General features: G+C 41.4%; 6 protein-coding genes, 1 long non-coding RNA gene and 1 pseudogene across 9 annotated transcripts in view; 1 reads left to right on the top strand and 7 right to left on the bottom strand.

Moving 5' to 3' along the window:
• Positions 1-8,258: 8,258 nt before the first annotated feature.
• LOC116690993 (IgGFc-binding protein) lies at positions 8,259-25,002 on the bottom strand. Of its 2 annotated transcripts, none has more exons than XM_032518251.1 (23): positions 24,935-25,002; positions 23,051-23,098; positions 20,620-21,861; positions 20,161-20,513; positions 19,420-19,999; positions 18,720-19,318; positions 18,066-18,633; positions 17,278-17,543; positions 16,824-17,162; positions 16,085-16,658; positions 15,735-15,934; positions 15,006-15,147; positions 14,517-14,845; positions 13,829-14,420; positions 13,141-13,739; positions 12,199-12,766; positions 11,497-12,095; positions 10,830-11,397; positions 10,524-10,723; positions 9,993-10,373; positions 9,593-9,879; positions 8,660-8,710; positions 8,259-8,549 (listed from the first exon to the last, which is right to left on the bottom strand). In XM_032518251.1, exons 1-22 carry the CDS (start codon positions 24,990-24,992, stop codon positions 8,701-8,703), a joined length of 9,102 nt encoding a protein of 3,033 aa, XP_032374142.1. In that variant the 5' UTR covers positions 24,993-25,002; the 3' UTR covers positions 8,259-8,549; positions 8,660-8,700. The 2 variants fall into 2 exon arrangements, with proteins under 2 accessions (XP_032374142.1, XP_032374144.1); XM_032518253.1 differs by lacking the exon at positions 24,935-25,002 and adding an exon at positions 23,212-23,978.
• A 447-nt stretch (positions 25,003-25,449) lies between these two features.
• On the bottom strand, positions 25,450-29,965 carry LOC116691007 (IgGFc-binding protein-like). Its single transcript, XM_032518307.1, is given in 11 exon segments — positions 25,450-25,671; positions 25,785-25,980; positions 26,057-26,392; positions 26,395-26,502; positions 26,505-26,595; positions 26,675-26,816; positions 26,818-27,217; positions 27,873-28,049; positions 28,052-28,439; positions 28,520-29,112; positions 29,201-29,965. Coding segments are annotated over 11 exon segments (3,144 nt in total). The 5' UTR covers positions 29,802-29,965; the 3' UTR covers positions 25,450-25,559.
• A 97-nt stretch (positions 29,966-30,062) lies between these two features.
• LOC116690785 (IgGFc-binding protein-like) lies at positions 30,063-37,127 on the bottom strand (annotated as a pseudogene).
• A 417-nt stretch (positions 37,128-37,544) lies between these two features.
• On the bottom strand, positions 37,545-39,686 carry LOC116691029 (IgGFc-binding protein-like). Its single transcript, XM_032518339.1, is given in 5 exon segments — positions 37,545-38,037; positions 38,117-38,545; positions 38,548-38,662; positions 38,746-39,329; positions 39,424-39,686. Coding segments are annotated over 4 exon segments (1,551 nt in total). The 5' UTR covers positions 39,328-39,329; positions 39,424-39,686; the 3' UTR covers positions 37,545-37,612.
• A 571-nt stretch (positions 39,687-40,257) lies between these two features.
• LOC116691028 (IgGFc-binding protein) lies at positions 40,258-43,634 on the bottom strand. Its single transcript, XM_032518338.1, has 3 exons — positions 43,240-43,634; positions 41,076-42,230; positions 40,258-40,992 (listed from the first exon to the last, which is right to left on the bottom strand). The coding sequence occupies exons 1-3, from the start codon at positions 43,280-43,282 to the stop codon at positions 40,631-40,633; spliced, it is 1,560 nt and encodes a 519-aa protein (XP_032374229.1). The 5' UTR covers positions 43,283-43,634; the 3' UTR covers positions 40,258-40,630.
• A 9,214-nt stretch (positions 43,635-52,848) lies between these two features.
• LOC116691081 (uncharacterized) lies at positions 52,849-67,261 on the top strand. Its single transcript, XR_004332419.1, has 3 exons — positions 52,849-52,942; positions 57,801-57,803; positions 67,250-67,261. It is a non-coding gene; the product is annotated as an uncharacterized LOC116691081 (long non-coding RNA).
• Positions 53,059-59,949, bottom strand: fxyd5 (FXYD domain containing ion transport regulator 5). Of its 2 annotated transcripts, XM_032518389.1 has the most exons (10): positions 59,493-59,850; positions 58,111-58,147; positions 57,037-57,129; positions 56,685-56,828; positions 56,546-56,596; positions 55,883-55,939; positions 55,445-55,474; positions 55,284-55,358; positions 55,154-55,199; positions 53,059-54,711 (listed from the first exon to the last, which is right to left on the bottom strand). In XM_032518389.1, the coding sequence occupies exons 1-10, from the start codon at positions 59,544-59,546 to the stop codon at positions 54,687-54,689; spliced, it is 612 nt and encodes a 203-aa protein (XP_032374280.1). In that variant the 5' UTR covers positions 59,547-59,850; the 3' UTR covers positions 53,059-54,686. The 2 variants fall into 2 exon arrangements, with proteins under 2 accessions (XP_032374280.1, XP_032374279.1); XM_032518388.1 differs by having other exon boundaries at positions 55,154-55,358; positions 59,493-59,949.
• nphs1 (NPHS1 adhesion molecule, nephrin) overlaps positions 63,696-68,936 on the bottom strand; it is a 50,911-nt gene continuing 45,670 nt past the window's right edge. The window contains exons 22-30 of the mRNA XM_032518303.1: positions 67,937-68,048; positions 67,668-67,849; positions 67,510-67,539; positions 67,078-67,194; positions 66,455-66,503; positions 65,490-65,622; positions 64,524-64,602; positions 64,152-64,318; positions 63,696-63,996 (exon numbers count right to left, since the gene is read on the bottom strand). Of these exons, the coding sequence (XP_032374194.1) occupies positions 63,913-63,996; positions 64,152-64,318; positions 64,524-64,602; positions 65,490-65,622; positions 66,455-66,503; positions 67,078-67,194; positions 67,510-67,539; positions 67,668-67,849; positions 67,937-68,048 (953 nt within the window). The 3' untranslated portion in view covers positions 63,696-63,912. The remainder of the gene's footprint in view (positions 63,997-64,151; positions 64,319-64,523; positions 64,603-65,489; positions 65,623-66,454; positions 66,504-67,077; positions 67,195-67,509; positions 67,540-67,667; positions 67,850-67,936; positions 68,049-68,936) is intronic.

The raw sequence follows: 68,936 nt of genomic DNA, 5'->3' as shown, positions 1-68,936 counted from the left end.
TCCCTTTAGTATGAAAAGAGGTTGTTCCAAGCCATGATAGGTCCATGATTACAGTGTTGAGTTTGTGCCAATAAGCCCATCTGGGCAGCAGGCCTTGGGAGGCGTCATAATCTTGCAGCTTACCAACCTGAGACTTTATTCATGTACCTGAATCACAGCAACAAAATACACAAGCCAGTGTGTGAAATAAAATCCAGCCAGCTGCATTCATATTGTGTGAAAGTCTCCAAAAGAGTTTTAACATTTAACTTTTGTGTCTTTTAGACCCACTTCAGTGTGCCCATACACTTCAGAGATGCACACTGCTTACTGCATTCACAAAACATATTCAGCATCTCCATTCAACAGTGTCCATCCCATCATGTCTGATCTGTCCAGTATTAGTACAGAAGCTCTGCAAGGCTTCATTCTGCTCTTCATCGGTTTCCTTGCAATCTAATTAAAATGTGATTAATAGTGGAGTCGTTCTCAAGACAGGCCATATTTGGTCTTCCACTGAAGGATGAAACCTGAAGTGGAGCAGCCTATTTGGCCCACTGACAGGCTTTTTACAAATGTGAGCAGTGTGATGTAGATCAATGTTGTTAAAACTGTAGAAATGATCATCTGGATTTTATAATAAGACCCTGCTGAACTCACTTGAAGTAATGTACCTGTATCATCTTCTAAAACAAGCTACAGCCAGTAGCTATAATAATTTTTAAAACATTGATTGAGAATGTGCTCATACGCAGTAATGTGATATTGCTTGCTGAAGTGTCGACGAAGATGTGTACTAGCTGGAATAGTTGGTGTGGCCATTGGCCGGCAAAAATATTTGGGAAATCTCAGACCAAGTGAGTGACCTACATACTCTCAGGACTAAGAATAAAGCTGTGAGCATCTTGAAAGGTAACACCCATACTCAATTCCCTCACTTTGACACTGGGGGGCGCCAAAGGGTGCCTATTGCTATCAATGGCCTTGTTTCGACAAGTCCTCAGAACTATTTTGAAGAAACTAGAAGGTTCCTTTAGCCAGCTGTTGTCTGCGTTTCCACCAAGGTCTAAAGGCCGGGAAGATTAGTACACTGATGTATAAAGAAACATGACAAGATGAGGGCAGCTGGTGGTCGCAGGGGTAAACACACTCTGCAGGCTGCAGTTAAGTATGCCTGCCTGTCCGTTTCATTTACAAAAAACAAAAACAAAATAGATTTTATCTTACTGTGCTTTAACCGATCGTAACCACTGACAAACCATAATAAATAAGACTCTCTATCTCCCCTGGGACACATCTGCAGCTGGCAGATCAGTATGGCTGCTGACTCACCCAATCCTTGAATGATGTTTTAAAGGCAATATGTTAAATGTCAAACAAGAAACTTCCAGGGTTTGCCCTCTTTATGGACTGTTTAATGCACTGCCTGTAAAACCCTGGTGGCTTTTGATGTCGCACTTTCACAAGTGTAAATTATTCAGGATATTTCTTCCGTCAAAAAGATGTTCTACTTTTATCTTTATTCATCAGTATTGCATGCAACCAGTTGGCATTGTTAAAAACCTAAAATGCCCACATCAGTATCCCTCAAAAACATATACAGTAGAAGTATATTCACAAATGTAGTTTAAGAGTATTTTTTGTTAAAAATGGAAAATCTCTATTTTGTGTTTCACAGCAACTTTTCTTTTTTTTTTTTTGTTTTTAATTGAAGAACAGTTTACAGATGTAAACACACATGGCAATTTGTCTACTCTAAATCAGTGTATTCAATGACCTCATTCAATCATTTTAGAGCTGAAAGCAGGTAAAATTTGGATAGGCCAATTTCTAAATTTGAATATCCTCTTGTTTATATATACTTTTACTTTAATGCAACCGCTTCATAGAGTGCAGTAAGGAATCTATAGTGATCTAGACTGTGTGGGTCCTAATAAATTATGTATTGGTTGGTTGCGGTTTCAGAACTAGCACTGGCAGTGATAGCATGTACTGGCTGGTGAGGAGACACATTGGAAGGACAGTGAGTGAGGAAATAGATAAGGTATAAAGGGCAAACTGCTGTGATGCACAGATCTTGAGAACATTGAGTGCTGAGATTGAGCAAGAGGCATCAGTGTGCCTCTCTTCCAGACCTCTGAGAGAAACAGAAGCCTACTTGTTTTGGGAGCCAGGAGGTCAACTCACACATACAGGGATCTGTGTGGCGACACTGACACTTACCGTTACACATCCGCTGTGTACTTAAGGTGTTTAAACACTTACTGACAATGAGAGCGATGCCCATGAAGAACAGCACCACAGCGAATACCAGGCCACCAATTCTCAGTGATTCATAATCTGAAATGCAAAAAAGTACTTTATATTACTTGCAGAAGGAAATTGTACGTTTTGAGATTCAAAATACTATGAATACAAAAGCCTTTAGAGGCCTTTTGCCACATTTTGATTCAAGAGCAGCACAGCAGAAATAATGGTCATGGGACACCATAAATTCCTGTGAGCTACATTCACCAAAACTATAAACACTATGGTTGACTTCAACTCTGCGTCGGCTGTCCCAAATAAGGCTGGATACAATTCTGCTTGTTTATATGCATGCTAACATCATTTACTGTTTCTGTTGTTACTAATACAGAAGATCGCAGCTTTGTTTACATGCATCAAGCATTGCCTTAGCTAGTATATTAGCAAGATGGCAACTATCTGCAAGCGTTGGCAAATAAATATTGACAACAATAAGCAGGAGTGAAATCCCTTGTAAACATTGGTCTCAAGGTTGTTGAAACCTTTGGAAGGCCAGAGGAGATGAAAATGCCAACATTTTCATAAGAAAAAAGACAAAATAGATAAACGTCAGACAAAAATAAACATAACTTTGTGTAAGAGAAATCCTTTTTTTCTTGTGACCTCCTCAGATTTATCTTGAGACCCTCTGAAGTTTACCAACCCTCAGGTTAGAAACCACTACTTAAGTGGTATTTCAACAGTGCATATATTATGGGTAGAATTGTACAATACAAGTATAAAAAAATAATTATTGCCAAGGGAAATTGAAAGATAACAACCAGTAAATTGATGGTATGTATTCATAAAATATATCAAAGCAGATTTGTAGTCTCACTGTGCTCTTTAATGCCTCAGATGGACTGAGAATCAGACCCACAACCAAGTGGACAGACTTAGAAGTATTCGCAGTGGGACTACTCCAGAAGTTTGGCCTTGGGGGTGACAGTTTTCCATCCCTTCTGGAAAAACAAGTGGAAAATTTCCCAGATGTTTCCTGTGGAGAGGTTTGGCCGTTAAAAGGCTGAATCAATCTGCTAAACACTCACCGTAATGAAAAGCACTGTCATAGTCTGGTAGGAGAAAAGAGACAGAGGAAACAAATGAGAAGCAGATTTACCCACTGACACACTTCAGAGAGCACTCATGATATGACAGCTATTCAACACTTTCAGGGCCTCAGTCATCCATCTAGTCATTAGCCGGGTTGGTGCCAGTGCCAATTTATATGCCAGCTAAAATGAGCACAGCGTACCTTAATTTGACTACTGTTCAAATTTTACCCACCTTTGTCCTCTTCATCTGCCACTGAGGCTGTGAAAAAAGAAGCAACAATCAATAGTCTTCGATAGGACACGTACATGGTGGTGTAAGGGCATGTTAGCGAATGGCGAAAGTACAGGTAATGGGGCAAATTCACTCTACAGAGGCTAAAAAGGTTAAAATCAAACCAAAATTTAAAGATATTACAACAAAAAAAAGTTTAATTCAAACTCAAAAGGACCCTCTGTATAATTCTAAGATCTGTATTTCTTGTACTGCCCTGATTTGTTTTAATCTGACTGCCATTAAGCATGTAGAAAAGTGCAGACCCCTCTATTCTTTCCCATCTCCCATGTGAAAACACATGTTGACTGCATTCATGTTATGCTCCAGTCTTTTAAAGCTGGCTGGAAAGCATACTGTACTTGGTAAAGCACTAAATAGCAATTTCTGATTAATGCTCATCATGAAAAAAAACAGATTAATAAAATAGACAGCTTGACTCTGTGTCATTGTTAATATGAGCGCCGGTGTTTGGAGCGAGAACAATTTAAATTTGGAGTAGCACATTGGAGGTTACATAAATACTTTTTTTCACATCATTAATGCGTTATTTTTCATACAGCTTGCATTAAAATGTTCAGTCATTTTAAATGTCAGCCAGTCCAAGTAGTTGGGTGCTTATGTATGAACTTCAACAACTAATGTTGAATACAGTACAATTATAATCTGTTAATCATTTCCAAGTGTAAGTTTGCCCATTGCAACTTATTCCAACAGTTCATAGGTTTAGATGCTAAAAGTTGACACCCAGTAAAGGAATCATGTCCTTGCTGGACAGGATTCAATAAAGTCTGACATGAATTGTTAGGAATGAGTACGATAGATGAATTATATTGAATAATATTTTACACGCTCCACATTCCATTTACTGCAGAGTAAAGGAAGAGTGCTCGAGTTAACTTTTACCTAATTTATCAGGCAGTAAATAAATACTAAAGTCAGTCTCAATGAAGCAAAAAACACATTTTATCATATCAGTGCTGACGAGCCTTTGAAAATAAAGTTGGACGGCCACAGGCCTTAGAGTAAGAGAGGATAACAAAGCCTTGGCGTAGGCAAATCTGTTTATCATCAAGCTCAACTGACGGCATGCAGGGCGCACAGTGAAACAAACCAAAGACAAGGATCAGCATTAACAATGGAAAACTTGGCAGATGTGTGAATAAATGGTTGTTCACACAGCAGTGTAAAGAAACATTTACACTATTATGGCATGGCCTTTTCTTGCAGCAAAACACTGACATGGAAATATTCTAAATGGAAATTATAATGAAACTAATATCACTGCAATGCTAACAATAAGACAATACATTTTAAACACATTTGTGCACAAAGTGCACATTGCAAGCAACCATATCAAATCAATCAAATGGCCATGCGTTGCCAGTTACCACTCTAATGCAGGAAACTTACCTACCAACTCCCTGCCAAACGCTGATCCTGTTATATGGACACATCAGCTCATTTAGTGTGGAGGAACTTAAAAAAACACAACCAAAGCTGCAAAAAGGGGGGAAGCAACTGAAGACTGCCACGCTTACACAGGTGGTCGGTTTCAAAGAGGGAACAACGTAAAGCAGCTGTGGGCTTAGTGAAACGGATGCTCACCGAGTGCAGGAGCCAGCCAGGTGCTGAGCGCCACCAACGCCACAAGATCCATTGTACCTGCTGATGATAAACAAATTAAAAAAAATACATAGGAGGAGTAATAGATGGTGTGCTCAAATTTTGGGGTAATTGCTGTTTTAGGAGGGTAATGTGTTGGGGTGACAAGAGGTTGTCGCTTTTTAAAACGTGATTTACAGATAAACTTTCTCGGCAAACTCAAACAGCCTTGCTGAGAACAGAGAGATGCCTGTTGGGAAAATCTGTAGCAACTCCCCACTAATACTTCTTAGAAACAGCCAGTTACGGTTAGTGGGGGCTAGTGTTTTTCCAGTATCAGTCGGAAATCAAAAACAAAAGAATATGCTTTATTTACCAACTTGTTTATTTGCATTAAAATGCATCTTAAAAATTATATTTTTTACAGCAAAACAAATAGTCAAAATCAAAGCTAAAGGTATCCTGACTTTTATCTCTTTGTACAGGTCAAGCTCCAAAAACACTGGACATTTCCCATAATGCATCTGAATAATGCGCGTCATTAGTAGCCCTTTAATGAGACACAAGCTCCATCGGGGCTAGACGCTACGTAACAGTATGTTATGTGTCTTAATAATATGGCCTGACGTTGGGTAAGAGAAGAGGGTCTATTTCAGTACATGGGGCTTGGCAGTTGAGGGGTTCACTGCAAGGCTGGTGTTGTGTTGCATTTCATATTTGGTCTACTTTACAAATGGAGCACGGGCCTCCTGGAACTGTTTTATTGTCTAGTATCTGGGACATTCTTTGAGATTTTCTTACACCCATGTGACTCCAGGACCACCAGACCACTTCTGGTGGGAAGCAAGACTTACCACAATTTAATGACCAAAGACCATGGTGGTAGTTTTGTCAAAACCACACTATGCCAATATAATCCCAAGACAACACAACGAAATGTAATGCAGGTACACACAGCTTCAGCTCCACACTTGCAACAACAACAAAATCTAAGTCATGGAATATAATGTTTTGCATTGTGAAGATCAAAGCCTGCGTTTGCAGAGCCAAGGTTTCAATCCTTGGCCCAGAGCACTGCTGGGGATTCATGCATGACTAGAGTGGGGGTGTGAACATGGAGCTGGAGTGGAGAGAAATGAACACTTCAACCCTGGGAGCAGGATTAACAACAAAGGGCTGCCAATCAGGTTTAATCAAACAAATACACAGGGTGAGTTATCCCAACAAGAACCAATCTAATGATATTGTTTGATTTCTGAGCGATGTATGAATAGAATGAACTTTAAAAAGATAATTACCGTGGATTATTCAATTCAAGTTTATTTATATAGCGCTAAATCACAGCAACAGTTATCTCATTGCGCTTTTCATAAAAGAGCAGGTCTAGACCGTCCTCTGTGATGTTGTATTATAATGAAGTGGGAATGACATGGATAGTTTGCAATTAAAAAAAAAAGGGGGTTGCTTACATTAACCCGTATAAGCAAACCCACACGAGTGCATTCCCACTCTTAAATAGAATTGAGACAACACAAACCCGTTTTCGGTCTCCTTTTCGAGTTCACGTTGTTATTCTCGCCAGTTAACGCGATAAAGATTGAAGAACACTTCACAAGTTGTTGGCTTCAGTGTTTCTCTGTTTAAAAAAAAAACGATATTAAACTTCTCAGATGAAGTGGCATTTGGGTTTCTGGCAGGATAGCCTACCACAGTGCCAACAAAATGAAAATGGAAAACACTTTGAGACGATCAACATAATAGCCTGCACCGTTAAATGAAAATAAAAACAAGCCACATGTTACGCCTGTGCATTCAAATTTGTGGGAGCAACATGAGCGGGGGCTTGATGCTTGATTTTAAAAGGTGACTCATATGCATTTGTTTGAAAGTTGGGGGCTGGAAGTTGTGTTCCAGTTAAAACAAAAAGAAAATCTCTGCAAGAGAAAAAACCTCTGGACACAAAAACGTGCTTCGGAAGTATTAATCTGCAGATTTCAGCTGTTTTAGCTAATATTTCTAGCGGCAATGATATGGCACTGGATTCATTTCAGAGCATACATTTGGATATTTAAATTAACTTACCGTGTTTCAGCCTCCTATAAACTAATGCGACTTTCTCAGTGCCAGTGAGCTTTCCACTCGGTAGCTACTTCAGCCAGGAGAGAGAATATGATGTGCAAAATCTTCTCTTACTGGCTATAGCTTGCAAATAAAATGAAAAGCAGTGATTAATACGGAATTATTAAGTGGCGATTCTTCAGTAACTTCGGTTGCACCAAATTAAGCTCTGGTCCTTGGTCTTCCCGGTCTTGCCTCAGGAATGAGAGAGAGAGAGAGAGAGAGAGAGAGAGAGAGAGAGAGTGGGGGGCGGGGTGCTGGTGTGAGTGCTCAGCCAGTGGAGTTGCTACCTAAACTACTCTGAACTCCTCTAAGCAGTAAACAAGTAGTAGAAGTAAACAGCACAAGGAGAGCTACAGCACAGTGCTAAAAATAGATTTCTTCCATGCAGTTTGGTGCCAGCATTCATAGTAAAACAAAAAAATCCTAATTAACTGTAAATCACGCTCATCTCCCCCCACATACACACACAAACACAAATATAAGAGACATCACAAGCAGCATCAAGCTGTAAATTGCTGTGGTGTAATGTACAGGCTTTGGAGAGAAGCACAGCAAAGTGAAGTGAAAGCATAAACACTGGGATGCTTTCATAGTCAGTGCAGTCTGTCAGTAAGGTAGTTCTCTCTTATCTAGGGTATATGAAAACTGCCTACTCAAGGTCTCTCCCACACCAAACTGCCAGATTCCACCCTCTGCTAGGCCTAGTAGCAAATGAGCTGGGTGGACTATGGCAACCGGTTCTGTCTCAATCTGGTGAATTCACACTTTGATATCCACGCTGTTATCTATCTACTGATGTGGCAAGTTAGCTGTAGACATTTGTGAAATTTTGTACTACTTTATCTTTCACTCCTACACCGAGGGCCTTTAGTGCAGACAGCTTTCTTAATAAAACCTGAAGGTTTTATAGACAATTCTCTGAGAATCACAAACAACTCATGCAGTGTGATGAAGTATTTATTGGTTGGAACAGTAGAACATATTTTGTTAAACAACTTTCTTTAAACTAAGAACATACAGCATAATATAACATAATCTTGGTTGTTCTGTGGAAAAGAGCTGCTATAATTTGTTCATCCACTAGATGGCGATGTTGTCCAAGAATAAGATAGATTTTTTTACCATTCCTAAGAGAACAATAGAGGAGCAGACTGCCAGTTAACAACAAAAACGATTCATCGAATTAAGAGGAAACATTGAAGTATGATGAGTAAGACTTCCCATTCTTCATCCTGTTTAATAGGGGTAAAAAGCAAGGATGTGAGCCACATTGTACAGCTGTTTCATTCTTGAGGAAAACATCAGTTCATGGTTCTGAGAGGAAACAACCTCAGTTTCTTACCTGTATACCAGATGCTTTCTATCACCGCGGAACCAACATCTCTACAGCCCACTGAAATGAAAAAGCAAAATTGCAGTCAAAGGGCACTGGAGCAAAGTAAAGTCATGTTCACTCGGGCATAACAGAGATTACAAGCAACACTTCTGAAAATTGTGTTTCTAAGGGCATATGCAAACACTCAGGAGCAGCAGCAGCAGCACGACTCTTACGGGCATTTTCTTGGGTTGGTCAGGTCTGGTGATCAGAAAATGCCCGCAAAAAGACAACAATGTTGAATGAGGAGAGGAGGAGTGCACAAAACTCAATTCTCTAAGGGATTGACTTAAGGCTAGAACACAGAACTAAAGATGAGGGCTCAAATTAATATTGCACCCAGATGAGTCTTAAGTGTCCTTGGATGACAAGCAATGATTGGATTGCAAGCTTGGTAGCTTTTGATGGCCATGTCTGTCAGCCTCACCTGCTTTTTAATCAGTAATTACCATTGGGGTTTCTCTGGCATTTCTTAATTAAATTGGACCAAATGCAATTAAAAACCACACTCTCATTCCTTTAAAAGGGCTCTGTGGAGTCCTTGTTTAGTTCTTGCTGTTAAGAGAATAAGCGGTTGAATGCTCAAAGCACCGTGCCATCTCTCGCTGATCTGTACTTGATTGTTTCAGTGGTCAAATTAAGTTTGCTGTTTGCATAATAAAGGGCAAGCTAGAGTCCAGGATTAAAACTTTCACTCTAACTAGAATTGAAGGTTAAAAGCAAGGTACAAGAGAAGGCAAAGTTATGTTATTAAAACAAATAAAGTAAACACCGGGATTTGGGGAACAATGCTATAAGAGCATGTTGTGAAGATTATTATAGCAGTAAATGTCGCCATGCATCTTTGCCTATTACATTTACATTAGAGGAAATGTTGCAGTGTGCCTTTCAAATACTTACCATTTAGAAAAGTCCCCAGCACTCCAGGAGCCAACAACCACGGACACGTCAGTGGTGATTTTCCCATCTGCAGTCCTCATATCATCTTTAGAGTTGTTATTGTAATTGCCGCAGGCACCGCACATTTTACCGGACAGGCTACTGTCAATAATGACAGTGACCTCCTGGGAAATTGAGTAAGTGACCCGCACAGCAGATGCCCTCTCGATGATCACAGTTTTCTCTGAGATTTGAACGGATATATCACTCGTCACTTTGCTGGGGAGAGACACTTTTCTGCCATTTACCTGGATAACATGAAGAATGGTGAGAAAAAAAGACAAATTGAAGTTTTAAAAAAAGGGACTACTTTCATTGTACTTTCAAATATTTAACTATGATCCCTCCCGGCTCTTCTCACCCAGGTCACGTGTTGGCTGTTTACTGCAACAGCGGTTTCCTTGAAGAACACATACACAGTGTCGACAGTGGGAGATGCACCTTTGCTGCAGACCCTGACATCCACAACTACACGGAACCACAGCTTGTCTGTCTCATCGCACAGAGACGCCACTTCAAATGCCCCCTGCGTTCCTATCGCTCCGGACATGTCATCAAAGGAGGTGAGGTGGCCAACTTGGCTGACGCCGCAACGGCCCCGTTTGACGTGGCAACCTCTGACGCCATCTATTGCACCACAAACCTCCCCACTGGCACAGGAAAGCTTTTCACACTTTACCAGCCCAGAGGCCTGGCACACACACTTGGACTCACAGGCTTTGTCCACAACTGCTTGGCCCGCCTGGGAACAAACATTGTTTCAAATGTTATCTTCCAGTTTGGTGAATAGAATGTTTTACATCTCTATTTATGTGTAAATGCTATGACAAGAAGTGGTAGTCGTTGTGGCACAGTTACTATGTATGACACCAAAGTAAAATTTCAGTTTTACCGTCAGATATCTGCCATTGTGCATGCATCCACAGTTGTCCAAGGGAACACATTGGATGCCATCGAAAACAAAGCCATCATCACATTGGCATCCTTCAAAACAGCTTTTAGAGCAAGTAACTGGGAAAATAAAGCTGGCACACGTCCCACTACAGGTGTCGGCACACACCTCGTAGTGACTGTGTGCTGGGCAGGAAGCGGCTACAAAAGACAAGAAGACATTTGTAAAACTTTGTAATACCACCAGAAATACAAAGCATAACAAATGAACAATTCTTCAGTGAAAATACTATTGTGTCTCTCTTACGGCAGAATGAGATGCTCCTCCATGGCTGGATTTGCACTCCTTCGCTCTGGCAGGCCATAGCATAGGCCTGGACACTGTTACACAGAGTATCTTTGTCGCCACCCACAGCACAAACGTCAAACACACAATGAGACACAAATGCCACTGGGTCAATTTTACTGTGGCAGGCTTTGAAAGGTCCATTAGGTGCACTTATGATGCCACAGGAGTCGGCCTTTTGGTACAAAGTGGCCTTGGCCTGCTCACATACTGGACACTGGCCTCCACAGCCCCCACAAACATTGCCGGGCAGTTCCACCACCCACGCCTTCCCAAAGTCGTCGACGCTGTTTGTGTTTCTGCCGCCGGGAAGCATAAAGTCGTCGCCACCATTCTTGTTGTAGTTGCCGCAGAGACCGCACATCTTTCCCTGGTACGTAGAAGGCACGATCACCTCAACATAATAGACAGTGTCATACAGGACTGTGAGTCCAAAGTCTGTCCGGACAATTATGTTTCGACCTTCCTGGGCAACTCTGAGACGCCCGTTGTCCAGGGAGAGAGGAAGGTTTAGAAGTTCATCATCCACCTGTACAGATGAGGAAGAGGAGAACAGAATCATCATGAGGAAATATAGGAGACATGCACAAATGTAACCGAACTTTGGGTATTAAGTTACTGAACTCACAATGACTTTCCATGGCACTTTCTGCTGGATGTAAACGACATAACCGTAGACTGACACTGCAACTGACTTGGTAACAGCCACTTTTCCATTTCCATACTTCTCATTTCCTTGAGTTACGCTGAATGGAGTCAGCTGGCCATTGTCATCATCACAAACCTTGGCTAACATGTAGACACAGGTACCCTGGAAATCAAACCTCTTCCCATCAAAGGAAATGTAATGAGGATCACCAGAAGCAACACACTTGCCCTGTCCCTCAGGGTGGCAGCCTTTCACTCCATTAACAAGCTTACAGGTCTCCCCTGCACGGCACTTGGCCTTTTGACAAGACACCGCACCATTCTCTCCACAGATGCATTTCTCCACACACTCTGTTTCAGGGTAGAAGATGTCTCCTTTCCTGTAGTAGTGGCCATCATAGGAGCAGCCACAGTCTCTCACGGGCACACAGGTACTCCCACTCAACAGGTAGCCTTCGTTACACTCGCAGGCCTCTGTGCAGGACCTGTGGCATGTTGCAAGGGAAGTTAAGGTGGCACAGGTGGCTGGGCAGCCCGTGGCACACAGGGTATAATGGCTGTTAGCTGGACACACCATTGCTGCAAGACAGAATGATGAGAGGCAGAGAGGAACAAGGTGAAAGATACAATAGATATTTTGAAATTAGAGATTTGAAATATGAAAACACAATCTCCAACTCACGACAAAAGGTATCTGTTCTCCAGGAGCGGATGGTGATTCCTTGGCTCAGACAAGCAGAGACATAGACTCCCACAGCATCACACACTGCTCCATGGTGACCATGATAATGACAGGCATCATACACACAATTCTCCAGGTAAGGAGCAGGATCTACACGTCCGTGACAGTCTCTGAAAGGCCCTGCTTTGTCAGCGATAATACCACAGTACTTCTGGGCTTGGTACTCTTTCCTCTGGGAGTCTGAACAGGCCTGGCACCATGCCCCCTGGCAGACTGATGAGCAGCCTGGTACGAGGGCCACCTGCCAGCTCTCCCCCAGCGTGGCTCCATTTGTGGCAGTCTGGCCGTTCCGCATGATCAGGTCATCCTGAGCTTTTCCATTGTAGTTGCCGCACAGGCCGCAGACTGCGCTCTGGTAGTTGCTGGGCAGAGTAACGCTCACTGTGCTCTGCCAGTCAAAGGTCACGGTGATACCAGCGACTGTTTCCACTACAGCTGTCCAGCCGCTGAGAAACACAACCAGCTCATTATTGTAATCCAGTGGTAACGAAGCAAGTTGGCCATTGAGCTGAAGAGCGGAGAGCGAGGGAAAAATATGTATAGGAGATTATAGATTTAATAATTCTGCAGTCCTTGCTAATCCATTCTAATGTGCAGTTAAATCTTAGTTTAATTAAGTCTGCCTGGATCAAAATTTTAATATGCAATTAAATATATGTGGAAGAGCATGAGGGATGTCAGAATTAGCACAATGACAGAAGGTATTATCATCCACTCATTTGAATGAGGCTTGGCATAACCGTCCTGTTTTATTTTTAATACTGTAACTACATGCTGTGTTTTCTCTCCAAAAATCCACAAGAAAACAAATGTCAAGATTACGTTCATCAAATCACCTACGTATATGCCTTATATTATCCCTACCCCCACATCCCTACTTACCAGGACCTTGTACGGGTATTCTCTGCTGATGGTGAGGGTGATGTCATATATGGAAAATGTGACAGTCCTTGTGTAGGACACGGCCTTGCTTCCCCGGTGGTCGTTCTGCACAGTCACCTTGAACGGCACCAGTCCGGGCTGCTGCGAGCACAGTCCCACCAGCTGATATACACATGTGCCCTGGAAGTCGTACCTGTGGCCATCAAAAGTCCGGTAGTGTGGGTCACCTGAGGCTGTGCAAGTGGCATGACTAATGGGCCGGCAGGCCCGCTCTCCATCCACTAAAGTGCACGTCTCCTTGGCAGAGCAAGAAGCCTCGCGGCATGTCACCATGCCCAGGGTTGTATCACACTGACACAGGCGACCACAAGCCTCATCAGCCCAAAACTGCTGGCCTGGCTTGTAGTAATGGCCCTGATAGGAGCAACCACATGTTTTAGCAGGCACACAGACACCAGCGCTGAGGACGTAACCCTGATCACACACACATGTCTCCACACAGGCTCCGTTGCAAGTTTTAATTTGCTCGGGGAATGGGCAGGATGGCTGGCATGGGCTGGCACAGTCTTCATAGTGGCTGTGACGCTGACAGCTCATTGCTGAGTAGAAATAAAATGTAAAGGTGTTAACGAAAATTTTTTATTAAACATGTGATTAAAATCAAAAGGACCATCTCATAAATACTTACGGCAGCCAAACATTTTCCTCCAGTCCTTGATTATTATTCCTTCCTCACGACACTGCTGACTGTAGGAGGCCAATGCCTGACACAGCATCTTTTTGTCTCCCTTATTCAAACACATGTCATACACACAGCTGTCCATGAAGGCTTGGGGGTCCAATTTGTCATGACATTTCTTGAACACATTATTGGTCTTGGCAACAAGGCCCCCACAGAAAGCCTCAGTCATATAGAGCTTACTCTGGTTATCGTCACAGGTAGGACAGTTTTCCTTACATGTGTCCCAGCAAGGATGATCCTTGTCCTGGTCAGGCGTTTGCCAGCTCTTGCCCCACTCTATCACTGAGGAGACAGCTATTCCGGCAGGATTTTGGAGCTCATCGCGGATGTTACCATTGAAGTTGCCACATAGACCACAGACACTGCCGTAGTAGCTGCTGGGCAGTTTGATGACCAGCTCCCAGTTCCAGTCGTAGGAGACCACCAGGCCAAAATTGATCTCCACCACTGCAGTGTAACCGCGCTGAAACACTGACACCTCAAGCTTACCATCACCATCATTGATTAGAACAGGAAGATTTACCAGCTCCCCGTCCACCTGAAGGGAATAGATAAGAACAATATACAGTATATACACTCTACACACTGAAAAACTACAAGTCAAACGCATCAGACTAGAAAAATATTATCTTACCATGACCCGACCAACTTGGTTCTTGCGAATGGTAATGGTGTACCCATACACAGACACATCTACATCCCTGACGTAAGAAACTACTGTGTTTCCCCGGTTATCATTCCTCTCAGTGACTGTGAACGGCACTAGACCCTCCAGGTTCCCGCAGGTCTTGGAGATAACATACTTGCAGGTGCCCTGGAAGTTAAAGTTGTAACCATCAAATGTATGGTAGTGGGGGTCACCCCAGGCCCAGCATATGCCTGTGTACTCGGGGACGCACACAGCTTCACCCTTCTCAACATGGCACTTCTCTTTGACCCGGCACTTAGCATCTTTGCAGGGATCTACACAAGATAAACAAAGAGAAATAGATACGAAAATTTCTAATTAATCTTAAACTTATTTAAAATTTACTGTACATTTCTTTGAAAGATTATTTACTCAGTTAATAAGCTAAGGATGGTTGAAATTGGTTAATACAAATATACATTATATGTGTCTTGCCTGTGTTGTAGCATGCCCTGATTCCTTTCTTGACCATGCATTTGGTGCTTTCAGGGCAGGAATGCTTTTCACAGTTTAGGCCCGTTGCTGGATTGCAGGTGCACTTTGTGTTACAGTCTTCATCATACACTATTTCACCAGGCTGGGGACATAGAGCAGGTTCATTAAACAGGGAAATCACACACACACACACACACACACACACACACACACACACACACACACACACACACACACACACACACACACACACACACACACACACACACACACACACACATAATGGACGCATTTGTGATTATAGGACTAGAGGACCATTTTTAAATAATAATAAAAAACAAATAATACAACACAATATTTTGAGTCAAATTATATATATATATATTATATTTAGTAAATATCCATGTTATTGTCAGGATAATGTAAGCAGGGATATTCAAGACCCAAAAATGACCAGCTCGCTCTACATTATCCTCCTCCTTCCATCTTATTAACCCCCCCGCACACACCTTTACACACAAACAAATTTAGACAATCTGCTAATTATGTCTCAGAAAAACATCGTCACTGCACATATCTAAAATCAGACTGGCTAATGTCCAACACTGTGGAAATGACATGTTGCTATGGGTATCTGCTTCAGTTACTTTGACACTGAAAAGCAATAATTTGTACATTACTGTATACAAAATGACTTTTTTTGTACTGTCAGAGGTGTTTAAATTATACCTTGTACGTTCTTCCATTGTCGTAGCAGCCACACCCAGTCTCTTGAACACACGCATGTCCGTTGAATAAAAAGCCAGCGTCGCACTCACAGCCTTCTATACAGCTGCTAGAGCACTGTACAATCTCTGTGAGGCCTGCACAGGTTGCCGAGCAGGTGTCCGCACACACTTCATAGTGACTGTTAGCTGGGCATTTCATTGCTAAAATAAATTAGAAAAAGACAGGGAAAACATGGATTAACAAGGAGCCTCTTCTTATATTTAATAATTTCAGTGGCTATAGTATCACAGACAAGAATAAGAGGTGAATTTGCAGGAAAACCCAAAACAGTGAATTTCTCTGTCACTTACGACAGAAGGAAGCCGTCCTCCAGTTTTTCACGTCCACTCCTGCCATGTGACAGTTGAAGGCATAGGCTGCTACGCTGTTACACAGCACCTTCCCATCGCCATTGGAAGCACATACATCAAAGACACAGTCAGCAAAATACGGCTGTGGGTCCAGTATACTATGGCAGGCTGTAAAAGGACCGTTGGGTGCTGTAACAATGCCGCAGTAAGTGGACTTTGAAAACACAGCCTTGCGAGCTGGGTCACAAACAGGACAATTATTCCCTTCACAACCATCCTCACACACTACATTAGGGATGGTGACCCTCCACGATTTTCCAAACACATTCACATTGTTGGAGAGCTGACGGTTAGGCATTTGGAAGTCATCTTTTTGGTCACCATTGAAGTTGCCACACAGACCACAGACCTTGTTGCGATAATTACCCGGTACTGTGACTGTCACATGATAGACCAGATCGTAAGTGACACGCAGTCCAAAATCTGTTTCAATAACATAATGACTGCCTTCTTGATAGACCAGTACTGCTCCAGAATTAAGATTCACAGGAAGGTAGTTAAACACTCCATTCACCTAAAAGAAAAGGCACAATGAGTTTTATTTAGAGGAAAAACTCATCTAACTGATGACTAGAATGTTTTCATTGTATTTGTGTCAAGCTACTTTTCACATCCCTCTCAACCATGCAATGGTTTTCATTGTATTCCAAATACGGAGCTGCAAAGTTTTTTTGCTTACCATGACTCCAAACATGTTGCTCCTTAAGATGAGAGTGTAGCCGTAGACCTCCACAGCAACCAACTTGGTGACAGACACCATTTTGTTGTTTATCATGTTCCACCTCACGTTCTCCACCTGAACAGAAAAGGCCACCAGGTGGGTGCCTTCCAACCCACAGCCCTTGGAGAGAGTGTAGGTGCAGGTGCCCTGGAAATCAAACGTTCGCCCATCAAAAGAGCGGTAATGGGGGTCACCAGAGGCATGGCACACACCCTTACCAACAGGCTGACATTTTTGGACACCATTCTCCACTTTACACTTCTCATTAGGGCCACACGTGAACTTCTTGCACTCAACCTGGTAAAAAAAGTTGAGAAACAAGAGAAGCATATTTATTGCATACATATTGCAAGCTCACACTGATCAGTATTTAATCATTATTTTTCAAACTGTCCACTTTAGCATCCATTACCTTTCCGTCTTGTGTGCACTTGCACTCCTCCAGACACTGCCCATTGGGATAAAACACTTGACCCATGCGGTAATAGCGGCCATTGTAGACGCAGCCGCACTGTGACGAGGGAACGCAGTGATCTCCGCTGAGTATGTACCCCTCATCACAGGAACAGCCCTCCACACACTGAGCTTGGCATCCCTGAGGAGGGATCAGACTCTGGCATGAGGCTGGACAGCCGGTTGCACAAACCTCATAGTGGCTGTGGACTGAACATTTCACTTCTGTACACAAAGGGGCATAAAAGACAATGTGAATGGGTTTTCAGTGACTGTGCACTACCACCACTCTTTCTCCATACAGTCGCTAGTAGCCAAGGAGGATTAAAAAAACATGGATACTTCATAAGAGGTAATTAGTTTTACACAAGCTTCTGTGCGCAAACGTGTCGGACTACACCATTTTGTAAACATAGCCATACTGAGAAATACAGAGAGAGTTTTGTCGAGCTGATAGGCTTAATTACCTTTGTGTCAACTCATTTGGTAATAGCTTGAATTTAATGGACGGACATTATTTAAAAAAAGTGGTGCACTATAGCTTTAATTTAGAGTGAAGATTTTAAATGTAGGCCGTGATTACAAAGCAACCTACAGTACCAGAAAATGCACACTGAAGTATACGTAGAAACATGAGCAGTGAAGAAAGTGCCATTCTATTTTTCCAATATTGTTGTTATACTTTCTACACTGTTACAGTAAATGATGCTCACTTTGCTTTTTTATTGAAATTAATGCATATCTCACCACAGAACTGACTGGTTCTCCAGCTGTACACCTTGGCCCCAACAGCTTGGCAGGCAGATGTGTATGATGTAATAGCCTGACACAGGACATCCTTTCTGCCCTTATACAAGCACACATCATAAACACAGTCTTCAAAGAACCCAGCTGGGTCCACCTTGACATGGCAGTCACGGAACGGCCCTTTGGGGTCTCTCAACAAACCACAGAAATCTCCTTTTTCATATTGAACCTTCTGGGTAATGTCACAATCAGGACACACTCCTTTGCAGCCATCAACACACCCTGGGATCTCTGCAACTCGCCAACTGGCCCCAAAATCTGCTGGTGAGACAGGTTTGTCGCCATTCTTTGGAATCAGGTCATCCTGGGATTTGCCGTTGTAGTTACCACAGAGGCCACAAACGGCTCCCATGTAGTTGCTCGGCAGTGTTACGAACACAGCGCTTTCCCAGTTGAAGGACACTTTGAGGCCGAAGTTTGTGCTGACCACAGCGGACCAGCCACTCTTATACACAGATACCAGTCCTTCATCCAGTGTGACAGGCAGGTTGACAAGCTCGTTATTCACCTGGAGAAGAACACATAATCGTATTTATCTACTGAATATTAAAGTGACTCACAGGAAAGATTAAACTGTTTGGATGTAGTTCTTACCATAATCATGCCCTTGTGGGTCTTTGTAATGACAATGCTGAGGGAGTGCACCTTGATCTCCACTAACTTGGTGTAGGAGACTACCTTGCTGCCCCGGTAATCATTCTGCACCAGCACTTCAAAGGGTACTAACTCTGGGTCCTTGGAGCAGAGAGCAACTAGTTGGTACACACATGTGCCCTGGAAGTCAAACTTCCTCTGGTCAAAGGTCACATAATGGGGGTCACCTGTGGCCTGGCAGGTGCTGTGGGAGACTGCCTGGCACTTTCTTATGCCCTCAACCACCTGGCACTGCTGCCCCGCTCCGCAGCCTTTATCTTTGCACTCCACGCGTCTGCTCCCAGCAACGCATTCACACCTTCGTCGACAGCCCTGGTCAGCCCAAAATGACTCCCCAGCAGGGATGTTCCGACCCTCATAGACACAACCACACGTGGCAACTGGAACACACTGACCTCCACTCAAAACAAAGCCTGCGTTACAGGTGCACGTCTGCACACAGGGGCGTTTGCATTTGGAGGGAGCATTTGGATCAGAACAAGTGACAGGACAGGCATTGCCACAGTGCTCATAGTGGCTGTTGGCAGGACATTTAGATGCTTTAGGAGGAAGAAAAAGTATGGAGTGTGATACATGTTAGGAGCAACAAACAAGAAGGAAGTATGTTCATTTGAGGATTTGTTTAGTTTACATTACTTACGGCATTGTGCCATCGTCCTCCAATCTTGAACTTGGATCCCAGCAAGCTGGCAAGCTTCAGTGTAAGCCTCCAGTGCCCTGCAGAGGAAATGTCGGAGGCCGCCTCCCATGCATACATCATATTTACAGTTCTCCAGGTATGCTTGTGGGTCAATGACGGCATGACATTTGCTGAATGGCCCATTTATTATAAGTGTGATGAGCCCACAGAACAAGTCACCCTCCCACATCTTCATTAGGTTGTGTTCACAGCGCTCACACCCACCCACACAGTCATCTCTGCACAGAGCACCTTCCACCATCCCTGGAACCTTCCAGCTGCTCCCAAAGGCCACAGCCCCACCTGCCTGGGTGCCAGAGGGTGTGGTGAAATCATCATTGGGGTTGTCATTAAAGTTGCCACAGAGACCACAAGTTTTACCAGCGTAATTGCCAGACAGAGTGACCACAAGATAGTGTTCCCAGTCATAACGGACAGTCAGGCCAAAATCAGTCTCAATGACCACAGAGCGACCGCTCTGAAACATAGTCAGCTTGTCGTTGTTCAAGGTTACTGGCAAACTCCACAGACTGTTGTCAATCTGTCCAGAAGAAAATAATAAAATAAGTTTGGAAGATATTACAGTCATAATCTATTAATTGAAATTCATGTATTGAAATGTGTCACACAGAGAAATAATTCAAACTGATCACTATTTAAAAGCATAACAATCTTTGGCCAACTAGAGATAGGAAGCCTTACCCTCACACGGCCTGTCTCAGACCGAACTACTGTGATGGTAACGCCATACACCTTCACTGTGACCACGGCGACATACGACACCCTGGGGCTTCCTCTGTTCTCATTTTGGGCGAGGACCTCAAAGGCAGGGAGATTATCACCTTTCCCACAGTTTTTAGCAATGACGTACGTGCAGGTACCCATGAAGTTATAGTGTCGCCCGTCGAATGTTCGGTAGTGGGGATCTCCCATGGCCCAGCAGGTACCAGGCTTCCTTTCCACTGCCTTGGGGACACAGGAGGGATACCCACCCTTCACTTCACACACCTCATTGGCACTGCAGGTAATACTGCTGCAGGACAAAGATTCACTACCTGGAAAACCATAAAAATATATAATGAATACCCACATCAATAAATATTTTCTCTGCACTCAATACACTAAATCCTTTCCTAAACAGCTATAGTATGTGCACCTTACCTTGCTGTATACATTGTCCTGGGGCACCATAACCATTCATCTGGCTGACTCCTATGCTGTAGAGAGCAAAGCGGGAACCCGAGCTGGACACAGTGTGTTTATTGTTGCCAGGGTTTTGTTTGTAGGGCATCTCTGCCCAAGAGAAAGCTGTCCCTGCTATCTTTTTCCACTCAACATTATGGGGCATGTTTGTGCCATCAATACGCAGCTCTGCCATCGCACTGGTCTGTGCCACAATCAGGGCCTGGTTTTCAAAGCCCTCCAGAGCCTCGAGTGAGTAAGAGGAACAGAAGCGGTCTGTGGACAGAATTGTCATCAAGAAAGGGTCGTAGAAGCTAAAAAAACTCTTTGTAACACCGTTGAAGAGCATGAGGACTTGGATGCCATGATCAGCCTGAATGGACAGTGTTTCAGGATTGTGGTAGCGGACCTCCATTATCTGCCCCCTGGTCATAGTCAAAACGTCTTCACGGTTGCCGTATTGGACAGTGGCTCGGGTGGGCTGGGAGGCCAGGAGGAAGACGCTGTCATATCTGTCCTGGAAAGTCAGGGGAGGCACGATAAAGCTGGATCCCCACCTGCTAACTGGCAGCAGCTGCTCATATACATGGTTACATTTAGAGAACTGCCAGGTGCAAGTGTGACCTGTGACAACAGCAACAGGAAGCTGGGAGGCCACTCTTGTGCCAGAGAGTTCATACACGCTCTGGAGCTGGACACTCTCAAACGGCTGGAGATCTATTAGCATTCGGCTGCCACTCTCATACACGCGACCCTGGAAGTTGATGGAGCCGAGTGGGAAAATCTCCACTTTGTTGCTCTCTTTTCCATTTGTCACAGAGAACTCTTTAAATGAGCCATAGGGGGACCCAGAAGGTGTAAATATGAAATATTCTGTACCCCATTCAGTGGTGGGATACACCACAGATGTGTCTGCTGTGTACAGCTTGGAGCTGAAAGAGGTTATAGTCACATCTGCTGAGGCTTCAATGCGCACCGTGTTGGGAGACTTCTGGCTGCCATACATCTCAACACTGGTTGGGAGACTGATGGTGACTGATTCTCCAGCATTTAGAGTTTTCTCTTGCTTGAAGTTTAAAGGAGGCACTTGTACTTTCACTTTAGCATTGGCCTGAACAGCGGTGATGTATAGCTGAAAGCGAGGACTGTCGTAGTTTGGAGCATAATTCTGCATGAATGACAGGGCGAACTCCCTCCCTGCCCATCCAGCGTTAGATGGACCTGACAGACGAGGGGAAGAGGAAGAAAACAGAAAAATGCATGTCAAAAGAACAATTCTTTTTTAAATTACCTTAGCCAGGTACAAAACTGTGCTTCACAAATGTCGTGTAGGAAGAAAACATGTCAAAAAAGCATTAGGAAATGAATAAGTCTATTTGTGCCAAGGCAATCAAAGGATTCACAGACTGGCAATACAAAACTTGGCTTTAGACGTCTTGGATCGCAAACAGTACAAAGAAATAATATGACACCAAAGTGAAAGTGACTGAAAAATACCTTCATTTCAAAGTTAAAAAGCAGGATGAATGCATTTTTATAATGGGTGGATTGCTTTTTGTCATTGATAAACATTGTGAGAGATTTAGACTGAGGAATAGTCACTTGACTGGTTCCCAGCAGCACTTAATAAGTCACTTTTGCATAATGGAAATATTATCAATATCTGTGCCTTTGCTGTGAAAAAAAACAACCTTCTGGGCTCAGCCAGGGCCTGGGGGATTTAGATTACACTCCTGTTTCACCCATTCAGTATAATAGTTCCAACTCAATAGCAGCTGAAGGTAAATGCTATTTCCAACAAAAGCACATTTCAATTTGGATGGCTATCCTTTATGTGCTGCTTTATCCAATTCTTCACCTGTTTAAAATTCTGCTTCATTCACACAAGCACCTGGTATGGTAGAGCAACTGATGGGCTTGACAACCTGGATAAATTGCTTCAAATTGAGCGATCAGTTGGCTACAATATTCTGCTGGGGAATAGTGTGCCAAGGTTTGAGGAATGCTGCTGTGACTGATTAATTGAGTTAAGTCACATTTAGTGAAATTTTAGTAATTTTAGTTAACAGTGGTAAGATTTTTTTAGGAAATGAATAAGTCTATAGATCTCTCTCTCTCTATAGATCTCTCTCTCTCTCTCTCTCTCTCTCTCTCTATATATATATATATATATATATAGAGAGAGAGAGAGAGAGAGATATATATATATATAGATATATTTCTTTCTTATTTCTTATATATGTCTTAAAACTGACATTAAAACTACTGTGCTTGTTCAGTTTAACACATCTTAAAATCATCTGCAACAAATTGAAAAGATAAGCTCAGATATCACATGAAAAAAAGTAACATTCTGACACAGTTAAACACAGTTACGGTAAAAAATAAATAAAAATCCAGAATGACTTACAGCTGAGTAAAGCCCCCAAAGCACAAAGCAGCAAAATGGTGCCCATGGCTGAAAGAAAACTTCTTGTTTAGTTCCAGAAGTATTAAAAATGTACATTATTTGAATAACATAAATGCGTTCATCTCAAACAGCCAACATAAATCTCTCAGAACAATGCTTACCTGCTACGAGGCATGTATGATATATTACTTACAGTTCCATCCTGTTATATACTCTGGGGGACAAAAACACAACCAATCACAAATCTTAAACAGATATGAGTTTGAAAAAAAAATACTCTTCCTCTAAAACAAATTAAGGCAAGACTTGGCACCAACTTGCATGTCCTGCTGTATATTGACATAGGTGTGAGGTCCAATATTAACTACATGTACTGTAAGAGATGAATCATTCATCTTTTTCTTATAGTTTAACAGGACATGCACATCATGTAATGTATTCCCAGAAAATCCCTGCATGACCAGGAAGATAAACATTTGAAAGCATGGCTAACAATGGCCATGTATCCTAAACATAAATAATCCCATCAACCTGGACAACTTTCTTTAGAAACACTTTGTTTTTCAGAATATTTATAGAATACATTTGGATAATATTCCATGCTATTAGTTTATAGAACGCTTATTCAACAGTTGTCTTTTCTTCTAAATAAGCAAAAATTCCAATGCTATTGGATATTTAACACCAGGCAGATATGTCAATTTGATTATTTGCCCACATTCAACTGTTTTGTATATTCTGGTGTAACCAAATAATATTATCCATTTTAGCGTGGGCAAGACAAGGATGTGATAAGACCGAAATCTTAACTTATTTGCAAAGTTACCCAATAGTCTCTGAGCAGACAGTCTAGCTTGATACTAGGGCTGGGTTTGGAGGAATACAAGAAATAGTGAATATTTGTATCATGTTGTAAGTTTCACATCACAGAATATACTGTATGTTTCATCTCGTAAGATCAAACATGGTCTTAAATTTTCACAGCAGAAAAGGAAATTAAATTAATTTTGGCATGTTATACATTTTCTCCCAGTACTCTTGCTTTTCAATGAAAACGCTCATGCCACTTAGTATTTGTCAATTATCAGTTCTAGAAAAACCTCAGTAATCACACCCATTGTACATTACTAACATAAACCCTACTTAAGCCCAAATTCACAATTTCTGCTGTTTATATTGTGACCTTTAGTTAAGTCAGTGTAAACAAAGAAATGTCCCCTGTAATGCTTGCATAATGGGTGGATAATCACATCACTCAAACCTTAAACCAACGTTTGAGAGTGGCAGTAGTTAGGCTTAACAGGCAGTTTCTGTTGCTTTTGTGTCACCCAAGAATAACATCACATAGCAGAGGGTGCTACAATCCTTTGTGATGAGGAGAAAGTAAATATAACTTGGTCCTCGAAAGTTTGCATTAGATTAAATAAAAAAAAAAAAGATTAAACAACCTCAAATATTGAATTAGTGATCATTTGGTCAGAAGCCCTTGGGCAGGGCAACAATAAGCCTGGTTTAGTTACTGTACACATTGTGGATTTAGATAAAAGGTGTGCCTTTAACAAAACCTAACTGACATTGGCCAAAGATGACCTTATTTAAAAAGGGTGTATGGGTTTAACTGATAAGCTGACAGTATCATGTAAAATGTGCAAGAAGAGCTTGACAGGCATCCTTAAGAGTGTAAATGAAAAGTATGCAAAAGGTTGTTTTAATTGTTTTTGAATTGAAAACATCCACCAATTCACATTACTTAGGACATTAAATGGGCCAGCCATCATCCAGTGAAGCCACTGTGAAAAGATAAAAGTGTTAATTAAATGAATCTTTAAACATATACACCAATTAGGTAATGCACGTGCACTGATGTTGGAGAACATCACTTACCAGCCAGGAAAGTCAGGGAGAACCCATGACCTGAGTGAATTGTGTGAGTGAAGGTCATTAAGGTTTCCACAGAGACCACACAATTTGCCTAAGTCCCAGAGAGCGACCTTGACTGTCACCACGGTAACACCAATCTCTATCTCCAGCACTGACTCCATCCCAGTGTCTCTCTTCATGCTCACAATGACTTCTGACTTGTCCTGGTTCACACCAGATTACAGGGACACCCCTGATGGCAAGATGTGCGGGAGAGACACAAATCATCCACTCATCTGTTGGGTGCAACAGCACGTTACTAGGGATAGACATTTCTTAAAAAATTTAATTTTGGACCATGGAAATCCTTAATGGAGTTATACCTTCACTGTGCCTTCCTGTATGGTAAATGATGATCCATGAAGAAGAATTTGAATCACTGTGACAAGCCTGTAAGAGCTGCCATCACAAGGTCCATTGTAGGAGATCAGGCTAAACCAGTGCACACTTGCTTTGTCACAGAGGGACATCAGGTTGTAAGATAAACGAGGTTCCAAGCTCAGCTGCTGCCCACTGAGTGTGGAGACTTGGAGGCTGCCCCTGAGTTCACAAACTTCTGGTTGGTTATGACAGCCCCAGGAATCATTCCTCAGAGCACACTGCTGCCCTGGTCTGCAGCCTGCCTCCTCACATATCGCCCCACCCAAAGGGTGGCACCAGCATCTCTGGGTGCAGTCCTCAGTGAACAATTGCTCATCCATCTAAGAAGTGGAGAGAAACTCCATGTAAGCTTTAATTACAGATACTACTAGATCACCTATTCACTTTTGAGTGTGGATTTCATTTACTGGCTGTATTAAGCTTGTACATGTACCTTAATATATATATACCATGATGAACACACCCACACTGACTGTATATTACGCACTCTCCCTCATCAAACACATTTCCGTTATAGCACTCGCAGCCTTCTGAACAGCCGTATGCTGAAGAACCAGGCTGGAGCAGAGCAGGGCATGAGTTGGGGTCAACACACTCCCTTGGGCTGCTGCGGTCAGGACACTGGAGAGTTAATGATTGAAAACACAAATCATTTAGAGTTCATCACATACTGTTCATTTAAACTGATCAAAATAATTTGCTTACCACAAGAATTGTTCTCTATCCATGATCCTACTGCTATTCCTTTAGCCTGGCACGCTGCAGAATATGCTTCCATTGCTAGACATGCAGCCATGTGCCCTGCCCCAGCACAAACTGCCCTGATGCACATAAGCAAGTAAATATTGCGCTTAATACCACTATTCCAGCATCGATGGAATTCAATACTATTGATCAACAGAACATCACAGACCGTCCTGTCATGTAGGGACAACCTGCACTCATCACACTTGCTTCCACAAGTGTCAGTGCAATGTCCCGGAGCTTCAAATGTCCAGCTGTGCAGGAGTTCTGCAAAGCTTTTGGCAAGATGTCCATTTTGTCATCAGACCTTTCCCCATTTAAGTTCCCACAGAGGCCAGAAGCGGCAGAGTCATATACTTGTGGCACAGTTAACCTGAGGTATTGGGTATAGGACAAATCATTTCCACCGTGGTGGGTGTGGTGATAAGCAGTCGGTTGCCAAATTGGTACGCTTTGAGTTCTCCATTGTCAAAAGGCACTCTGCTTTCTTCTCCTTTTACCTGAAGCACACAGACCAGTTAAGGATGCAAACATTTTATGAAATTATTTTTAAAACAAATGATAGATTGCAGAACTTACTTGTATTTTCCATAGAGTTCCAGGGTCAACGGACACTTCCAGGGAAAGCAAACGCAATACTAGTCTGCCGATTGTGAAAATGCCATTCCTGTCCTTTTTAAAGCTAAGTAGCAGAGTATAGTCATGCATGGTCATAGTCATACACTACATAGGTGCAAGCTCCGTGGTGAAGAAGAACAACACCATCAAAAGTGATATAGCCAAAGCCAGCAAACACTTGGCACACCCCATACTGCAAGGTAAGGCCATCCTTTAATGAACAGCTTTCCATGGGGATGCATGTTGCTTTTCTTCTTTTGCAGTCACATTTTTGGCAGCTTTTCTCAAGGTAAAAGTGGCCAGCAGGGTGATACTGTCCCTGATGCATGCAGCCACAGTCCGAAACCCGCACACACTGGCCATCACTCAAGACGTAGCCAGGGTAACACTGGCAGCCCTCCTCACAGCCTTCGCTACAGCCTGCTGGTGAGGACAGTCCAAGGCACACAACAGGGCATCGAGGTCCACACAGCTCAAAGTGGCTATTCCTAGGGCATGACATACCTGGGAGGGGTACAAGACATTATTAACATAATTACTGCCCTAGAACTATACACAAACGTTCATCCCAGAGAAATTTTCTTTTTCATATGCATCCAAAAAATCCCCTGTGCCTAACATTTAGCCAGTTACTATGAAAGTCAGTAGGTTGAATGCAGTGCAACAACTTAAAATGAATGCAGGAATGACAAAACGGAGCTAAAGAATTTCAGGTGATATTTAGGATGACATATTTGTCGCTCACCTTCCATTTAAGACAAAATGGTAATGTTTTAGGGTCAAAATCAGACTAGTTTGATTTATTTGGCATAACGTTGTGTTAAACTGCACACATTGCTTTAAATGAGCTGTACATGTAAACTTTATTCTTGTGTGTGGTACAGTGTCGGGCTTCTTTACCTCATTCTCATTGTTCAAGTGTAATGGATTATGGGCAATTGTGTGCATTTCCAAACTTTGCATGATTGCTAGCTTTTGTAAAATGCTCATAAAAGCGTGAAGGTTGCTAATATCACTGCTACATCTTTACTGGTTTGAAGCAAACATGAAATGTCTTAGGAGTCCGTGAGGCTGGACACAATTAGCTGTGATGAAGAAGAAGACTACTACTACTACTACTACTACTACTACTACTACTACTACTACTACTACTACTCACCACAAAAAGTGTCACTTCTCCACTGCCGGACAGGAAGCTGAGCTGCTTGACAGGCAGCCGAATAGGATGTAATAGAATTGCAGAGTGCTGAGTAGTGTACGTCATAAGAGCAGGAATCTCTTACACAGCTGTGGAAGTAAAGCTTGAGACTCAACACCAAGGCACAGCTTGCAATAGCCCTAGCTCATTCAACAACACTTGACAAAAATTGCTGCCCTCAAAAAGCTTCTCAACGTCAACAGGACAATGCTTCTCTCTGGAGGAGCAGTTGGACCTACAAGCCTCTGCTCCCGGAGACCTCCAGCTGTGGGCAAACTCTAGGTCATTTTGGGCAAGCTCTTCACTGGATATCATTTGGTCATCATAAGGGTCAGTGTTGGCATTCCCGCAGAGACCAGAGACAGAAGAGCCATAACTACTGGGGAGGATAACCATTGGTGTATCAGTGTTGTGGACAATCAGCTTTAATCCCACATCAGTGTGAATGATTATAGATGAAGGTGTGCGGTAGGCATTCACATGGCCTGTCAGGTGAGCGTAAGGTAGGGGCTTATACAGTCCATCAGCCTGAAAATTAAAAAAAACATTCAAATTATATACAGTGGTTAATTTTCAAAACTGTCGATAGTACATTGCAAAGTACTCACCAAAACCTTTCCTAGGCCATCTTTACTCACTACCACCTCCAGACCAAAGATTGAGAGTGTTAAATCAAGGCTATGAAAAAGCCTTCTGTGGCAACTTGCATCTGAGATAGTGATATTAAATGGTGTTAGTCCACCTAGGTTGGCCTTGGTTTGAACCAAAGAATATGCACAACTGTCTCTAAAGTCAAAGTGATGTCCATCAAAGGTCTGGAAATGCAGCCCAGTGACAATGGTACAATTCTGGGGGGTTTCAGGTTGACACACCCACTTGTGCTGTAGCTGCCTGCAGACCATTCCTCTGGGGCACTGGGCTGGGCGACACTGGATCTCTCCAGTAGCTGGTCCACAGATACAGAGCTGGCCACAGTTGTCCGGTGTCCAGAAAGTTGAGTGAAGGCTATGGTATTGGTCTGTGGAATCTGTGCAGCCACATTGATGTGGGCGCACACAGCCAATTTGACTACTAATGAAATCAGGGTTACAGAAGCAGCCCTGCACACACATCTTGATACAGAAAGTGGCATTAGATTCACAGGATGGAGGACAGGCTGAGCTACAGGTCTTGTAGTGGCTGTTTGGTTGACAGTGAACATCTGAAAGGATTTATTTCTGTGTGTTATTTAAATTCTATCACAATAAACATTTAACTGCATTATACTAAACTCGTAAACAACTACTTACCAATTGTAACTTCACTGTGGTAGCCATCACTGACTTCTTCACAAAGTAAGGAATATGAATATATGGCCTGGTCAAGAGCCACTTTTAACCGCCTGTTATCCATGTAATCAACAACACAACTTTCATAGAAGGAATCCGGATTGAATAGACTGTGACAGTGGGCAAACGGACCCTTCTGATCCACGAGCACTGCACACTTTCCCCTGTCACTAGAGACAACCTCAGAAATAGGATTGTCATGCATGGTCACTTCACCCAGTACCTGCTTGCAGCCAGTACAACAGTTATGGTCCCCATCAAAGAGCCGGTAAGTTTGAGCAAGCTCCATACTTGTCTTAATGGGAGGGGAACCAGGTGTAGGTACAGGATACTCATCTTGAGGATTGCCGTTAAAATTGCCACACAGCACGTACACTTTGCCCTTGTAGTGTGGGTCCAGTGTAACAAGAACCGTGGAGGTCCCATTGAAGACTACTTGCATACCAAAGTCAGTTGTCAATAGAACTTTGCCTTCCTTGTAAAAGACCTGGATCTTTCCCCGCAACAGATTAACAGGAATGTATGTCATTTTACCATTAACCTGAAAATAAAGGAGACTCATTAGTGATAAAAAAAAGTCAACCCTGTGCAGTCATTCAAAAACTGAAATTTACTTACACATACACTGTGCTTTTCACTACCAAACTTGATGATGAACCCATAAGCATGTACAGTGACCACCTGTGTGGAGGACGCTGCTCCGCCATTATTACAGTCAGTCTCCTTGGATACCGTAAAGGGTGTCAGACCACATGATGTCCCTTTGCTGGCTGCAAGCAGATGGGTACAGGTACCCTTAAAGTGATAGTTGAGCCCATCAAAAGTGTGGTAGTGCTGGCCTCCCCAGGCCCAGCACAGGCCCGGACGACTCTCACAGACAGGCAGACCATTGCTTAGGTAACATCTCTCCGTTGCATCACATTTTCCCTCACTCAGCTCTGGGTTTTGCTCTGCTGAAACAAAACAATAATTTCAGTTTTAACATGAAAAGATGTAATGCAGTAAAGAGCAAGTCAGTTTCTGAAAATATAGTTAATGGCACTTAAATGCTCACCATCCTTGTGGCAACCCATTATTCCATCTGAAACTATACAACTGTGCAGCAAAGGACATGAGTATTGCTCACAGACAAGAGGAGGCCCACAGGTGCAGCTAACAGTACAGTTCTTTAGTAGTTTGCTTTCAGAAGCCAGAAAAAAAAAGAAAAGAAAAAAGCCAATCAAGCATGTTTGAAATGTGTTTACTAAAAAACTATAAAACAGAATTGGTCTAATTCAAGTAAATGTGTGGGACTAGTTAAAAAAAAAAGCTAACAAAATGGTTTAATTGTGACCTTAAACCTCCTCCAGTCCTGTACACAGCCACACTGCTCTGCTGGTACACAGGCACTGCCATCATAAAGGTGTTCAGTAGTACACTGGCAACCTTCCTCACAGTCTTTGGGGCACTGTACCATCTGGCTTATCTCAGGGCAAAGTGAGGAGCAAGCATTGGCACACTGGTTATGGTAGCTGAATTGAGGACATTGATTGGCTGTAAAATAAACCACATAGGTTTTATCAGTAGGATCTCTCACTGCATTTATTCATTTTAAATGCTGACGTTTCATTTAAACAATGTACCATACTTACCACAGCCTGTGGTGTTTGTCCAGAGGTCTACCATCCCTCCTGCCTCCTTACATGCTGTATCATAGGCCCACAGTGCATCACACGGGGCCCTGCGTTGGCCATCTGCACCACAAAGGTTTTCCATGCACAGGGAGTAGTATTTCTGTGGGCACACTAAATGGTGACAAGAGGCAAAAGGGCCCCCGGGATGGGTGAGAAGGCCACAGTACAGGTCTGAGCTGTACACAGGCATTCGGGAGTGGCAGAGTTTATAGGTACTGTCACGTGTGTCGCTGCAGGATGATTCTGTATCAGACAATTTCCATGATGGCCCAACAATGTCAGGATCATGGTGCCATTAGGCAGCTGCAGGTCATCTAAGGGATTATCATTGTAGTTTCCACAAAGGCCACAGGTTGTCTGGTTGTAAATGTCAGGGATCTTGACCAGAATATGGTTTTGTAGGTCTGATACAAGCTAACTGACTGTTGAGTCTTTATGGTTATCTGTCCATTTTTCTCATGTACAGTGACGTTGCTCTGGGAAAAGGGCAGGTTCTCATAAACTCCATTTACCTGGGTGAAATAATTTACTTTAGAACAAACAATACAGGACAGTTTGTGCATGCTGTGAGAAATGACTACAGTGCATGCTAGGATATAAACAATAAATTGTGTCAAAGGTTGTGAAATAATCACATGAATTACCTGAATTTTCCCAAGAAATGCTGTTGACATTGTAAAATACATGTTATTGACTTGCAAGTAGATCTGTCTGCCCTTACTATGGTTGCCCTGCACAGCTATCAAAACCGGCTCCGCTTCCAGGTTATCGAGGCACGTCTGCACCAGGGTGTAGTTACAGGAACCATGAAATTCAAATGCCTGCCCGTCAAACGTGGTGTATTTGGATCCATAAACAGAGCAGTGTGCCATTTTGGGTTTGGAGTGGCACTTGAACACCCCTAATTAGCTTACATTCCTCATCCTCTCCACAGGAGACATTACGACAAGTTATGTGTCCCCCAGCGTGACATAAACAGCTTTGCTGGCATGTAGACACCTCCTGTCCTTCCTTAAGGTATTCTCCATGGTGAGAACAGCCACAGATTTCTGGATGGACACAGAGGCTGCCACTGTGAACTAAACCTTTTTCACAGAGGCAGTTCTCCCCAATGTTTGGAGGCATCTCTACGGTGTTATTCTTCCAACCGAGGCAGAAGGGAATCGAGGCAGAACGCATGCTGTAACTGGTACTGGAGGGACAGGACGGGTCTGTAGAGATACAGAGAGACATTGCTACTTAGGAAAGTAAGACCGGCCTATGGTGTAAAGGTTAAGGTTGACCAGTGATGCATTAGTACCATCTAGTGGTCCAATAGCTCCTGAGAAGTTGTAGCCTCAATACAAATATGCTCAACCACACACTCAATATTTTACACTACGGTTTCAATAAAGACACAAAAAGGAACACTTTACATTAAGCACCTACAGGCATATATCTGATTTATATGCAAATAATCTTCATTCTCTTTTCCTCATGATCAATAACAATCTAAACATGATGAAATGTAGTGTGCTTGCATAAGCATCTGCAAACTCTCCATATTTCATTTGGTGTGCAATGATGCTGAACTCCAAACAGCAGAGTTACAATTGTAGAGGATATTAATTTAATTCACTTGAACAACAGAGCTGAGAGCACATTAACACTCACAGCAGAATCCGGGACTCCTCCAGGCATAAACTGTAGCCTTATAGGAAAGGCAGACAGCAGTATACTCTGCCAGGGAGTGACACAGTGCAGGCTGGAGACCTCGATAAAGACACAGGTCACTGACGCAGTGCTTGTAAAAGCTGGAGGGGTCCACTTTGCCATGACAGTGTCTGAATGGTCCATTAACTTCCAGAATCTTCCCGCAAGCCTCCAGGTCAGAGAAGCGGGCCAGATGCTCCGATGAACATTTTGGACAACTTCCTCCTAGACAGCCCTCCACACACCAAGGATTCTGTCCACTTCTCCAAGCTTTTCCAAAATGCTCAGGACTAAGATGCGCCTCTGGGCCATTTGTTGTGAGGTCATCAGCAGGATCAGAGTTGAAGTTACCACACAGGCCACAAGTAGCATTAGCATATTTAATTGAGAGACTAATACTAACTATGCCCTCTTTGCTGAGACTAAATTTAAAGCCATTGTCTGTGTATATGTATGTGTGCAGCCCCAAAGAGAAAACCAGTGCAGTAGGGCTGAAGAGATAGGGCATGTTCCTGTTGACACCATCAACCTGTAGGGGGGGCCAAAATTGCATTTGAAAGTCAACACAGGGCCACACAGTTTTAAAAGTACTCTTTTTGAAGTCTGGTTTAATTAGATGCTTTTTTATGACCCATTGTCGTTTTCAATGCTTTGTGTGACATGAAAACAAAAAACAAAATACACAGTACTCACCTCTGTGCTCTCAGTGTTTTTGCTGTTTAGCGCCACAAGCACACCACTTACATTGACCAGGACATTAAGTGCTGACTCTAGGTGTCCATCTGTCTGTACGTACCTGAATGGCATCAAGGCCTTGTTTCTGTCCACATATGCCTAGTAACTGGTACTGACAGGTGCCATGCAAATCATAGTCATATTGGTCAAAGGTGACTATGTGATGAACAGTGTACATGCATGTCTGCTGGGGGTGTGGCACACAGCTTCTGACTCCATATTGAAGACCACAGTATTCATCAGGGCCACAATAATCCAAATGGCACTGTATCTGGTGGGTTTGTGGGTCACAAACACATTTTTCAGTGCATCCCTCATCAGCCTAGAAGGTCTGGTTTATGTGGTAACGGTAGCCGTTGTGGGTGCAGCCACACTGGGATGAGGAGATGCAGACGTCACCATCCAGGATGAACCCTGAATCACACTGGCAGGTCTCCACACAAGCCAGGATGCAGGATCTTGAACTGAATGGGTCCTCACAGGTGGCAGGGCAGGCTGAGCCACAGGATTTATAACGGCTATTCAGTGGGCAGGAAACAGCTGTTGGAGAGAAGTGTGAGAGACTGAGAATTAATATAGAGGAATAACTGCCCAGAGAAAGAAACAAGACAACTGTAACCAGTTATGCGTTTGCTCATAAGAGTCAGTCGCAAAAATATGAGCTTCAAAAGGAACGCAAATTTGCTTACGGCAGAAGGTGCTATTTCTCCACTCTCCGATCTGGATCTGGGCAATTTGACAGGCGGCAGCATAGGCCTCCAAGACCAGGCAGAGGACCTTCTGAGTGTCATCAGTAGAGCAAAGGTCAAATAGGCTGACTGATGCAGAGATTTTAGTGTAGTTACCTTCCAGGCAGAAGTAGAATGGATTTTGTGGTGACCAAATGTACGTGTGCATGGCGATCCATTGACTGGCTACATTTTTCTCCAGCAGCTGCTCAGAAGAGCAACGTGGGCATGCATCTCCACAATCTGTTGTGCAACGAGCTTCCTGATCAGGAACTCTCCAGCTCCAGCCAAAGGTGGTAGCATCAACAGCCTCACCCTGTGGGGTCCTGAGGTCATCTTCTTTGATACCATTATTATTACCACACATGCCATGGACTTCTGTTGCAGTTGAAAGGAGGATAACGGCAGTATGAGAGCAATCATATTTAATTTGGATGCCCAGGTTAGAATCCACAACAACAAAAATGCCACTCTGATAAATCGTCGCAAGTCCAAACTGTAGAGTCACGGGTAGTAGCCTTTTCTCGCCATTTATCTGTTGACAGAGCACAAACATTGTGTAAACCCACAAACTGTATATTTAAAAAGGCCATATTGAGATCCCTTATGGTTGACGTCTCATCATATAATAAAGTAAAAACAAAAAGGCTCAAAAAAGGTGATTTCAAGGTTTGGATTTCCTAATTCAAACTTACCAAAGCATAGCCTTTTCCCCCTCTGTAGATGGCAATACTAGTGTCTTTAGCTATTTTGACATGAATAGCTTTAAGAGAGGAAGACTCAATGGAGTTTCTGTCTTTCTGTACCCCGACCCAAAGTGTCATATTCTGACTGGTGTCATTGGATATGTGGATCAGCGTGTAGGTACAGTTTCCTTGGAATTCAAAGACCTTTCCATCAAAACTGTAGAAGTGGGCGCCTCCCAGTATCCAACACTGAGTTTGCAGAGGTTGGCTCTGGACGGGACAATTCACTCCATTTTCGCAGATTGTATCTAAAAAGATTAGGAGGTAAATTATCAGATTAATGGCAGTTTAGGTGGAAGACACACGCAGCTTTAGATATCTGCAGATTAGATCAGCCCTTATAAAACTGCTGTAAATAAAAAAAATAAAAAATGAAGTTCAAATCCAAATCTTTTGAGTTTAAGTGCAAATATTCTGTAGTCATAGAAGTTAAAAAAACAGCCTCCTTTGGATGGAACCAAATGTAAACGTACATTAAATTTGCAACCTATCATATAAATTTCATTTTGCCTGCTTCTATGAAGGACAAGTAAAATATAAGGTTTATTATTACTTATGATTGACAAGCACTGCAATCATAATCAAGCTACCAGGCAGAGGAGAGAAAAGTACATCATAGATTATTCAAAGGGTTGAAGGTTTAACCTCATTTTAGGTAAAATTACAAGATACTGACAAAACACCTGTGTGCTATGTACTATACGTGGTCACAAAACAAGCCCATCAGAAAAAAGTGACATATCCTATAATGCAATACTAATTAGTGTTGCATTGTGCAGCTGAGTGAACAACAGCTGGCCCCTGTGGAAAGGTCAACGAAAGCAGCAGATACAGCTGAGCCTACCTTCCCTTGCACAGCCCCAGGTATTGTTAAGGGTGCAGCTCTCTCCCTCGGGGCAAGAGGCTGGATCACAGCGCATGATGGCAGTGGCAGAGCAGTTACACCGCTCAGAGCAACCCTCATTCCACGATATCTCCTCAATCTACAAAGAACAGTGAGTCATTGTTGGTGTGCATTACCAAACTGTTCCCTAAAATACAAACAAACAACCCAGGAAAACAAAGGGCTAGGATTTTGTGATTAGTTATGACACACAGCATCCAGTCTGTACATAAGACATTAATGAGTCATGTTATTAACAGTGTAATGAATAATAACTAGGGAATGTCAGCTCAACTGTGGCAACATGTTTAAAACTGCACCTACAGTGGGTGAGATGTTAATTTGTCCTAACACCTCAGTGAACCAATATGTTTTTCAAAATTCACAAAGCTGCAATTGTTTAGGTTTAAAAACATTTTTTTTTTTTTTTTTAGGAAAAAAAAAAAAAAAAAAAAAAAAAAAAAAAGTATGCAACAGTTGCTAAGAACTAACTGTGTAGCTACTCACCTCATAGTAGTGCCCAAGGTAAAAGCAACCACATTGCTCAGCTTTAACGCAGCCATTTCCACTCCGCATGTATCCTGACTCACATTGACAACCCTCATAACAGGCCCACGGGCAGGGGAGATCGGATGAAATACCACAGGACATAGGGCACGCACTGACACATATATTATAGTGAGAGTGTTTAGGGCATGAGAGCGCTGTGGGAGGAAAAAGAAAAAAAAGAAAAAGAAATAAAAGTAGTCATAGTCCAGCTAGCCTTACATCAATCTGGCAACTTCCCTGTACAGTGTTCTAAAAGAACAAGAGATGCATGTGAGCAGACCTGTATGATTTACATGCACTGGCACACCATTACAGATGAAACACATGTACACATAGGAGTCAAGAATACTACTCACAGCACTTCACACCCCTCCATGGTTTGACCTCAGCTCCTGCCTCCTGGCATGCAAAAGTATACGCCTTCAAACTACTGCAAAACAAATTCTTTATTTCCATTAGACATACATAAGTCATTCACACAGTTCTGAAAGAAGGGCTCAGGGTCCACAGTAGAGTGACATCCACTAAATGATCCTGCAGGAACAAGCAGCATGCCACAGAGTTTATCAGACTCAAATTCAGCGGCCTTGGTAGAGTTGCAAGGTGAACAGAGATCACATTTTTCAGAGCAGTTTGTTCCAGGTGGTGAAAGTGACCAGATAGATCCAAAGGAAGCATAACTTGTAAGGCTGCTATTTAGGCGCCATTTGTCGCAACGCAACGGTTGTGACACAACCCACACATTTTTCTATGGGTGGCAGAAATCACTATTTGTATCAGATTAGGTCCTCCATAAGTGACAATAACTCCAGTGTCTACAACAACATGAGTCAGTAAGCCAGAATGCAGTATTCCTATGTTATCCAAGTGGACAGACGCCATCTGGAAAATGTAAATATTACAATCACACAAAACAGTTTGTGTTTGTGTTTGTGCAACTGTTTACCTTTACTTTTCCGAAATGCTCCATCTCCAAAGACATGTTCACCCCCTGGACCCTGAGGTAAATGTGCTGTATTTATATAGCGCTTTTCTAGTCTTAACGACTACTTAAAGCGCTTTTACATCATACAGGAATCATTCACCATTCACACACATTCATACACTGTGGCCGAAGCTGCCGTACAAGGTGCCACCTGCACATAAGATAAACACTCACACACATTCACACTCCGATACGCAGCATCGGGGGCAACTCGGGGTTCAGTGTCTTGCCCAAGGACACTTTGACGTGGACCGCAGGGCCAGGGATTGAACCACCAAACTTCCAATTGGCAGGCAACCGCTCTACCACTGAGCCACAGCCATCCTTGCTGGATCATAACAGTAGAGTAAGACTCATCTTTGTCACAAACCTGGGAGAGAACTTAACTGCAGCTTCCCATATTAAAGTCAAAGAAGTGCCCATCATAGCTCCTGAAGTGTCTACCACCCATGACTGCACATTTAACAGGTTGTAAAGCATGACATGCCCTCTGGCCATCATGGATGGAACATTTGGTTCCATTTGGACATGTGTGGTTGGTACATTGCACTCTGTTGTGGCCCACACAGACACATTGGAGCCAACAGTGCTCATCAGGGTAGAATCTCTCTTGGATTTTATGGTAAACATCATTGTAAATGCAGCCACACTCAGATTTTCTCACATAATCCCCACCACTGTTGAATAACCCAGGTTTGCAGAAACAACCCTCTTTGCATTTCACTGCTAGAGGGCGTGGGTTTTCTACACAGTCAAACGTGTGACTGGAGCACAGGTGGTATTCACTATTAGGTGGGCAGGAGAGATCTACATTAGGAGAAAGAGAAAAATCTATTTCATTGACAATACTCATTCTATACACATTATAAAAACTATGGTTACTTACTACAAAAGTTAGAAGCCCTCCATTCATCCACCATAGCTCCCATTTCTTGGCATACAGCAACATAGTTGGACAGAATCTGACACAGGGTAGTCCGGTTACTATAACAGAGGTCATGAACACAGTTATCGTAGAACTCTTTTGGATCAACTGTTTTGTGGCAGCTCTGGAATGCTCCTTCTGTATCCAGTAACCTTACACAGAAATCCTTTCCCCCATAAAGAGCCATATCTTGTAAATTGCAAACCAAGGTGTTCATAGGCACAGCCGTGCATCCATAATCACTGTTCGTTTGCCAGCGTCTAATGGCCTGAGAAATATCAGATTTGTCATCAGGTATCAGATCATCTTTTGGATCAGCATTAAAGTTCCCACACAGGCCACAAAGACTATCAGAGAAGATCCTTGGCATTTTAACGGTCATGATATCAGGCTGTACGTTAAAACAATGCCAAAGTCAGTCTCTGTACACTTTGAGAGTCCAGTCATGTAGAGCTTTACTTTGCCTTGGGTCAATACATATGGAAGATGCAGTCGCAGACCATTTACCTGAAACAAGTGGAGTAATGTTAACACTGAAAGTGGAGAAAACATGACTGTCTTGATGTACTGTGGAAAATAAGGGAACCTACCATAACGTTGTTACTCAGATCATTCGACATCTCAATGGAATAACCTGAGACCACCATTTTAACATGCCGAAAGGAAAGATTTGTAGGATCCTCCATCTGGTTCTGGACCTCTACACTAAAGTCTTCCAAGCTCCCCCAAGTGGGACAGTGAGAAGTAAGTAGGTAAGTACAGTTGCCAAACACATCAAAGTTACGCCCATCAAAGGTGGTATAATGTTGATCTCCTTTAACTATGCACACCCCAGGCCCATCCACATGACAGCCCAGGACTCCATTCAGAACCTTGCACACTTCTCCAGCCTGGCAATGAGACTGAGCACACATAACCCTTTTGGAGCTAGGCTGGCAAACACATTGCTTCAGGCAGTAATTGTCAATCCAGAAGTTCTCCTTGGGGAGATAGTAGGAACCTTGGTGAAGACAACCACACTTGCTATGCGGTAAACACTCCCCACCACTCAGCAGATAGCCCTTGTTGCATTGGCATGATTCCACACAGCTACTGTGGGCCTCTGGATTACTGCAGGTAGCAGGGCAGGCAGAACCACAGATCTCATAGTGGCCATTCACAGGACATTCCATAGCTGTGAAAGGGACATTCAACATACTCTTAGCATTTTATATTTTCAGCAGATCATGTTACCACTTTAAAAATAAGAAAGAATTCTGAAAACTCACGGCAGTTTGAGATGGTTCTCCAGTTTTGGACTCTGGCTGAGAGCCTTTGGCAGATGTTAGCATAGGCTGTCAAGATCTTGCACGTAGAAGAGTCAGATTTATTGACAAACGTGTCCACACAACTTCGAAAAAATGGTTCAGGATTAATATACGAGTGACAATCTGCAAATGGTCCATTGTTCTTTTGAAGTATAGTGCACCCAATACTGAGGGAGTTGCCTTTAGAGCTAGGAAATGATTTGGCTTGGCTTTGAGTAAACAATGAACATACCATACCATACCATACCAACTTTATTTATTAAGCACTTTACAACAACCAAAGTTGACCAAAGTGCTGTACAGAAAATAAACAAACATATTATAATAATAACCAACAATTAAAAACACACAAAGTCAAATAAGAACAAGTAAAGAAGTCGACATCTTACTATGTGTCAAAAGCCAAGAGAAAAGATGGGTTTTAAGAAGGGTTTTAAAACAGATAAAGAGAGGCGCTGACATGCAAGGCAGATCATTCATAGTCTAGGGGCAGACACAAGGCCCGGTCCCCTCTGAGCTTACGCTAGTTTTGGCACAGTCAGGAGCAGCTGATCATCTGACCTGAGAGCGCGGACGGGTAATAAGGGTGTAGAAGCTCAGAGAGGTATGGCGGGGCAAGACCATTTAGTGATTTAAAAGCAAATAACAGAATTTTAAAATGGATCCTAAATGGAATAGGAAGCCAGTGTAGTGAAGCTAAAAATCGGGGAGATGTGCTCATGTTTACGTGTGCCCGTTAAAAGACGTGCTGCTGCATTTTGTATCATCTGGAGACGGGTGATGGAGGACCATGAGACACCTCCACTGCATTCTTCAATACAGGAGCCTGCGTCACTGTTCACCACCCATTGGAGAGTAACATCTTTAGTCTGGGCCTAATCAGTGCCATTAGAGGCAATAACACCATCTGTGGAGCTGTGATTAGCATTGCCACATAAACCACACAGGACTCCATACAGCTGTGGGTCAATTTCAACCTGGAGATGGTGCTTCCAGTCATATTGCAGAGCCAGGCCAAACGCAGTATCTAGGACAACGCTCGAGCCGCTTGGATACAAGTTCAGGGAACCATTTCCCAAGGGGAGGGGCAAGTTCATTTTCTGTCCATTAATCTACAGGTTTAAAAACAAAAAAGAACATGTAAATTAACAGTTACAAAAAGTATGTTTCACATAAGTAAATTTAGTATACTCACCCTAACGTGATTTGTGTCATCTCTAACAATGGAGATATTAAAGCCCTGGATGCTTATCTGCACTGTGTGGATTGTGGAGGCAGTAGCACTGTTCAAATGTGCTTGCTCTATACTAATTTGTAGTGAAACAGAAGCATTTAAGCCTAGACAGGTCGTCTGAACTAAAGTATAGTTACAGTTTCCATGTAGGACAAAGTCTCTTCCATCAAATGAGCGGAAATAAGAGTCACCCCGTGCAGAATATAGTTTAGTTTTCAATGAACTGAGTGGTTTTCCATTGTTAATAAAGTATTTCCGCTTGTGTCCAAAGTGCAACTCTTCACAAGAAGCTGAACCTTAAAGAGAAGGTAAGAGAAGTTACCACTGACCAAATAATCAACATGCAATACAAAGAAATCAAAAAAGCCTCAACACAAACCTCTCTCACACAGTGCTGGATATAGTTGTGTGTTTATGGTACTCAGATAGTGTCCCATATCTGTGTCAGTGGTAAGATAATGTGTCTTTTTATTGTCAGGCAGCTGAGCTATGTTGAGCTTCTGGGAGAAGCTAACACCAGCCTCTAAATCTCCTGTGCGAGTACTGTTATCGTGCTCCATGCTCATATCACCTGAATCAAACATAGGTACAGTCTGGCAGATATCATCAACAGATGGCAGTACTGTTAGAGTTGAAGGACCCCGTGCATTGCCACGTCTGAAGTAAACAAGTTGAAGAGGACCATCACTAGTAACGCAAATTTTATCCAAGGTCACAACTGGAATGGCCTTCATAATCCCACCAACGAGAGACACATTCTTTTGCATGGTGCTGGTTGTGACGTCCAGGTCAGAGTTAATAGTAGCCATTGCCAACAGGAAACTGTAACTCATGTCAGTGTTTACCAAGGGAGGGATAACATATTCAAAACCCCAGTGTTTGACTGGTTTCAGTTCAGCAAATCCATACAAGCAATCCCTAAGTGTGTGTTCGGAGCAGGTAAAACCAACCACTACACCTACAGCTTCTTTGGAGATTAACTCTGAGCCAGACAGGCTGAAGTTGCTCTGGATGTAAGCACTCTGCAGCCCACCTATATACAACTTAAGGACACTACCCCTGGGGTACATATTGCCTTCAAAGAGCACTTCCCCTGAATGGAAGATATCCACTGATGTCCCCTGGTCTGAGCTGGTGATCACCATCTGGCTGACAGCAGTCTGGTTAGGGAAGTTAGGAGTAATGGGGTAGTAGTGGGTACCCCAGGAAGAAACATCATGAAGGAGACTGTGATCACAATCAGTCTGGGTACAGAATGAGGCGAGGACTGTAACAGGCCACATAGATCTCACACTGAGAAGGTTGGACGAGCGATCACTGGTCATTCCCACAGATAATGGCAGGTGAATCGTCTTTGACTGGCTAGCAGAGAGGTAGATGTGTTGGACGTAGCTGCTTTCCAGAACCTTCACAGTAACTGCAGTCCAAACATCAGGGGCTGTGATAGTTATTGTATGTTCAACATTTGCTGTTGAGTCATTATGAGGGGGAAACATAAACAGAAACGTCCTACCAGGACTGGCCATAGACAGGCCTGCAGAGGAGAATACAAAATGTAGTTACTTTTTTATTCAATATAAAATATTGATAATATTTTATATTGAAGAATATGCTCCTTCATCACAACTGTAGGACATGTGCATATAAAATGAGCAATAACACGTTTTACAGACAAAAGATGCAATACTCTTGACCGCAGTTGATTGCATGACAGTAACTTCTATTCACTGAGAGCAAGTTTCCCCTCCCATATGCACAGCAAGTCCACTTTTGTAAGATAAGACTGGTGGTGTCAGCTTTCAACAAGTTCAGCAGCCAATGAAACATGGTTTCCAATTCCTGACTGGTTACACCTGTATTAACATACACACTCACTTGTTGTTTTAGTGATAACAAGGATCTTGGTGTGGAGGCAACAACATACCAGCATTGTAGAGACGACTAAACAACAGCTCACTTAAATGTAAGTTCACTTTTCAGTTAACATTCTACTTACTTTCATTAAAGTACTGTATTATTCCATACACACTGATCATCTTTCAGCACAAGCTTATACTGTATGGGTTGGATTGCAAGTAGTAGCTAAAGTTGATGAGACTAAAGCAAAAGTATCATATTTTTAACCCATAACAAAAGCACTGCAACAAAAAAGCGATTTTGATCTTTTTACATAGCCTACGTGTAATGCCTTCTATTCACATTCCAATGCAAAGAAAAGCCAAAAGCCAAAAGCCAGGATTTTTAAGATAAATTATAATTCCCTTAAACGGTGCACATAGTATCTTTTGTTGTTCCAAGGGCTAGACATAGTCATGCCCCACTCATCACTCAAAAGTAGACAAATAGAAGGTAGACAGAAGAACTGTTGAGACGTGAGTTTTGCAGTTAAAAGATAACGAACTGCTGCAAATATTGACAAGGGATGAAGGTAAAAATGGGCAGAGCTAAGCGACTAACATGAAAAACTAGTTAGGTTACACTCGTTGTGCAAATGACAGTTGAATGTAGTTTTATCACACCTACAAACAACGTCTGCCATTTACCAAGTCCCAAGAGGCACACCTGGAGCAGCAGCACATACTGCATTACTACACTGCAACAAGAAAGCTTGTCATGAAATCGATTCGGTTTCCTTACAGCTGATATATTTTTAGGCTATTTGCATGAACACCAAACATTAGAGGGGAGCTAGCAACACACTGCCAGAAAGGAGGTTAATATGGTCCATGTTAGCACACCTGTTACGCCTGTCAATCAAAACGTGAGGACGTCATCATTTGTCGACTAATTAGACTACAACTGCCAAGTTATCCGCTTAACTACATGACTTGATTCTGAGGTGTAGCATATGGGTGATTCCTGTTTTGGATCAAATGTTGGCTTCCCATTTTCTGACAATTCAAATGATTGTATTTGATGTTTTTATTATTTTGTCAGAACAGTGTCATACTTAGCTATGAGGATTGCATGGTCAAGCTCAGGGGCTGAAAATATTAAAATGATGGGAGGTTTTCTTTCAGCCGTTTTTCACCCTGTTAGGGACATATATCATTAAAATGCTCAGATACCTGTTTTGGCAACTTCTGGTTCAAATACAAACAGTCATTAATAGCTGACTACCTTATTCAGCTTTATCATTTTATTGTTATACATACCTTACGCTATTATCAGAATCTTAACAGCGTTTCATGGTTTCAGGAAAGTGTCATGACAGTAGTTCTGACACACAGAGGTATTTTCCGTAGTACTTTCCGCAGAAGCTTGAGTGAGAGACGCAAAGTAAGGGTACATTCAGCGCAATACGAGGTGGCTGTGAATCCCCTTGTATGTCAGAATGAAGTTGCTCTGAACTTGGCTCACACCACAGCAGATTTCCTGTTAAAGTCTGCTATCCTCGAGGCTCATCTGACTGGCTGTGGTGAGTTGCATTTCGGGGCAGAGCTGAAGAAAAGTCGCACAGATATGCTTTTAAAACCATTTCCAAAACGGAGTACACATTTTTGGGTTAGAACTGTCTTTTTTATTGGTAGGTGATTGGTCATATGTCGTCAGTACTTGTCTGTCATGTAATACTACGCAAAAAGAGTAACGTTACTAACGTCACTTTGGCATAATGGGATTTTTTTTTTGTAAGCTAATTAGTATCAGCATACAACCTGCGGTGCACCTTTTAGTGCTTTTATACCTCCGTATTTTTACCTCTCATCTTTTCTCACCAAATTCACCCATATTTATTGTGAGTTGTTATCTCTATCACTCTCAGAAAAGTGTAATTAACGGAGGTGGATTTCAGCTCTAACAGCAGTAGCCTACCGTTTTTTATACATAGTCAATGTGAGAATAACTTAATTTCATCCCTTCATATAGGCTACAGTAGATTTCTTCCTCATGGAAGCGGGTTACAGGTGATGATGTTGTAAATTTAAAAACACTGCATTGGCACACTGCTCACCCTTCTCTCACTTCCGGTTTGTATAAAATGACATCCACAGTGTGCTCATGAGTTGGGACCTGTTCTGTTGTTGTGCAAACAAATTTGCCTAAGTGTTTTTCTGCCGTTGTTAAGCTTAAGCTGCTGTTTGCCCAGGGAGTGTCAGAGGTGAAGCAGGGTCACCAAATTGGTTGAACCCTTTACATCTTGTTTTTGTGTGTACATTTTGGGTTTCTTGGAGGAATGATGAGGCTGAATTCCAAATAGATTGGACTGTGAAAACCCTCAATGTCACTGGGATAGGTCTTGTGATAGTGTTGTTAACAAAACAAAGACAAAGCAGCGTTGTCTCCATCTGATAAAAAGTAAACCTGAGGTGTACGTGCCCAGGGTCCTGTATGCCCTCGGTTTTAGTCACAGTCGAGGTGGAATATGACAATATTTTGGTGTAACCGTAGAAATCATATATGTTTATTCTTGTGTGTGTCCACATGTTTTGTTATATTTGCACACAGACACAGAAAGAGAGAGAGAGAGAGAGAGAGAGAAAGAGAGAGGGGGGGGGCAGGCAGACAGACACTCTCATATCCTTGTAGTTGTAGGTCTGATTGGCCTGATACTAAAAACTAAAAACTAAAAACTACAAACCGATTGTATTGAAAATAACTGCTTAGCTGACAGACTGTGGTGGATTGTTCACTGGTTTGCCTGGCGCCAACTGAGGTATTGTGAGTTTTGCTTTATTTTCACTTTATCATTCCTCTTATTTTGTTTGCGGTCCAGTGGAATAGCAGAGTAGGTTGTGTTATAGGAAAAATGAATTTGCATCAACCTCACTTAGATAAACATCTCGGGTAGAGATGGCAGAGTTCAGTAAACATTTCCATAAGAATATTTTCTCTCTTCACTGAACCAGAGAAAGCTACCACTTTTATAACATTTGAATGGCAATGAATAACAAATCATCTTGGTGCTTTTCGTCCCTTTCTCGCTCACTTTTTTCCCTTGTTGTTGGGCTCATTGTTTATTCGAGCATGTCTGTTTTAGTGTTGACACATCTTCACAATACTCCAAGTTTTTCTTTGCTATCTTCCTTCGCTCACATTATTTTACTTGTATTTGTTTCCCGACAAACTCTCTGGGCCACAGTAATTCTAATATCTTTAGTGATAGTTATCACTGTTGTCAAAGTCTTGTCAGCGATGCACAGTGGTTGAGCAAGGGCTGTTATCAGTGCGAGCAGATAATGAAAGAGATAGTGTCTCTGCAAGTAGTTCTGTTTCTCTCCAAGCAGTTCTGTTTATGTGTATGTAGTACACCTCTGTTTGTGTATGTATTTTGTTGATATAGCTTGTACTGGGTGGGTTTGAGGGAATGGAACGTGTTCATCATTTAAAATTAAACCTGGTAAACAAGATGTATGTGTACTTGGGGCTGGCCTGGCCAGACAGGTATGAGGTTCAAGGTTAATCCTGTCAGTGGAGAACTGCATCGGGGAGAAGGGAACAAAAACAAGATAAGTTCACCCTCCAGCAACAGTACAGTATATGCCTTTTCTTGCAGCACTGCACTCTAGTTTTATGATTTCTACATTACCTTCTATGATATTTGCATATCTAGCCAGCAATCAGCTGGTATATCTGCTTTATTAGCAATTCACTGGTTGTTTGTTGCAAATTGGGTCTGGTATTAAAGAGCAAATTCAATCGGCATTCAAATGTACAAGAATACATTACCCAATTTGAAAATAATACAGGCGTCAGGAGCCATTTTGATACAAAGGCAGTGGACTGGGTTGATAAATATTTCCAAATTGGATCATCTTATTATTTCACCCAAAGCGACTCTGAAAAGCAAATTGGATACAGAAGGGGATTTTATTTGCAGCTTCTAAGGTTGTTTGCATTTGAAGATTTACTGCAGCTATTCAAGAGGCCAGAACAGCCCACACTACACTCCCTCTCCAATCAGCCTTGGCTGTGTGATTAACATCTTTTTCATATAGTCAACCAAAATAGTTCTTAATGCTGTTCGACTAACTTAGCATAAAGATAATCTTGTTGTGGACTGGGTTGTTCTCGTTCTTTCCTACAGGGTGGACATTTGTCTCACATTACAGTTTCTAGACATCAACTACAATGGCAGCATGTAGATGAGATTGCAGCTTATGGACTTTCATGAAACTGTAAAAAAACACATGGAAATAATTAACTTAGGTTGAATAGTATCCATTATTATTGTCCGGGCCTTTTTCACTTCCATTCACCAAATATGGTGAGCATTATCCACTTCCTTAAATTGTAGCAATGAATAGGACACAGTAAGTTGGTAACTACTGTGTGGGTGGGTGTTGTTGTATGTTCCACATAGTCATTAACTCTAAAGGAAACCAGTACACAATGGGCATGGCAACAATGAAAAGGCAACATTTGGCACAAGGGTCAATGGAAGTGTTGTGTACAGTACTGGTTTCTGAGCCCCTTCCAGCCTCAATGGCTAAATCTGACTAATGAGGCTTCATCCGATACCTAGACTGGAAGAAAGGTCATACCATTTTTTCCGTTCAAAAAAATATCACGATTCATATGGTGTTTGACACAGCTGGGGCATTGTTTAGCAGGGAAGGAACATCTGTGTTTCACATCTATGTGGTGGTGATGTAGAGCAAAGGTAGGGTTTGTTTTTAGCCATGAGGAAGTTGTAAGATTTCTTCTAAAGAACATGGATAATATGACTACAGGTGCAATCCAGCGCATACTTTTTCTTTCCAAATTAGCATGACAAGAACAATGCTTATCTATATACAATAAACTAAAATATTTATACATTTTTGTATTTTTCAGTCGAAGTCATTAGACACTATTTCTTGCTCAACACCTGGCATAGCATGTCAGCTTTGCATTGGGAGGGGAAAATGTTGAATAGACACTTGTTGACAGCTGACTGTGACAGAATTCTCAGAGCAGTTTTTTCTGCTGAGCACTGTGGGAAATATGGTTGCCGTTCACTGACCGTCTTGCCACCACACACCTCAGATTACAATCTAGATTTGCATGTATACTTTTAACCAGTTTCAACTGTACAAGGACTTGTTAGCTTGCACATTGTAGTTTTCCACTGACTAGCCATATGTGATCCTGAAACTCAAAGTGCCACACAAGCCTCAATAATAGACAGCATTGCTGCTTTCCATCTCACCCTATCTCTAAACCAAAACACCAAGATTCCACGCACATCAATTGCTGAATATTAATAGCAGATATTTTTAACTTAGTTTCTTTCCCCCCCGCAGCATTTGAAGATGATGCGATTGCTGTTCCTCTGTCTGCTGCTGCTGCCAGCTGCTACTGGTATGTTCTCATCTCTGTGAAGCTTGCAGGTGATAAACATCTAATCAGGGTCTATGCATCCCTGTGCCGGCATGTTTTCCTAACCTACCTATCTACGTATGTTAATGTTAAGATTAATGAATGCACTTACTTATGAAGTGTACAACTGCCTGATATAGAGAGGATACCAGAAAAGAACAGCAGATAGACTCCGCCGAATACATGTAATACAAGTTTACCATTAAACTTATTAAAGCCTGAATACTTTTTTGCGCCGTAATCTGAATGTAGCAGTATTCTGGATTGTGATGAATATGAATCCTTAAAAACTGTATTGTGAGTATTTTAACTTTATTTACAACTTTGCAACATGTTTCACTTTTGCAGCTGTTTCAAAAGAGATTGAAGGATCAGCTGATGGAGGTATGTAATCTTTATCTGTAAAATAAAGAAAAACTTTATGAAGCTTTTCAATTAGCTGGGGACACTAGTCATGGTGCTATCCAACAAGGTGTTAAGTTGAACTTGATGTAAACTAGGGAATTTCCTGTCAAAGAGAAAAACTTAAAAACATGATATAGATTCATAATGCAGTGTCCTGGATAATACACTAGATACACTATCTATAGGTGTTTGGCTCTTACTTGAAACTCTCCTGTTTCTTACTTAATGGTTTTATTTCCTCATTTACAGTTTTGTTTACTCAAAGTTTTGGTCACTTCCTTATGGGTGTGGTTTATTGTGTTCTCCATTGTTATTGCCTATGATTCAAATGGGTTTAGGTGTCCTGTGTACAATATCATTTCTTGTTTATAGTTTATATTTTTTTTGCTTTCAAACATTTTTGGTTCTAAACTGACTTCATAAAACCCTCAATCAATAGTGTTGTCTGTTCTGTGTCTGTTATACAGTCGAAGAATACAGTTATTTGAAGTTGGTCACACTAAAAAGCATGCATTGCTGTACTTTCTATACAAGCATCTGATCTCTCCTTACTTCACAGGTCTGGGTGATGATGAGGATTTTATTGAGAATGCAGGTGAGTTTATTACCTCAGTTCTGGATTGAAGGGCAGTCGGATTCTCTAGTTTTTTTTGCATCACACCGACAAACACTGTAACGGCACCTGTCCAGAAGAGTATGTAAAGGTTATGGCCTCTGTAATTATTGTCAGTAAGTCAGCATTGTGTAAAGGGAGCTCTAGTCCAGTGAAATGTGTGGGTCCCTGTTTCCCTCCTCTCAACCATTAAGCCCTGAATGGAATCAATTAGCTCCCCGGAGGGGCCTTGTGGATTCTGCTGAAAGGCCAATGAACACGTCTACATCTCTGCCGTCCTGCTGGTCAGCTAATCAACATTGGCATTCTCATTCTCTCTCCACGCCTCTCTCTGTCACTCCTCATCTTGGCTCTGATGGACATTTGATAGTATTACAGATCTGTTTAGAACAGGGAAGTTGGCTCTTGGAGAAGCAGTCTTTCTGTAAAGAGCTGCGGTTCCTCTGACGCCTTAACCCTCCGCCTCTCTGTAGAGACATGCACATATTTTTGTCTTATTTTTGTCTTCTATATGCAATAGATTACACTTGTAATCAGCAGAACTTGTGTTTACTGTTCTCTTCTTCTCTTTGCCACTTAGAAATTCCAAAACATGGCTCAGGTGCAGATAAAACTACTGGTCTTGAAGAAGGTGAGACAAGTATTTTAATTATAAGAAGTGTTATTCTGTAAATTAAGTAATAAAACATACGTATACATAAGTATAAAGGATTCATGATATCAATCTACCTTACTTATTACTGCTTGTTTAATACACTACCACTTTTTCTCTTGTAGATCAGTCCACCATGATTATCATAATTGTAGCTGTGGTTGCAGTGACTCTGTTAGTTGCTGTGATAGCCGGTAAGTAATTTGTGTTTTGCTAAGATACAAGGCAGTGAAATGTAAAATACTGCTTGTTTCATTCCCAGAGTTGATAAATGCACTGCTGTAAAGTCCTTTGTTGCTTGGCTGGAATTTCTGTAGTCCCTGTGTGCCTTTTTAAACCTATTAATACCTAAGCAAATATGAACTTTTCTCTTGTTTAGCCATGACCTTTTTCCATTTTTCTTTCTTGCAGCCATAATCTTAGTAAGACGCCACAAGTACAATCGGCAGCAAGGGTAAGTACTACTTTAAAATTTGATATTTGAGAGATGCATCTTCCACTTTACACTATGTCAGCATGCAGGTGACAGAACCAGTCTGGTGGGTAACTGCCTTTCTGCTGCCTTGCTATTGAGCCCTACTTCATCCAACTCAGCATAAAAACAAAACACGAAACGTAACCAGCATCCACTCATCTGAGCCTGTCTGGACTTGTACAGCAATCAGTTTCACAGCCAGAGGGCCTCTACTGCCACCACTCAACACACACCACTAACCCTTTCAATGTTAGCAATCAAAAATAGCAAATAGACAGTGGCCAAAGCTTACCTCATGATCTGAGTCCCGAGTAGATGATTCTGCTCAAAAAATAAAACAATCCTGTAAACATGATCCCGGCGTCATGACAACAATCTGCCAACAGCACTCAAACAGCAAAACAGCCTAAACCAGTTATACAGAAATAATTCTCTCTTTGCTTTTCACCACCCTCTTACACCTTGCTTATTTAACCCCAGTTAGCTCTGGGAAGGCTTTCTGCAGACTAATCAGTTTCTTTTGTTCTGGGGTGCAGTGATACATGACCTGTAGGTCGGGTCGGAAAGGTTACAAAGTTCAAGTTAGTCTCCAGATTTATCCAAGCAGCAGGAGAACTGCCGTTGTGGAGCAGACACCCAAGACATTCTGCAAGGGTTAAATTCTTCTGCAGGATTACTGGCTGCCTCCCGGGGCTACAGTCAGCTCTGGCAGTGTTTGGTGCTGACTGATCGCTCTGCTGAAAAGAGGCTTAATCACACAGCAACCTCTGGCTTGTTGGATCAACAGTTCCTTGCCAGGTTTATAAGTCCCACCTGGGGATGAGCTGTGTTTTGAGGTGATGCAGTCACTGTGCACCTGTCAGAGCCCTGCAGCATAAGGCTGACATGTCGTTTCCTGAACTCCGACATGCAGCGATGTTTCTTGTGTCTTTCTGCTAACAAACTGAGAAATAACCTAAAAATATCTTGAATATGACAGACTTTTGCCCTGTCTCCCCTCACCCCCTTTCCCTGTATTGCCTTTCTATGGCTGTCCTCCCTTTTTCTTTTTTCAGGATCTACTCTGTGCCTACAGAGCAGGACCAGAAAGGGGCCGTCTAGTTCCTGGTGGAGTAGCAGTCCAATATACAAACAGACAAGAAAAGAGAAATGCACCCAGCTATGTCATCTCTTACTCTTTGACTCAGGATGGTTAGACTTCTTTGCACAGCAGCCTGCTTCTCCACATTCAGTTCATTGCTCCTATCAATACAAATGCTGTGTGTGTGTGTGTGTGTGTGTTTTTTGTCTTTATCCCAGCCGTCTATACTCACATACACGCAATTTAGCCAAGGACATTTGGAACACATTCAAACCTTCTAATTGGATTCTATTTGAGGAATCGAATCAAAGCCTGTGACTATGGCTTAAAGGTTCTTTTGTTAAAAGGGATAATTTAGCACAGCCAGTGCTCCCCCGTTTTTTATACTACCTGAAACAAGAAATTATTCCCGCCAGCTATGCAGTGAAACTGTATTTTCGTTTGATTTGGTTCATGTGGAACCCACCTGTCTGTATAAAATGAGTGAGACAAACCATGCTAATCCACACTAAACCAGCACTGTGCTCACTTCATTCTATTCCCTTGTTTGACACCTTGTTCCTGGCCCATTAGGAATGACAGTGGCAGTGCAATAGTAAGATAAAAACCTTTCCCCCGTCTTCTCAACCTCAGTAAAAAAAAAAAGAGGCCAACAAGTGGAAATAGCCAAACATCTAAGTGTGAATATCTTCTTGCCAGGCGGCAAATTAACCACGTCATGAATGATGTTTTCTTTTCCCCTCTTTGTTTTGTTTTGAAAGGCTTTCACTTAAGAGATTGCAAATACATTAGCTCTCCAAATGCTGTATAGTGTAGTGTGTGTGTGTGTGTGTGTGTGTGTGTGTTACAATCTCACAAATCTAATAGTGTTGGGGATGATTAAGAAAATATCACTAATGCCTTTGTTTCATGAATACAGAATTATTTCTTCTGTTTTCATTTAAATCAAAATCAATCATAACAAAGACACTGGATTTCTTATGTTTCAATGGAAAGAATGGAACTTTCTGTGGCAAAGGTCAAAGGGGAAAAGGACATGCGTCTGTTCAACATGACCTCATTTTATTTGTGGCTTCATGAGGACACTTAAAAGGGAGTAAGCATAACTGGGAATGGCTACATGACCTTGCTCTTCCACTAAATCTTGCAGCTCATCTCGCCACTGGGGACAGGGCCTGGCTAAAGTCCAGCCAGACTTGAGACCAAAAACTATTTTGCAGTCACGTGCTTATCAGGGTTTACAGTGGGTAAAGGTCTGTGCTGAAGCATCAGCTTAAGAACAATGCATCCTAGTTTAATTTAACACAAACAAATTGTCAGATGTGATTGTGTGCATTTCTTTTACCGTTCATATTTGAGCATTGTGTGTACAGTATGTTATTTTTCAAAAGCATAGCATTGCCCAAAACATCTTCAATATCTGTCAACATTTCAAAGAGGACAATTGGACAAATATTCTAGTGCAAAACATTTCCATTTTGTATGTCTTTGTAGTCTCATTTACTCATTCCCTATTTTTTTTTGGACAAACAAACCACATTGTAGCAACATTTGAGGAGAGTATTCTCTAAGTTTTTTCTCTCTAAAATGCAGAAAGCAAAGAGATTTGTACAAAAGTCCAAAGAGAAAAGCAATATTTGGTCCAGCCTGCTCCTTGCATGTGACCAGAATTTGGTCTCATTGATTCCCTCCTGTGAAGCCTCTCTGCTGTAACATTAATAGTGTAAATATAAAAGTTGAGCTTTTGTTTCTTTTTCAATGGGATGTATGTGGAAAATATGTAATATGTTACGCTTTTTGTCCTATATTTTAAACATGGCAAGTATTGTTATTGTATTGTGCAGGATAGAGAACTGTATCCCTGAGAGCTCAATGTACTGCAACTTAAGAAAACACACTTGAGACTAAACACAAGCAAATTAATAAAACATCTTCATCAATGTGACAACACATGAGTTGCATTTAAAAGAAACGTAAATGCATGCAATCCTGTATTTAGTATTTGTGTAGTTTAGCAGCATGTTTCTGTATTTGGTTGTTCAGCAGCAAGTTCTTTTTCTGAATGCACATGCAAGATGTTTTCTACATTTGCATGTATCTTATCTAGCTGCATGTGTTTTCAAAAGTTGCAATGTGTAGAGCTTTCAGCGCCACCGTATTGAAGGCATTCAACCTTACACAACTATTCTAGCTCTTAATATATAATATGTTGTATATATTTACAGATATATTGACCTATAAATTTGCTTTAAATCTCTTAATGGAAATGGCTAAATTGTCTTTTTATATACAGTACGTGTTAAGGGGTTATGTGTTCTCTCCATTGTTCATTTATAAATTGTGTGAAAAAAACAATGTGGCAGGTGGGAGTCAATTATTTGCCAAAAACTATTTTATGTGAAATATTTGTATTTTAGTGTCATATTGCAGCAAAGAAAGTTTAAATTTGGACTTAATGTTGCACCATATGCACTTGTGTATCCAAATGAACCCTGGCCTATTATTTGTGCCAAGGGCATTCACGTTGATTTTTTTTTGTTTTTATCGGTATATAATGCATAACAATTGATCTCACAATAAAACAATTGCAGTCATATCTAAATTTGATTCTGTTTGCATATCTGCTCAGTCCTTGATTTTGTTCTGATAGAAATTGGAACAGTGAATACTACTGTATATTATGTAGGTATGCTGAACTTTGTTGATTTTGACGTTAAATCTGTTATAAAAATTTGCTTGGCTTCTCCCAGTTTGTTGTCTGCATCATTTTGATGCCATATGGATGCAGAGATAATGCCAGTGGATCTTGTTTAATCTAGGGGCTTTACTCATTTACAAGCACAGAGCCACTAAGAGGCTTAAACACCCCTTACTAAACATCACATTTTGTTGAGATTGAAAGTGTAAAAAGCGTGCAGTATCTTTCAGAAAGAGAAAGTGAGCCAGCTTCAATTTTAGATCCAGACGGAATATAACTGTTGTGCAAAATTGTCAAATACGTGATGTTATTGGGTTATTCTTCATAACCTTTAATAATAATCCTGGCTGCGAGACACTGCCTATGGCTGTTATCAGTTATAAGATACAAAGGTCATTAGAAACAAGCCCGCTTCATGGCCGGAGGTGTTCTTAAAATATTGTATGAATCATCCCTTCATAATTTTCCAAATAATCCCATTACTTTTTTAGTGCTTTTTTTTTTTAATACAAATTACATTTGACAAAGATGAAGCACATGATGGTTCTAGTTTTTTTTTTTTTTTACACTTGTCAGAACAATTCATGTTTTCTATGTTTACTCAGTGTTTTTCTACAGTATATGACACTGTTACCAAGCAGCATACATTCAGTCAGTCAGTCCAGATTCACACACATGCTGCTAGGTTTTGGTTGAGTGTTTTTCCTTTGAACTCCTGCTTGGTTACTTGCAACTCTGTACTATGTATACATGCTCTCTCTCTCTGCTTATCCTTGGACCACTCGATATGTTCTGGAAAATAAACATGCAGAACATTTTAAGAATCAAGCACTATTTAAGCAATCACTAATATGTATCAAACAGAATTATAGCTACCACAGTGAGGACAATGTAGTCGCTCAACAAAAAGCTTTATCAGAATCATTTTTGATCTATTAATTATTCTGCATTCTGTTCAGCTACTATATATCTGAAGTGGCTGATTGTTTGCAATATATAAGCCAGTAGCCTGTGACATAAATTACTTTACTCATTCAACTGCAATTTTCCAACAGCTATATAAGCACAGCTACTCTTCATGCACATCGACTGTAATTAAGTCACATCACTTTTGTCTATCAGTTTTCATAGTCTTAAATTATTCAGCATTTGCAATAATAATGCATCTCTCAAACACTGCAAAAACTTAAAAATTCACTAGAATAAATGAAAGAAAAAAGCTGTAAATTCTTACTTGGATGACTTCTTGCGACAGCTAGGCAGCCGACAGACCCTGCCACCTACAGTTAGAGACAAGCTTAAGAGTGAAAAGGGCAGTTGACTACAATTGCAATAACAAAAGTGGCTTTCAGAGTCATACTTACAGCCAACAACCATGATGCCCACAATAAAAAGTACTGCTGCAATGGACAGTCCGGCATAGCGCAGGGACTCATAATCTAGGCACATAAAACACAAATCAAACTCTTAACCGTATGGACACAACAGGTAATAAGACAAATAATCGTCAAATGCAGCTTTTTACCATAGGTGAAATCTGTGTCCCAACGTGGATCTAGAAGAAGTAAAAGCAAAAAGAAAAGTATTGAATTAAGTTTGACTGTTGAACACAGGAATCCTCTACAGGATGAAAAAAAGAAGATCACTGGGGAATAACAGTCAGAGATAGCATGACAGATCTACTGGCCCCACTGACATGCTGATGATGGTGTATTAAAACCCTATCTATGGTAAGCCAGCACATCGTGAGGATACACATATTTTATCTCTTAATGCATAAGGTACAATCAAGCATTAATCTGTAGGCAATAGAGGAAGTGAGGTGCTCTGTTCTACCACTCCGCCACGGGTTTTGTTTGGAAGACAGGGAACGGAGATACTGTCAATCTGCCATGAGATAACAATAAAACGGCAACACCTGTGGTATTTATGGTAACTATGAAGTAGTAGAATTTTTAGTCACCCCATGTAACTGTGGTGGTACTCGTATTTGTAGATGGGGAGGATGTCGGTGTAGATCCTGAAAAAACAGACATTAAAAAACATTAGTTTCCTTAACTTTTTTGTTGTTGATATTCTAGACCCCTTTTTATTCCAAATATAACATCAATAACGTCACATATGTATAATACACAGGTTTTATAATGCAAATGCATAATTTCATATATCGGACCACATTTTTTCTAGGTCATATTGACTCCTTATCTTTGCCATATAAGTCCATACATAATTACTTTTCATTAAATTTCAGGTGCAATCTATGTTTAACTCCATTTTAATTGAATCTTTGAGTATTTCAGTGGAATAGCTCTCATATGAAATGTAGGCGGACACTTTAAAGCATATCAGCCCTCTCTCTCTGTTGCTCTCACTATAGTTCTCTCCCTTTCCCTGGTGCTGTAAAATGAAGCAGAAATACTCCTCTGTATATCTCAACGAAGACCAGGAGTTTACCATTTTCTAATTACCTCATAATTAGTTTTAAAGTGAGAAAGCTTACTGTAAGCCCTTGCTATTGGTGTGACCAGCTGGTATAGCCTACTGGTGTGCTCATGGTCTATCTAGCAGCCAATGGCTCTACCAACTGGGTGTTGAAACATGTGATGGAGAGGGTGCAGATTGTTACCTGGAGGGAGGGTGCGCTTTGTTTGCGGTTTTGTTGTTCCCTTAATGGGCGCTAAAGGGACAGGAACATTAAAAAAATCACATCAGGTTAAATTGAAATCACGGGTGTCACGTTTACAGCACTAAAAACACACCACTACCTGTTGAATTCTTAATTTCTGGTTTGGTGATGTTGACATAGACCGGGTTGCTGGTTCTAATGTGTTTGCTTGTGGTTTGTTCAGCAGGGAGAGTTTCCGGGGAGGAGTCAACATCTCGGGTGACTCTGCTTCCCTCCCTTCTTCCTGTCACATCAAGTAAAAATAACTAAATTACATGAAACGGAAAAATGCCTGATAATCAATACAGATAAAGATATAGAGATATAGGAATATACAGATATATGGATATGGAGATATATGGATTTAGAGATGGATATAGGGATGGATGGAGATAGACTGAAGAGGCTGCAAAAAAGAATTTCTCAGGATAGCCATGAGTATGCTACTGTACCAGTGGGAGTTGGAACAGCGGGCATCGTTGAGTTTGCCATGTTGCTTACAGACTGCATTTGATCCGTGGTTGTGGGAGTCTGAGCCCTTGACACTGTGGGGGGGGGGGGGGGGGGGGGGGGGGGGGGGGGGGGGGGGACACATTGTAATCACCAAAAACAAAAGTCATATGAAGCCTCACAGCAAGGCCTCGATAGCTACAGCACACTTTGCAGGAAGAACAACGAGCAGGGTTGTTTACCCCCAGTGACTTTGTCAAACAATGCTGTGATGTATTCCTAGCAGAGGCCAGACTTGAGAATGTATTAGAGTATGTCACTGTAATAGTCCTGTGAGTGGGGCAGTGCGCCACAGTTACAAAGAAGTAGCTCTTACCAAACCTCTGGCTACAACAGAGCTGGATTGTTGTGTGAGACTGCAGCACAGTGAGGCCGTTGTCTGTTTACTCACTCAGCACCTTCCAATTAGTGCTGAAGCTCTACAAAACCAACTTTCTTGGGCTAATGCTGTGATTCTAACTATTTTAATGAACCCAAATGCAGGGAACATGACTAAGGGTGTTCCGATTTATTGCTGACTCTAATAGTTGATGTCAGATATGTTATGTGTGGATAAAAACCTTTATTTTGTTCGTAGTAAACTTTTTTATATTACAGTCATCTACAATTCTAAGATGTTTATTAATAACTCATTTCTATTTAAGGAAGGTAACAAAGTATTTGTACACCTCTGTTTGATGCGAGTTCATCCCTTATGTGGACCAAGATAGTTTGACCTTTAGTCTTCCAAGCCCATTAGGATCCACATTATCATCTTGACTTATATTAGTTGTAAATATATAATGAGACATTGTAAATCCATCAGCACCTAAAGGGGAACTCCACCTATTTTACACATTAGGGTCAGGTTACTCATAATGAGGAGTACTACTCTGATAAAAATAACCCGGATGACATCATTTACCCAGCAGTTATAGGGTATGCATGTCTTACTGGCGACTGCTTAATAAGTTCCCAAAATTAAATTTATATTTAAAAATAAAAATAAGTTTTTTCAGCAAGTTACATACACTCACCTTTTAACATGAGAAGCAGGAAGAAGGTCAAACACATCTGAAAAAAAAACATATTATGGGGGGAGGAAAAATAATGATGCAGAAAGTATAAACTGTGTTGTATCTCAACTGGTGTCATAACATAATATCTTTCAACATGGTGCAGTTTTATCCCATCTTGTGTTTGCCACTGTATCTAAGTTCTGCCCCTCAGATATTACAGGTAACTCCATAGATGAAGAAAGGTCAAATAAATGCAGACCCCAGATATGTTACAGAGGATTGGAGCATATACATTCAGCCAAAATTGCTGCTCATTAGCAAAAATATAGTGTTAATTCATGTCTCTTTTAGCTACAACTATGGGGATACAGTATGATAAATAGTATATTAAAGAATTGAAGTGAGGGAACCTTCAGTCTTGAACATTTTGTACAAATCTACCAGACAGGAAGTTGCACTCATTGAGGTTTGGCGCCACATGGCGACTTCTTCTTCATAAAGAACACACCTCCCACACTTCTCACAAGGCATGACAGAAAATATTCTTATGTTGTATGCCAAACTTCATAAGATACATATATCATAACCATATTTTTTTTTTCATTTGTCAAAAATGAGTGATCGAGGCAGCACGTTGTGTATGCAATACTCCCACACGCGTTTCTGTTGAACTTTGTGGCAGTATTGATCAAACTTTGTCACATTGTTTAAGTTTGCTACTGTCACCAATTAAAAAATGGCATTGGAGGATGTGTCAAAACAACTCCTTTAAGCATAATGAAAATCCTGCACTGGTGAGCAGCATTCTCTGAAACAGTGGGAAAGCATACCCTTTCCTCCCCCTCAAAACATATCGCCCCTAGCTTGAAACAAAACACTATAGAAAAACAGAAGTAGGTAAAAAGCTGTCCGATATTGCATGATTTTACAACAACTTAGAGAACAAAATAGCTGCCAAGTGGGCACAGCAGAGGCAGGTACACTGACAGATGGAAGCCTAGGCCAGTGGCTCGGTTAGAATCCACCCCCAACAGAAAATGAATCTAGATCTTTGACCTATTCTGGTGGCAGCTCGTTCTCCAGGTTTAGCACAGTGTGACAGGTGAGCGTCTGTGGCCATCATGAGCTGTGACAGCTCAGATTAGCAGGTCATGCCAATCTTCATTTCACTCCAGAGCATATGTCAAGATGAGGCCTGTTTCCCCTGGGCTATACAGGCGTCTTTCCATTCCCCTAGCCTCACCTGCTTGCCTGTTGTCACATCTAGCACTCTCACTCACTCTCCGTCTTTCTGTTCATCCGCTTGTCTGTCATCCTCCATCAATCTCTTTCAGTCTGCCTCACCAAAACACCCCTTAGCCCTCTGATATTTAGTCATCCATCCAGGCTATTATGCTTACCTTAGTATCCATCCTGTGAGGTGCCTGAGTCCAGAGATTCATCCACGGCCTCATTATCCACGGTGCTTTCCTCTGTATGTCACTTTTGAAAGGCTGATGGGCTAACTGCTAAGCAACCACACCCATGTACTCACCATCACTACTTCCTCATCCAATTGCCTGAACTGTGTTTCAGTCTTTCAGTCTCTCCCTCACCCACTCTTTCTCATGACATGGCCTCCTCCTTCTTGTTCTTTGGTTTCCAGACTTTCACTCTCACTCACTCACTCTGCTGTGATCTCTGTCTGCAGTTCAGCTGTCTAAGCACGGCAGCTTGTCTTTCTATTTTAATTTCTGTTTTCCGTGCAGTGTATTGCCTTTAATTGTACCTGTGTGTTTGTCTGTCTGTCATCCTGTCTTTCTCCATGTTTATACAATCTGTTCTGTTCACAGGTTCATCTGTCATCTGTGTCTATGTTGCTATCTAACAAACAAAAACTTAATGACCTTGTTGTAATGAAAAACTGTTGATCTACTTAAACATGTAGTAGGTGAAATCTTTAATATTTCTTCCCTTTAATGGTGAAGTTTAATCCTTCCTTAAACACAGACATTGAGGATGTTCTAAAATATGTGCAGCTTTAAGTAAATATAATTTTTTACTTTAATAACCGACTTATTAAACAAGCATCTGATCTATAGAAGGCAATTCTTGAGTATATTTTTAAAAATATAAAACCTCATTAAAAGTCGGTATCTCTCTCGTGAACACACCTAACTCCATTATCAAACTGGCACAGCCAACTTATTAAATCTGTAGGTGTTTGATTTTTCAACTATTGCTTCAAGCCTGCCAGATTAATGTTTGCAATTGTGACCCAACAGCATTACCCAACTGAGAAGCCTGTTACAGCAGACAAAGCCTGCAATTCATCCAAACTAGCAGAGGACAGTCTTTGTCCAGAATGCTGGGGATATGCTTTTGGATCAGCGTGACCTCTATCACATTTCTATCGTTCTTCTAAAGAAATTGTTAAGACTTTATAAAGACCATTAGTTGCAATGTTGTTTTTTTCTCAGGTTTTAAGAGGGAAAACATAAACAAAGTGTTAACTCACCCATTTGTATGCTTCCAATCAATAATCCGCATTATGAGATGTAACCTGGCAAGTTGTCACAATCTGCTTATACACAAATATGATTAGAAAAAAATCTCAATCTGTTAATACAACACTTAATAATGTGCTTTTTTTCCCCATTCTTAACATAACTTTTGCTGGGCATTTTTATTGCTTACAGGATTCTGCTCTGCTTTTTAATTTTTATTTAATGTATATAGGTTTACATATATGTGTAGATAAACATTTAAAATAGATTTAAGAACAACGTGTTATTCTCTCCTCTTATCTTTTAGCCATCGTTTTATCCCTGTGTTTGAGTGGGAGTCTGTGTGCATTTAAATGAGTGAGATGAAGACAAGGATTTACATGTGCTTACATATGAAAAACAAAAAATACACCTAAGTTTAAACGTGACTTGAAATAGAAAGATAGGTTTCTTTTGTTAAATATTCTGTGTATACCTTTGGGGGGAAATACCTAGAGAGTAATCTTTGTTTGGATTTGAATGTTGATTAATGAAGCCTTCACTATTTTCAAATGGAGACAAATGTGGACTGTATTTTACGTTTAAACAATGAAACAAATTGTTTTGTTGTTTTACTTTTAACGCTCTATATAAGTATTGCTACTTTTCTGTGGTTTTAGTTTGACGCTTGTCTTGCCATGTGGTCTGCAGTACGTGCATTAAGGCCAGTTTTCAAACTCATCTAAATATGCTCTTTCAGATCTGCCGTGATCAAAATGAACAACTAATTGTGTTTTTGTTTCCTAGTTGTCTTTCATGGACTACTGTTAGATTTATTCAGTTGTATTCTTTCATCCACATTGGAGGGCAAATAGCATCCTCATTACTGACAACAGGAGAGCACAGCGACAGAGAGAGTCATAATAACTGCCAATAAAATTGTGCTCTAATTTGTAAAACCTGTGGTTGCTTTTGCTTTGATTTCTATTTAGTTCAAATTGAAAATTCTGAATAATGAGAGCAATGACAGGGTTTGCAGAAATTTGAGTTAGCTCCCCACTGGTAGCACAACCTGTTAAAGTGATGAAGGAGTATTTTTCAATCTCATATTTGTTTTCCTAAAAAAAAAAACCCAAAAAACAAAGGAGAATGCATAAAAACACTCCTAGAGCTGAGGTAATTAAAGTCTCTTATTTGTTTCTCTTTTGACTTAATTGTGCACTTTTGCACTAGTGAATGTTTGAGTTCCCTCGAGATTCTTCTGAACGCATCATATCAAAACGTTCATGAGGCGATTGAGGAAAAATAGAAGTTGACATACAGTATTGAGCTGTCAAGCCTTCAATTTAGCAGATGACTGTTCCTGCCTGAGCCAAAATAATGCATCATGAACAAGCTTTTGGTATGAACACAGCAGTCATCTTGACAGGAACTTAAACAATTGTTCAGTAATGAGACAAACATTCCTTGACAGCTCATGATGGAGAATAGCGAGCCTAATTGAGGGAACGCAGCTCTGTGAAACATTTAGATTTATCTGCAAGCAGTCAGGCCACATTCAGAAACAGAATTTTGTAGGTTGCAATGTGTGCACAATAACAACCTCCCCAGGATTTAAACATCACCTCTCTCAGTAGATGTCCCCACTGTATTTTACAGTAATAACACAAAAAGAGTGATGTTGTGTGAGGCTTGGTCCTGCTAAAAGTTCAATCATAAAGCAGACCACATCCTTTTCATAAAAACAAAGTGGACAATTTTATTGAGGAAGAGTAAGATTGTACCCTTTTTAGATTATATGTTTTTCAAGCGTTTCTGTTTTTTGGTGTGTACTCATTAGACTGATGTGGCGAATCGTGTTTGAGAAAAAAGCAGAAGCTGGAAGTGGAACTAGGATGCGTGCATAATGGCTTTGTGTGCAGATATACTAAAAGTTCAGTCAGTAGGAGCCTAAAAGAGCCATGGAAACTTCGAGGAAGTTTCTGATCTCTGAACATTAAAAGCAAATGGACAGAGCACTCAAACCTTATTATTGGAATACATCTACTTTTTGCATGTGTTTTCTGTAGGTTCTCAGGCTGGCTTGTCAATGACAGCATCAGTCTGCACCATATATATATATATATATATATATATATATATATATATATATAATATATATAATATATCAATACATCTCTTTTTATATCTTATATAAGATATAAAAAGAGATGTATTGATTTACTTTGTCAGGTGCAGACTGATGCTGTCATTGACAAGCCAGCCTGAGAACCAACAGAGAACACATGCAAAAAAATAGATAGAAAAGTGTTTTAGGCTGCGGTGTAATGGTATGCAGTAAAGTGCTTTTCTTTGAACTACAATCTGAACAATAATAAAACCCAAAGGTGGAGAGTGGATTTTTTTTTGTAGCCGTAGACACAGTAGCAGCTTAGCCTAACCCTCTCTTCCTGTCTCTCTCTCTTTTTGACTGACCAATCTCAGTGAGACAAACTCCTTGCACGGCCTCTCTCCCACTTATTCTGGGAGCTGAACTTCAATCTGAGAGAAAACAGGATTAGCGTATGGCCCTAAATATGGCTTTACCTCCTGAAGACATAACCATGCTAAATACCACTCAGTACTATCCAATTGTAAGGATTCCAACGGCCTAACTGTGAAAGTCTTTGTATCAGAGAGGGGAGGGACAGGCAGCTGTTGTTGACATTGGATGGGTCAAAAAGATGCTGTCTGCTTGGGTGGCATTGTGACTCTGTGCTGCTTCTGCCCTAGTGCTAACCTAAGCGTTGTCAGTCCATTTTTGTCTCTAACTGACATTCATTCATGTCTACCTGCAGGCCACAGGAGGGGGGGGGGTTCTGTGGGTAGTGACCGTGACTTGGCTCCAAGAAAGAGGGCAAAGGTGAAAGAACAAAGCGAGGTCAAGGGAGGAGTGAGAACAAAAATAAGCTTGTGCCTGTACATGTTAAAAGACAAAGCATATACAGTAGCATTTGGACATTCTTTTTTTCATGAGGCTATTGAGGCTTTCAATTTTTTTTCTAAACCATTCTGCCATTCTAGTTTGCATCTGTTCAGCTTCTTCAGTTCGCCATACCTTACTGTAGACCAACTCAATGTCAACAAAATAGACGGAAAAATTGTGAAAGTGAAACACTGTATTACATGACATTTTACATCAAGCATTCAGCTCCATTCTTCTCTTGTGATAGGTACATTTAAGGTGACCATTCAAAAGGAATAAAAACCAAAAGGAACATTGCATTTAATATCTCCTATACTACACTGTACTCAGGGACTACTGTTGAGTCACAAAGCCCGTCAAAGCGCATTTGTGTGCTCTGACCTTCTCCTTCTAGACTAATTCGCCTCGGAGTTCAAAGGGAAGATCAGAATCTCTCTGCAGTTGTCGAACATCCCTCGCTCTCTCAGCAGCCTGCTGAGAGACAGATTGCATCTGAGTCACCATGACATATTATGTGATTAAGCTACAGTGCATCATCTACCTTTAAACAGTTTATTCTTCAACTCAATAACATAAGCAAATGTTTCAAATAGGAGCTCTCATCATATATCTGGGTTCTGTTTACAGACCTGAGGGTAGGTTGGTGATCTCCACTCATTCCTTTGATGAGGCAATCTGTGGTCAAACAAAGACGGAGGGGAAGGAAGAGAGGAGGCCAGGATGTCCTGGTACAGACCCCCGTCTCTTACATCTTCATACAGATGCCTTTGAGCGTCCAACGGGAGGTGGGTGACATCTTGAACAGCATATGGAAATGCATACGTAAAACATAAATAATTGTTACTGGCGAACATAAATAAATCGATAAATCGGTTCAAACAATGACAGATTTAGCTCCCGATTGGCTCAGGTGGTATCATATTTGTGATATTTCTGACATATTTGGGATATGAGGTGTTTACGGTTGCCTTTGTTTACTCCAAGGTATGTTTGTGTCTCACCGAGCCTACGCTTTTCCTCAGGGAGCGGTCTGAGAGGAGGCATGTAGTCACCGGTGGGGTAATAATAATGGGAACTTTCCTGAAATTAGCAAAACAGAAGCGATAGCATCAGATCAACTTTGACCATAGGTAATTTAGGTAAATAACAAAGCCATGTGTTGCGTCAGTGCAGAGGGGGTTGCAGTGAATCCCGTATTATATCCAGGATATTCTATATAGGTTTATACTGTACATCCATCTTTGAGATTTCTGGGGTGAATGTGTGCTTCCTCACCAATACAACAGAGGTGAAAGTGTTTACAGTTTTAATTGGCACTGCCAAAAAAGACAGAACATACAGTCCACATGAAAGTGGACACTTAGGTGGACAATCCAGACTAATTGGGATTTACAGATTATAATGTTGTCATTGTATTGTATGTCAGGGGCAGATAACTGAAAACCTGGACAACTAAAACTAAAACTATCTGCACTACCATATACCACTACAGGGGAGATGGGAGATGTTTTGGTTATTTGGCTGAACCAACCCTTACATGTATGCCCTGTTTTAAACCAGGGGGAATATTAAGCCTTTCTCCGTGGGGGTTTGAGGTTTCATTATACAGCATCCTGAAAGCAAAGTGCTATCTCTTTTCTTCTACCTCACTCAGTTTTCTTCAAGGTTCAAATCCTTGTTGGCCTTTTTAAAGTACAAAATGATTATTTCTCCTAGATCAATATGCATTTTGAATGCTAATTATGAAGTATTGATCTGTGTTCCATCTCTATGCACAGCTAAAGGTTTCATTAGTTTATCTATCTATTCTCCTAGTTATGGCTGAATTCTCCACTTCCTCCTCTGCCAAATTTCCTCACCCCTAGCCTAACCTCTTTCCTCCCCTCATCAGTTTTCACAGCCTTCTTTGTGGCTCTGCATATTTTCTCAACTGCCCTTTTCTCTTTTTCCCGTCCTCCCATTCTTACCGCCGCATAGCTCTCGTAGACATTGTTGTCGCTTTCAGATCCAGAGTCGAGTAGGAGGGTGCGCTGGGCTGCGGCATTGATCTTTTCTCTGCTCTCATACTTATTGGAGTTGCTTACAGCTGACTGACTGGACCTGCATGGAAAAAAAAAAAAAATCAGATCATCTCATCTACTTTATATTATTGATTAATTTCCTAACAAGTCTTAATTCCAAATATGAACTACCAGAGATGCAAAACACTCAGCAACTTTTTTTTTCCTGCACTCATTAGGTTCTTAATAACAATGTATCATGTGGTGCATGGACACATTTATTGCAGGATTGCGGTGCAAGTTTGATGACACTAATATTTATGGATATTGACGGAGGCTCGTTGTTTTGCCCGCCTGGCTGTTTTAGTAGTTGGGTCAGTCTGTGGACCAGGCCTCCAATTTCTTAGAGCCAATTGGATATGTGTCTCTTAGGCCCTGTTTACACAAACACGCTTGCAGGTGAAAACGTAAAAAGATTTAATCAGATTTTCCTTTCGTTTAGACAGTGACAGCGTTTTTTAGGCTTAAAAACGCAAAAAAAGTTAAACCACCCTCAAGAGTGGAAATCTTAAAAACGTTCTACCGCCGCGTTTCCGTCTAACGGCTAAAAATGCACTGTGCGAGTGTGTGTGTGTGTGTGTGTGTGTGTGTGTGCCTTGTTTGGACAACAACTCCACCTCCTCGTCTGTCCAGACAAAACTGTCAGTTTTTGTTGTTTGCGACGTGCTACTAGGGAGAGATGTAGAAGGCACCTAGCCGCCTGTTGTGAATACTGAAATGAATTTCACACACTTTTGCGTCACCATAAATCACGCAGATTTCCCCCCCCCAAAACGCTAGTCTAAACACGGAATAAAAGTGAAAACACAACGCCACTTTTGAGTTTCCGTCTAAACAGCCTCAATTACTTGTACTGCAGAGCCTTAACTTACCCGTCCTCTTCATTCTTCTTTCCCCCAAACACACTGCCTCCTTTTCCCCCTGCAGGGGAGAACAAAAACAAGACGACAGAGGCTTAGTGTTAGGAAATTAGAACTCCAAGAGACGAGCATGATCCCATAAGCACCGAAATTGATCAGAGCAATAACAGGGTCAAATAGTGAGAGTAAGCAAAAGAAAAGTAAGCTGCGCAAATCTGTGTAAAAAACAGAGGCCGGTGGAAGGTGAGAAATGAAAAACAAAACATAGATATGGGAGAACCTGACAGTTAGACTAAAGAACAAATAGAAGCAGACAGAAGGAGAGATAGCGAGAGGACATAATGCTAGCAAATGAGATAAAAGATTTGGACGAAATGCAGAAGTGACAGGTATGAAGTATGAGTGTGGCAGGAGGTAGAGGCTTAGAGAATAAGCAGAAGGAGAGGAGACAGGATAGACGCATACAAAGAGGGACATGGAGAAATGAGAAGAGAGTGAGAGGCTGAGCTGACAATTGCATCATGGTTCAGGAGTAATTTCTTTAGTGTTCTGTTGAAGAATAGGGGCATTGGAGTGCCAGAAAGTGATGGATTAAACACTTTCACGTCCATCGATGAAAAGATCATTATGGTTACCTGTCTGGCCTCGCCTCTTTTTCCACCTCAATCCAAAGAAGCAACCCAATGAGTTCAATACCAGCAGGACTCCAAACACCACTGTCAAGGCTCCTGTCAGATAGGCTGGCCATCCACCTGGTTCACAAAACATTAAAAACATTATCTCAGTGCATAACAATGAAAGTTAAAGAGAAAGTAATATGGAAATTTGGGATGATAAAAACTAACTGGGATGGACCCAACCATTCTCTCATGTGTCTTTATTGTTTAAAACTAACAGGAAACCTACTAGTGGGCACCATGACAACCACTACTCTCGCAGAGCAAACATTATAGCCTTGGAGGTGCATACATTAACATGATTTAGCCAAATGAAGCTAGCTGCTGTGCAAACAGCAATTTCCAACTGCCCTTAAGAGCTTTTTCAGGGAGTTGTGATAAAAGACTTACTCTCCTCTATTATGACTTCTGCTGGCCTCTCTGTAGGAAAAGAAACAAAACAAAAGAAACTTACATATCACACTTCTGAACATAATAAGCTAATATGTTAAATGTATTATAGATTATGAGATGGTTGTACAGTACAGTTCTTTTTACTCCAAACTGACCCATGGTGGTGATGGTGAGAACTGCATTGTTGTCAGCATAGCCACTCTCTCCAATTGCATTAATGGCATTGAGAGAGAAGTTGTAGGTGGTGACAGGCTGCAGGCCAGTGACGGTGAAGGTTGATGCTCTGGGAGGAAAGACGTCTATGTAGAGGAAACTGGCTGACTGATCTGAACGGTATCTGTCAACCGAAAGGCACGGTCAAGTACAATTCTTTTATTATGAAAAGGTCTCAATCTCAAACCAAGATCCTCCCTTGACATCTCACCTTATACGAAATCTTTGCTGCAAACCACCATTGAAGCTGGGGATCCACTCCAGAGTGACCGAGTTGTGGGTGACGTTGACTTGGCGAAACAACGTGGGAGGATCTGGGTGATCTGAGGGCAAAAGGAAAAGAAGAAATGTCTGGATTTTTTGTAAATACTGAAGAGAAGAATACATTCACTCGATGGGTGGCGATTTGAAAAGACTTGTGCCAAGAAAGAAGATGTTCGCCATGAGATAGTCAACTGGTTATAACTGCAGACGCTGAAATAATAACACCTGAGGCCTTGCTGGCCTATAAGAGCATGCCTTCCCTGCAATCCCTCTCTGCTTTGGGGCGGTTATGAATAGACATATTGTTATTACCAAAAGAGAGTGCAGAGCTGATGTTCTTCTTGATAGAAATGATAGAAGAAGAAAAACATGATATTCTTGCTTGTCCCATTGGTCATACAATTGTGTTTGAAAACACTATTATTATTAGATATGCATTTCAAAAGGAGCAGTAATAACTGTTTACCTCACAGCAAAATGTTTGATTTGACACATCACATATTTTTATGTACAATTGTATTTTAGGTCTGGAAGATATAAAGCAGAAAATTGATAATGGCGGCTGATGATAAAAAAAAATGAAAAAGGGTGAATAAAATTGAATCAGGGAGGATAGATAATCACCATGGTCAAAACTTGTCAGTGAGCCTCTTTGTTTTATCACAGTTTATTTCACAGGCGTTTGAAGAACATTTTTTGACAGCAACAGCTTTGTATTTTTTTTTTTTAACAGTGCACCACTGTTGTGCTTTTTTATTATGAATGATCAGGGAACATGGGGAGAGCCATTGCTGATCCCTTTCCCTATTTGTCCAATTTATCCAACCAAAGTCATGCAACAACAGATGAAGCCTCTTGATTATTATCAATATTGTGAACAAAGATCAAAGGAAGCTAACCAGGCCTTCAGTCCAACATGAGGCACCGTTTCAGTCAGGGTAGTGAAG

Source organism: Etheostoma spectabile, chromosome 6 (assembly GCF_008692095.1).
Source record: "Etheostoma spectabile isolate EspeVRDwgs_2016 chromosome 6, UIUC_Espe_1.0, whole genome shotgun sequence".
NCBI lineage: Eukaryota > Metazoa > Chordata > Actinopteri > Perciformes > Percidae > Etheostoma > Etheostoma spectabile.
Note: the sequence above shows the minus strand (reverse complement) of the source record. Positions and strands in the feature narration are given on the sequence as shown.

Excerpts from the sequence above, each read along its gene's own strand:
- LOC116690993 (XM_032518251.1), bottom strand. The coding sequence starts at position 24,992 with ATGACCTTCACTCACACAATTCACTCAGGTCATGGGTTCTCCCTGACT. Across the intron at positions 21,862-23,050 it reads TTTGGGGGCTTTACTCAGCT|GTCCATCTAACGCTGGATGG; the intron begins GTAAGTCATTCT and ends CTCGTCTGTCAG. Across the intron at positions 14,846-15,005 it reads CAGGGCATGCTACAACACAG|ATCCCTGCAAAGATGCTAAG; the intron begins GCAAGACACATA and ends TATCTTGTGTAG.
- fxyd5 (XM_032518388.1), bottom strand. The coding sequence starts at position 59,546 with ATGAGGCCGTGGATGAATCTCTGGACTCAGGCACCTCACAGGATGGAT. Across the intron at positions 56,597-56,684 it reads AGAAATTAAGAATTCAACAG|CGCCCATTAAGGGAACAACA; the intron begins GTAGTGGTGTGT and ends CTGTCCCTTTAG. Across the intron at positions 54,712-55,153 it reads TGTCGCAAGAAGTCATCCAA|AACATATCGAGTGGTCCAAG; the intron begins GTAAGAATTTAC and ends TTTATTTTCCAG.
- LOC116691028 (XM_032518338.1), bottom strand. The coding sequence starts at position 43,282 with ATGCAGTATGTGCTGCTGCTCCAGGTGTGCCTCTTGGGACTTG. Across the intron at positions 42,231-43,239 it reads GGTGTGCCTCTTGGGACTTG|GCCTGTCTATGGCCAGTCCT; the intron begins GTAAATGGCAGA and ends TCTCCTCTGCAG. Across the intron at positions 40,993-41,075 it reads TCCAGCACTGTGTGAGAGAG|GTTCAGCTTCTTGTGAAGAG; the intron begins GTTTGTGTTGAG and ends CTTCTCTTTAAG.